General features: G+C 40.5%; 1 protein-coding gene across 1 annotated transcript, besides 2 other annotated features; it reads right to left on the bottom strand.

The window, feature by feature from the left end:
* On the bottom strand, positions 1,393-21,222 carry POMP (proteasome maturation protein). The gene is made up of 6 exons (NM_015932.6): positions 21,165-21,222; positions 17,845-17,942; positions 15,783-15,843; positions 11,778-11,879; positions 7,920-8,013; positions 1,393-2,317 (listed from the first exon to the last, which is right to left on the bottom strand). The coding sequence occupies exons 1-6, from the start codon at positions 21,165-21,167 to the stop codon at positions 2,250-2,252; spliced, it is 426 nt and encodes a 141-aa protein (NP_057016.1). The 5' UTR covers positions 21,168-21,222; the 3' UTR covers positions 1,393-2,249.
* Positions 21,290-21,349: a silencer, noted in NCBI's record as "silent region_5217". NCBI's record gives its function as "represses an Ori minimal core promoter by ATAC-STARR-seq in GM12878 lymphoblastoid cells {active_cell/tissue: GM12878}" and the evidence as "EXISTENCE:reporter gene assay evidence [ECO:0000049][PMID:35858748]".
* Positions 21,570-21,729: an enhancer, noted in NCBI's record as "active region_7517". NCBI's record gives its function as "activates an Ori minimal core promoter by ATAC-STARR-seq in GM12878 lymphoblastoid cells {active_cell/tissue: GM12878}" and the evidence as "EXISTENCE:reporter gene assay evidence [ECO:0000049][PMID:35858748]".

The raw sequence follows: 60,948 nt of genomic DNA, 5'->3' as shown, positions 1-60,948 counted from the left end.
CCCTATGCATCACCTCCATCTGGCTGTTCATCTGTAGCCCTTGCAATATCTTTTATAATAAATAGATAAATGTAAGTAAAGTGTTCCCCTGAGTTCTATGAGCTGCCCTAGCAAATTATGAAACCCAAGGAGAGGGAAAGTGGGAACCCCAATTTGCAACCAGTCGGTCAGAAGCACAGGTCACAACCTGGGAATTGCAATTGGCAATTGTCACTAACACAAAGGCAGAGCAAGCAAAGAAAGGGAATAAAGCATATAAAAGGTTCTCAACGTGGAGAGCTTTCAAAAAATATACTTCCTGGGATCCATTTCAGACTAGTCCTACTGGAATTTATGAGATTAAAATACTGACACTAAAATTTCTTCAAGATTCCCAGCTGATTCCTATAAGCATCCAGGGGTGAGGGCCACTGGTAACACAAAGGTTAAAAGAGGAGAGAGGAGGCAAAAAGACCATCAGAAAGTGTTATTTGTGATTACCAAGTTCTATATTAAAGCCTCACATTTTCCATTTAAACTACACTCTTAAACACAGTACCCTCTACTGGTCAGGAAGGGTTATCTATTATTCCTAGGTTTAAGGTACAGAAGAAATCTCCAACTTCCTTAATTAAGGAGAATATATGTAGAAGCAATTAGTGAATCTTTATTATTTCTACATTTTCTTATTATTTAAGTGTAAAGTGGGCTGGAGAACACTGTATTAGCAAAGACGATTCTAAACTTAATCTCAATAGGTAAGAGCAAGATATCTATTTTAAAAATGTGTAACGGGCCAGGTGCAGTGGCTCATGCCTGTAATCCCAGCACTTTGGGGAGGCCAAGGCAGGAGGATTACTAGAGGCCAGGAGTTCAAGACCAGTCTGGGCAATATATAGCGAAACTCCATTTCTATAAAAAAATAAAAAATTAGCCAGGTGTGGAGATGCACCCCTGTACTCCCAGCTACTTGGGAGGCTGAGGTGGGAGGATTGCTTGAGCCTGGGAAGTCTCAGCTGCAATGAACCATGATCTCGCCACTGTACTCCAGCCTGAGCAACAAAAGAAATTTTTTAAGTGTACTTGACTTTTCTCAAGGTTTGTCAACTTTAGCAACTACTGACATTTTGAACCAAATGATCTTGGTTGCAGAGTGCAAACTGTATGTAGATGGTTTTAGAATGTTCATAAGTAAGTTTTTTAAAGACATAGAATGCTACTGTACAAATATAAATTGTGAGTTTTAAATTCATTTCCCTTTAGTGTCTTCAACTAGTTACAAGACCATAAATTGATGCTGATGTTCCGTGCATTTTAGGATCTTTAGCTGTATTCCTGGCTTCTACCCACTAGATGCCAGTAGCAGCCCAACCCCAAAGTTGTAACTCCAAAAAGTCTCTAGACATTGCCAAATGTTTCAAATCAGTAATTTATCTAATCAAAGATGTTCCTAAGAAACTGATAATCAAAATATACTTTTAATTGTAAAAGATGATCCATTCACTAATGTTCTAAAAATGTAAATTTTTATATATCAACTTCATAAAGAATACCTTACAGTATCTTGTAATATATAAATTAAGAACAAGAAAAAATGAGTTTTACTTTTCTTTAACAGTGTTGCTTGGCAATATATTAATTACATATTAAGTCTATGAAGTAAAAGTTTAACCTACATCTACTGGTTGCTTTAATTTTTCACTTAAAGACCAGACCAAAATCAAAACCTTGGAACTTCTACTTTTCAACCTGAAATAATCAAACAATAACTATAATCCTAAAATAGCACTGACACAGTAAATATTATTCTTATGAGTGTTAATGGACGACACTGATATATCTCATATTGTAATCAATTTGAGAGTTGCCACTGAAATCAATTAAAAATGTTTATTCTGAAAGATGCTACTATAAAGTTTATAGACTCAAATGCTTATAATGCTTAATCAAAACTAAATTTACAAAAAAACCTAGAAACAGGTTGAATTGAAACCTGTAGATCATTTTATAATATTCATGAGCAACAACTTTTTTAAAGACAAAGGCTACTGTTTTAATATAAATTAAGAGCTTTAACATGATCTCCCTTTAGTGCTTTTAATTGTCACATGGCTGTAAACCAAAGACCCCTCCAAATTTTAAATGATCACTGATACTACTTGAGCAGAAATTCTCAGGTGTCAGTACTTTTAATGTTGTGTACATCAAATTACAGTACAAAGATGACTATAAACAAGATGCAGCCCTCGGTTTCCATGAACAGCACACTATTACAGTAAACCAAGTTTATATTCCACCATCAAGTGTGGCTCTCCCATGACTTCGCTTTGTGATGGATCTGAAAGCAAACAAAAACAAACATTTTAAAAGACTCTCAAAAAAGAGATACATTCAATGATTCTGCTTACATAAGAATCCAGAAGAGTCAAAACTAACCTAAAGTTATAGAAAACAAACCAGTGATTGCCTGGGGCTGGGGTGGGGTGACTGACTGAAAAGGGACCAAGGGAACTTTGTGAGGCAATGAAAACATTCTACTCCTCTGTTTAGGAGACCAGGTTCCATGTTAATTAAAACCCACAGAACTGTACACTTAAAAATAGGTGTACTTTATTGTATGTCAATAATATCTCAAAATAGTGGATTTAAAAAGAAAAAACAGATTGACAAAAGTTTTTTTTTCAAAGTTCTTAAGTTTTCTAGTGGCTTCCCACAGGACGGGAAACAATCTCTTAATTCACAAAAATGTTTTATCTGTATTGTCTTCTGACCTGTTGTATCCACACAAACGTAAGAATTCTTAAGAAAGAAAACCTTTAAAAATCATCACTTTTGTGTTTACAGATGAGTCAGACAAAAGCCTTATTTTAACTGTGATTATACACCTAAAAGAACTTTTAAAATTAATACCAAGCATAAGCTTCCTAAAGACAGAGACTTTTTCTTTGTCCTCTACTCAACATAGGACTAGAAACAGAATAAAAACCTAATGAACTAAATCGTAAAATCACTTTGTAAAAATGAATAACCCTGCACATAATAATGGTGGCTACCAAGAGGAACAGTTCAGTACAATGTGGATGTTTCCTCACTGGACCTCCTAAGAGACTGGAGATTAATAAACTGCTGTGTATATAAAAGGCACTCAAAACCTCAACTTAAAAAAAAAAAAGGCAATATTTTTGACTACATAGAAAGACACGCAGAACAGTCTGGAAGGACAGACTAAACCAAACTAAAACAGCCGGTAATTAGGGAACGAGAAAAATGGGATTGAGGGTCACTACAGCAAATCTGAGTTTCAATGGTAATATTTCAAATTTTTGCACAAAGAATATACTCATTTATGTAACTAAACTTTTCTCCACACCCTGCTTTTTAAAGCTTCTTTAATAAAATGCATTTATTAAATAAATCACTTGCACCAAAAGACAGCATATCATGTAAGCAAGGCACTGGTGGAGACGGGTTTTGCATCTGTTGTACCACAAGCTCGCCGTGAGACTCTGAGTGAGGACTGAGCCTCTGTGAGCTTCCATTTACTCATCTTCCAGTTAGGGGATTAGAGTACATGAAAGTCCCCTTCCAGCATTAAGAAAAAGTCTATTTTTGATTCTACTAGTGTCCTTATACGTCCTTCTTAATCTTGTAAAATGTACAGAATTAACTTGCCTAAGTACTTCACTGATAAGCAGGCAAAAAAGTCATCATCTCCAATACTGTCACAGTCTTTACACAGTATTTAGATTAACAAGCTACTCTCTGATTATAGACTTAACACTGTGTTTTGTGTCAAAGGTGATAAGAATGTGATCAACATGACCCTTAACTATGGATCAAGCCCCCTATCAGGTACTGGGAACACAACTGTTAACAAGAAAAAAATCTCCAGCTCTCCTGACACGTATATTTAAGTTGGACAAATAATAAATAAGAAAAATATCACATAAGTGTTATGTAAAGAATTAATATAAGGCAGGGTGACAGAGCGGGGATTACTTTAGATTAGGTAGTTGATATGGTTTGGATGTTTGTCCCCTCCAAATCTCATGTTGGAAATGTGATTCCCGGCCAGGCGCGGTGGCCCACGCTTGTAATCCCAGCACTTTGGAAGGCCGAGGTGGGCAGATCACGAGGTCAGGAGATCGAGACCATCCTGGCTAACACGGTGAAACCCCATCTCTAGTAAAAATACAAAAAATTAGCCAGGCGTGGTGGTGGGCGCCTGTAGTCCCAGCTACTCAGGAGTCTGAGGCAGGAGAATCGCTTGAACCCGGGAGGCAGAGCTTGCAGTGAGCAGAGATCGCGCCACTGCACTCCAGCCTGGGTGACAGAGAGAGAAAAAAAACAAAGCCATGTGATTCCCAGTGCGGAAGGTGGCCCTGTAGGGAGGTAACTGGACCACAGAGTTGAACACTTCATGGATGGTCTAGCACCACCCCCCGGATAAGTGAGTTCTTGTTCTGAGTTCACACAAGTTCTGGTTGTTTAAAGCTGTGTGGCAGCCCCCTCACTCTCTTGCTCCCTCTCGCCATATAATTCACTGGCCCCCCTTTGTCTTCTGCCACGATTGTAAGCTTCCTGAGGCCCTTACCAGAAGCAGATACCAGCACTATGCTTCCTGTACAGCCTGAGGAACCATATGCCAAAATAAATTTTCTTTACAAATTACCCAGCTTCAGGTATTTCTTTATAGCAATGCAAGAACAGACTAACAGTAGTTAACGGAGGACTCTCTGAGTAATATTTAGGTTGGGATCTGAAAAATGAGGGTAAACTATTTGAGGCAGAAAGGAACAGCTAATTCAGGTCCCTAAGGTGAAGCCCTAAGTTAACCGTATATTATGCAATAACAGTTCCCACAAGAAAAAAACTACCCCAAATACAGTGGTCTCACTGTAATCATCTACCAGGTGGATAAAAATCATCTACCTGGCCGGGCGTGATGGCTCACGCCTGTAATCCCAGCACTTTGGGAGGCTGAGGCGGGCAGACTACCGGAGGTCAGGAATTTGAGACCAGCTTGGCCAAGATGGTGAAACCCTGACTCTACTAAAATACAAAATTAGGCAGGTGTGGTCGTGGGCACCTGTAATCCCAGCTACCTGGGAGGCTGAGGCAGGAGAATTGCTTGAACCCAGGAGGTGGAGGTTACAGTAAGCCGAGATCGCGCCACTGCACTCCAGCCTGGGTGACAGAGCTAGACTCGTGTCTCCAAAACAAAAAAAATCTACCTAAACAGGTGATTTTTCCTAATAGCTACCTTAGAGAGACACAAGGAATGAATTTTAAAAGATGCCCACAAGATAGCAAGTGGCTTATTTTTTATTTTTTGAGATAGGGTTTCACTCTGTCGCCCAGGCTGGAGTACACTGGTGTGATCCCTGCTCACTGTGGCCTCAAATTCCTGGGCTCAAGTGATCCTCCTGCCTCAGCCTCCTGAGTACCTGGGACTACAGCTGCACACCACTATGCCCAATTAATTTAAAAAAAAAAAATTGTAGAGACAGGGTCTCATCTTACCCAGGCTGGTCTCAAACTCCTTGGCTAAACTGATCCTCCCACCTCTGCCTCCCAGAGTGCTGGGATTATGGATCTGAGCCACCACATCCAGCCAGCTAGTGACCTTTTTAAACATATAATTCCATCACATTACATCCTTACTTAAAACTGCTCAATGGCCTTTTTTTGCATTCTGAAGAAATTCTAAACTTCTTTTCATGGTCTGTAGGCCCTGATTCATCTGTTCCTTGCTGAGCTTTTTGATCTCAACCTTATTCTACTCTCTACTTTGCTCAAAACATGCCAGCCATATGGGCCTTCTTAAAGTGCTCTTATATATGCTGGGAGACAGTTCTCTATTGGTCTCTCCATTCTGCAAGCTGGGAGCAGAGACACTAAACTGCCTTTGTTCTAGGCTATCTTTCCAAAGCCGTTTCAGCCTCATAAGACAAAGCAGCACAGGACAGGCAGGTTTACTGCCAGTTATAAGGCTGAGGTGGCCTGAACATGGAGTTCCTCTCCTCTAACGTAACACACTCAATGTACAAGGCTTCACCTTACCCTCTTCTTAGCTGCCCCATAGGAAGTGGGGCTAAGGGAACCAAAAGAAATGCTGATACTCTGGCTACGCTATTGCTATGAATAAGAAACTGTCCTTTAGGAGTCTCTTGTCTTCTGCCAGCATCCATGAATTCATGGCAGGCTAACAAGTTAGCTTCAAAGTAGAGTAAGATCTCAAACCGTTCAGAGTTCTTCAGCTGTTCTCAGGTTACATACCCTGAACATACTCATCTCTTCTGTCTGAAATACTCTCCTTCTACTTCTAGGTCAATGATTTCATGTTTCTTTCAGAAATTCACTTCTGTGTTGTATTCCCAGAGGTATGTGCCCTCCCAACCCAAAAACATCCTTTTTATTCCTAGAATTATCAAATTGTATATTTGTGTTTATGTGTTTATCTCCCCCATTTGAAAGCACAGATATTTGTTTTGTTCACAGCTGTATATTCAGAGCCTAGCCCAGTGCCTGACACATATTTGACTGACTAGATAAATGCTCCTAAGTCCCTCTCCCTTTCTTTAAACAGAATTACAGAAGCAGATTTTTAAATGAATGCTTTTGTAACTAAAGACCTGAACTATCACCTTAGTAGTTTTAAATAAGGTCTAAGTTCAATGTAAAAGCTTAAGAATCCCAGCTTTTCCTGCATCCAAAATGCTCCCTCAGGGAAGATTCTGAAAGGAGGCTCACTAGACTTCTGTTATGTCCACAGCATTTCCTTACCGGACATCAGCAGCCAAGCAAAACTAATAAAACTTAATCCTGTTGGATATTTTTGTTTCTCCTGCACTGCTGGGGCATAACGAGCAGAGGCAGCATTGGACAGGATTGTATTTGTTTATCTTCCTCAGGACCAGAAAAAATAGAGGATGCTGCATATATTGTTCTTACTTAAATTCATTTACAATTATTCAGGGAATTTTATTAAAAATAACAGATTCGGCCGGGTGCAGTGGCTCACGCCTCTAATCCCAGCACTTTGGGAGGCCGAGGCGGGCAGATCACAAGGTCAGGAGTTCGAGACCAGCCTGGCCAACATGGTAAAACCCCGTCTCTACTAAAAATACAAAAATTAGCCGGGTGTGGTGATGGGTGCCTGTAATCCCAGCTACTTGGGAGGCTGAGGCAGGAGAATTGCTTGAACTCAGGAGGCGGAAGTTGCAGTGAGCTGAGATTGCGCCACTGCACTCCAGCCCGGGTAACAGCACAAGACTCCATCTTGAAAAAAAAAAAAAAAAAGACAGATTCCTCTTTCCTATTTATCACCTGTAGAAGTACAAAAATTACTTTTTTGGGGAGCTACTTTTTAAAGAAAGATTTATTTTCCAGTTGTTTAAAATGCTAGTCAAAAAACCCCAAAATCAAACTAAACACACAAAAACAACACCAGTCACATCCCAACAATGTGAATTCTGAAATAATTATCATTGTTTAAGTCACCCTAGGAATATCAGACTGACATATTACACTTGAAGCTCAGGACATGAAGTGAATAACCACCATTACTAGACTGAAATGACTATGTACTCTTAGAATTTCATAAATAATTTTCACTTTTTTTCTTTTTATATTTTTAGTAGAGACAGGGTTTCACCATGTTGGCCAGGCTTGTCTCAAACACCTGACCTGAGGTGATCTGCCCACCCCGGCCTCCCAAAGTGCTGGGATTACACGTGAGCCACCGCACCCAGCCAATCTTCACTTTTAAAAACAGTTAAAGAACAGTTACTACCATTAAACTTTATCTTAATGCAATGAATAAAGTGAACCCAATCAGCTGTAAGTTCCATGAGGACAAGAATTTTGCCTATTCTTTTTGCAGCTGTTTGCCTTTTAAATTACAAGGGCTCCATAAAAAGGTGCTGAATGACACTTACCATTAAGAATATCCTCAAATCCAATAGTCTCATCATTACCCCTCAAAACATCCAGTGAAAGATTTGAGCTTGAAAGAAATGGAAGACGCTGAACCTTTGGGGAAAAGTATGAAGGGACAAGATTAGAAAAAACTCAGGGGAAAATGACAGAATATATAGTCTAATTTCATGTTCTTTATTCTTTGTTTGAAAATTCGCAAAACCAAATACAAGATCAATTTAACAAGTGGAAAAAAACACTAGTTCATATTTTAGACACAAACTAAGTTGTAAAGACACTGAAATTATACTTTTCATTAACAATAATCCTACCTGGTGTGCATGTATTTTGAGGCTTTGCTTCTGCTCAGGAAAACTACGGCATATACCATGTAATGAAATGCAAAATCCCAGAGCTTAACATCACGCCTCATTCCTGATACATGTAGGATGATCAAATTCCTGAAGAAAGTCCAACTCAATAGGTTGCTTAGGCTGGTCTCAAACTCCTGGGCTCTAGTGATCCTCCCACTAAAACTGGGATTACAGGTCCATGTCACCAAGCCCAGCTAATGCAGATAATTTTTGATATTCCCACAGACTACCAAAATAGGTGGTCTTTGACTAAATGATAGTAGTATTTTAAAGATAATCACACCGTTAGAATCTAAGAGGGCAGTTTCTCACATTCCCCCCACCCCCAACAAAATGTATCCAGACTAAATATATTATTTTCAATTACTAATGTTCCATAGAGATATTTAAAATCTTTATAGTGTGGAAAAATTTCTCTAGATTGTCAAACCTAAAAAAAAAAAGGAAGTGGGAGGAAGAGGAAGAAACAAAAATAGGAACCTGTAAATTAAACCAGACAGCAAGGGGTCTGGTAGTTAGATCAGAGTACAGTCCTAAGAATGCATCAAAAGCAGGGAGGAGCAGGCAGCTGTTATACATCTTGACAACCCAAAACTGCAAAAGTATAGAGATAAGAAAAAAAAAAAAAAGACAGAGAATTCTGGGCAAAGATATTTGGATCAAATAGTATTAAAAACTTAAATCCAGAATTTGAGCAATCTGTAGTTGAAATCTGAGTAAGAGGAAAATAAAAAGGGAAGCTAACAATTTTGTGCCAAACATGTGATTTCATTTAATCTTCAGAATAATCCTATGCTACTCTTACTGTTCTCCTTATTTCACATTAAATTAAAAAATCTAAGGTTCAGAAAGCTCTCCAGCTTACTCAAGTTCTTAAGACTAGTAGATGGCTAAGCCAAGATTCAACCCTAGGTTACTCAAAACCATGTTTTTTAAGAGCTTTATCTTTGGAAAACGAGTAGCTTCCAGAATGACTTAGCCAAATACAATTGATAGTATTAGTAGAATTTATCTTATTATTATTTTTTTTGGAGATGGAGTTTTGCTCTTGTCGCCCAGGCTGGAGTGCAATGGTGTGATTTTGGCTCACTGCAACCTCTGTCTCCTGGGTTCAGGCAATTCTCCTGCCTCAGCCTCCCGAGTAGCTGGGATTACAGGCACATGCCACCAGGCCTGGCTAATTTTTGTATTTTTAGTAGAGACGGGGTTTCACCATGTTGGCCAGGCTAGTCTCGAACTCCTGACCTCAGGTGATCCATCTGCCTCGGCCTCCCAAAGTGCTGGGATTACAGGCATGAGCCACCCAGCTCGGCCAATAGAAATTTATTGAAAAAGACAATTTAGCTAGGTCAGAGAAAGGAATCTGCACCAGTAGGAGAAATGTGTGCAAACGCCTAACAGTGAAAGAACTTAATGAATTAGGAAACTGCAAGTAGTTTAAGAGGATAAGAAGTGTGGTGGGAAGCAAGGAGCCAATTCATGGACAGAGCCACACTAAGTGTTGGGTTTTATTTTTATTTAGAGGGTAAAGTGAGGGGAATGACATAATCAAATCTGTGTTTTACAAAGATTATTCTGATTAGAGTCTTAACAAGGATTGGAGGGGCAGCAGGGATGAGTGTTGCAGTAATCCAGATGAAGTCTGACAGGGGCAAGGACCAGCATAGTAGCAATGGTGGGGAGAGCAAGTAATAAACTGAATGATTTGGGGGAGCAGGGGAAGAGGTTAGGATGGGTGCTAGGTGACATAACCAAGGCTAATTATCCAATTTCTGCCTTAGGCAGAAACCTATTCATATGGGATAAGGAGTATGTGGGGGATTATGGGATTATGAGTTATTCTGTACTTGTCCATGTAAAACTGGAGGTGCCTGTGGGACTTCCAATTGGGCTTTCCAATTGGAAAAGCCTATAGGTTTATAGCTCATGAGAATTGTAACTTGGGGGTCATCAACATATTTTATTTTTTGAGACGGAGTCTCATTCTGTCACCTAGGCTGGAGTGTAGTGGCACGATCTCGGCTCACTGCAACCTCCGACTCCCAGGCTCAAATGATCCTCCCACCTCAGCCTCCTGAGTAGCTGGGACTATAGGTGTGCACCACCACGGCTGGCACATTTGTTGTATTTTTTTTTGTAGAGATGGGGTTTTGCCATGTTGCCCAGGCTGGTCTTGAACACCTGAGCTTGAGTGATCCACCCACCTTGGCCTCCCAAAGTGCTGGGATTACAGGTGTGAGGCACCACGCCCAGTTGGAATCATCAACATATAATTGATAACTAAAGCAACAAGTAGGAAATAGGGTCAGGAAAGGACTAGAGATGGGGCACTAACAAAACTGGCATTTTAGGAAACAGGCAAAACAAATGGAACCTACACAGAGACACCTGAGAACAAGGATTCAGAAAGGAGGACATCAGGAAAGTGTGGTGTTCTAAAAGCCAAGGAGGTGGGATGATAGCTTGAGGCCAGGAGTTTAGGACCAGCCTAGGCAACATAGCAAGAGCCCGTTTCTACAAATCATAATTTTTAAAACTAGCCAGGCGAGGTAGCAAGTGACTGTAGTCCCTGCTACTCAGGAGAGTGAGGCAAGAGGATTGCTTGAGCCCAGGAGTTTGAGGATGCAGTGAGCTATGATCATACCACTGCACTCCAGCCTGGATGACAGAATGAGATCCTGTATCAAAAAAATAAATACAAAGTAAAAACATAAAAGCCAAGGGAAAAAGGAAGAAGCCATTATTAGTGTCAAATACTACAGGGAGATGAAGTAAAGTGAAGGTAAAAATGTCCACATTGTTCAGGAGCAGTTTCATTGGTGTCATGGGAGACAGAAACAGTGGGTTAAATAAATAGCAGGGAAAGGAGTATAGAAAGCAAATGTAGACAACTTTTCAAGAAGCAAAAGCACACTCAATGAGAGACAAGTTACTATAAAGGAATTTGAAATTGATACAATTTTTTTTTGTTTTAAAAGACAACAGCGGTTCAAATGCTACTGCTGAGACAGAGCAAGCAGAGAGGGGTTAAAGATATCAGCTTGAGAAGGCATCATTGATAAAGGGATTTTCCTGAAGTAATGTAACAGGATAGAATCCAAAGCACAGGTAGGAGGGTGGTTCTTACATAATTGGAAGGACATTTTCCAAGTACTTATTCCTTAGAAACAGGTATATTCAACTATATACAAATTGTATACTTGACACCTCCACTTGGATATTCTTAGAGGGATCTCAAATTCAATGTAATACATAAAAAAAAAACCCAGAAAAACATGAAAGCAGATGCAGGTAAGTTTTCAGACACTGAGCCTGTAATTTGAAGTTTTCCATTTAATGACTTCTTTTTTCCCTCTATGAAGTAGAAATCAAGGTCATACCCTAAAAAGGGGGAGGGAAGTAGAATAGGTTGTAAGGTAGATAAGGTATAAATAGCTGTTATGAAAACAGAAGATTCCTCATGAATGATATCGACACATATGCAACAGAGATCCATCAACTCACCTGCTGCACTGCCTTGAATTCCATCTGTAATTTTAGCGGAGCAAATAGACCCTGAATGTTTCTCAGTGTGGAAAAATTCATTTTATCTTGGTTGAGCTGGAACTACAAAAGACAATGTAATTTTAAACATTACACTCAATACTCTGCTTTCAAAACAGTTAGCAGTGGCATATATATAACACAATAGTTAGATGAAGAATTTTAATATCCATACCTGTAATAAAAACTAAGTATTTTTACTAATTTTTTCTGACAAATTTTAGACCACATATGTCTATATTTCATTTAGCATGCAGGTGTACTTTTACCAGAGTAAAATTACTACCAAAATTCCAAATTTATAAAAGTAAAGGAATGTGTCTCCTATTCAAAAGTAGATTTACAAGACAATCATATTTTAGCGCTTTTGATTAAAAGTACTGCAAAACTAGCAAAGGTGTAATTTGAGATCCAGAAAATGTCACATCCACTGACAAAAATAGTTAATTTCTAAGTATGAAGGCATATATTTAAAAGGATTCAGCAAAAGAAATAATCTGACCACTAAATCATCCTGTTAATTAAACTATGTTTAAACTCCACTTATTTTTGGTACTTGCCTCAGGGGAAAAACAAACATCTCTCAAAAGTTTATTCAATTTGTATTGGGTACTAATCAGCAATTTTTCCTGGATCATACTTTCACTAAGTACTGATATTACATTTAGGGAACTTTGGCCATAACTTAATGTATTTCAGGCAAAATGAATCGACTTGACTCATGGATTCTAAAACAGTTTCCAAAAATGGCTCCTAAGGATAGTGAATGTAATATGCAAACAGACTGTTACAAAGATTTGTCTGAGCTAAGGTGATTATAATGAGGTAAAGTCATTTCTTGTCATTTTTTATTACACGCTACTCTCTTGATAACATTGTCTTCTAATAGTAATCAAAAAGGTCATTTTGAACAAAAATCTATTGAGAGATTAGCACCTACTTGGGATATGACTATGAAGTTTGAAAGTAAGGTGACTAACCAAATGCTTTTTAATTACTTTAGCTTTACACAGCAAATTTTGACAGATGGTCCTTAGGGAAAACCTGCAGTATTTTATTATGGGTATATGATCTGAAGTTCTAAGTGAAGGGTTTGCTTTAAATATTGGCTTATCCTCATGATAATACAATTTTATTCTAAGAGACGGGTCTTGCTATGTGGCTGGAGTGCAGTGGCTATTCACAGGCACGATTATAGAGCACTACAGCCTCGAATTACCAGGCTCAAGCAATCCCCCGCCTCAGCCTCCCACGCCGCTGGGACTACAGGCACACCCCACCACACCCAGCAGTAAATGTAATTTTATGTATAATAACTCAATTTATGTAAATTTTGATGAATACAGCCATCTTGTAATGTGATATTAATACTGTAATTATCAATCAACATGTAAGTTAGCAACCGTGTGCAAAATTAGGCTCTGTGGCAACACACAACAAAACTGAACAGCCTACCTTGGAGATTATAATCCAGTTTGGAAGACATTATGTATGTATCTCAACCCTCCGCACTACTGATTTCTTGGGCCAGATAATTCTTCACTGTGGCAGGCTGTCCTGTGTACTGTAGGATGTTTGGCAGCATCCCTGGCCTCTACCCCATAGATGCCAATATTACATCCCCCCATCCCCCACCGCACCACTTGTGACAACCTAAAATGTCCTCAGACTTTGCCAACTGTTCCCTTGTAGGGGGCAGGAGGATGATCCTCCCCTAGTTGAGAACCACTGGTACAAATGATGATGGCCATCTTCCATCACTATCACCACTGAAGCTCCCAATCATGCAGAGCTACTAGAGGCCAGCAATATGCCAAGGATGGGCTATTACTAACTCCAGATGAGAAGACTAAGGCTTAAAGAAAATTAAGCAATATGCCCCAAGTTTACTTAGCAAAGTGGGGTGCCCACATAGTTCAACTACACAATCCATGCTGAAGGATTTATAATAGACAGTAAGAGTCACATAAAGAGTGAGACTGCCATTAGCTGGCTAAATGATTAAAGAAGAAGAGATGCAGTAGATGTATGTAAGTCTCAAAAAGATCTCTGAAGTTTTTAGATTCTTCACAGTTCCACCTAGTCTCACTCAGATTTGTCAGTTTCTCTTAATATGTATTGCTTAGAACTAAACCAATATTCCAAATCTAATAGCCAGACTAATACACAGGAAAATAATATAATCTCCCTTGATTTGAGCCCCATCTTATTAACAAAGCCCAAGACTGCATTAACCTTTCTTTTTAGTAACTAACGTAATCTGCTGGCTTATAGTGAGTATACAGTCAATTAAAATAGTCAAGTTTTACAGAGCAAGTCACTTTACCCTGCCCAAAGGTGTAGAATTCATTTTTTGAATCCAAACGCAGAACTTCACACTCACCTCTATAAATGTTTTCCTTAAATTTTGGTCTAGACTTTGGTCTATTTTATCACCATGATATAGTTCAATTATTCAACAGAATGAACTATCCTTCTCAACCTTTTTTCCAAAAACCTAATATACATTCTTTCTTTGGTTGCCCACAAGTCCTTGAAAAATACTTATCCTTCCTATGTGTCCACCTGACTACCTAAGATGTAGACAGAGGCCAAAAAGCCCTATCAAAATATTCCCTCCAAATTGACTATTCCCTAATCACCGTTCTCTGGGTACAGTTACCAACCTCATATACTTTACCCTACACTACTTTCACTCGGTTAATAATCCACCATGTAATCCTCAATCTTATCCCTTGTCAGATAATTTGATCCCTTGACTGACCCATTTGGCAACTGAGTAAAAGAGTGAACTAAAATTAATTTGCTGAGTTCATTCAGATGCTGATGATCACTGCTTACCCTATTAAATGCTCACAGCTCACTCAATAGTCCACTTAAGAAACAGTTTCAGGGATCAATGTTACCACAGACAATCTTATTTTTTAGTTAGATCCTTTATACAAAAGTGGAATATGTATCCATCTATAACCAATTTTCATTTCTCCCATTAGTTCTCAAAGATGATCAACTGTGCTTTTATAATCATACTCACATACTTATAAGTGTACTCTGGGCTGTCAACTTCTGCACCTGAAACCTGAATTCACTTAAATCGATGAGGAATTTTTTTATTTTTCTCATCTAATTTGAACTTCAATTTCATAATTACATTATTTGTTCTACTCTTTCTTATAGGCAGACCTATCCTCTTATTAGAAAGCGAAACAAACAAACAACAAAAACAAAATACAGATCAGTTTTCTGTTACCTAACAACTGCATCATCTTCCCCAAGTAGTCAGAAACCTTTTTCTTCTTCCTCTAAATGTTTATTTAAGAATCCTTTAAATTGTGTTTTGGACATGTATACATGCTATCCTCTCTTTAGGAGTAAACTTTCTGGTCTAAAACTGTTCAAAGGTCCCTCCTCTTCTATAAAGCCTTCCAAAAAAGCCCTAAGCACAGGTGGCTGTCACATCCTTGGTCTTCTCTAGCATTTTACGAAGCCTTCTCCTACCCACTGCTTGTCTTCCTCATTAAATTTTAAGTTATTTAAGGATGGGGATGATGTCATATTCATCGAAGTACCTACTGTGCCTAGTGGCTGTGTCCTACAGTAACTCGGAGATGCAGGACTTAAAGAGGTCAAAACTAGAGATATGAACTTGGAAGTCAACAGCAAAAATGGCAGGAAAAATATAAAAGAAACAGCATTATTGAAAGAGAAAATTCCTGTGAGAGGAATGGAGAAGTGGATCACCCTTTGGAGACGTACATTAAAAAGGCAGGTAAGAACGCATAGAAAGGGAGCTTTAGAGGAGCAGTGTAATTTTTAAGTCTATCCTACAAGGGGTTTGAAAATAACGCCTCATATTCTTCATGGGCAAATCCTCAGTACCAAAATTGTTTTAATAAAATGAAACCAATATTAGTAAAAGTATTTATCTATTAGAAGATAAAAATAAGGACATAATAATATACTTACATTTTTTTCTGATAATTCAAGGGGATGACTAGGCAAAAGTTCATTTTTCACACAAGAAAAACTGAAAGGACATTAAAAAAAAAACATTTAGAGGAGATTAAATATCACTCAATACCCAGAGCTCAAAATCATATCTATAAAGGGATGGCATGAGAGAGTTTTTTGGGGTGACAAAACTGTTCTGTATCTTGACTGTGGTGACAGTCATAGGAATTGATACATGTGCTAAAAATTCATAGACCTACACACCAAAAGGAAAAAAAAAGGTATATATAATAATGTAAGAATGTATCCATTATAGACATTGGTGGTCAAGACTTCAATCACTAGGGAAAACTTGCCAAAATCTGGTGCCACATCTAGAAGAAATTTAATGAATGTATGTTTATTGCTATTACTCTGATGAGGTACTTCTTGCACTATATAAACTAAGCCTATTCCCTTCAGGTCTAACACTTTCAATATTTAATATATCTTTAATAAACATGTTGAACAATAGGTTTAACATTTACTGAACACCTACTATGTATAAAGTATGTTAGGTAAGGCACAACTAGAACCAGGCCACTGGTCTTTATCACTCTAGCTATATAAAGATGACTACCTTATTATCCAAACTAGGATTTTAAAGCTAATAAAAACCTTAGAAACCCTGCAACAATTGTTTATTGAATATTGTCTTTTTACAAAACATTATCCAGGAAGTGGGTTTTGAAAATGGTCCTGCCCCAGTCCAATCAGGAAGAAGAAGGAACATTTCATGTGGGGGGAAAAAAATCTTCAGACCTTAGTTACTGCCTAGCCAATCAACTTGATTATAAATATCAAATTATATCTCCAATTTCACAGGCTATATGCTGCATTTTTTTACTACAAAACTGAAAGTCTGTAATGAGGGATTATATTTGTACTCAGACACCAGCATTAGAATGCCATTCTATTATAGTAAGAGTAAATTACGGCCAGACGCAGTGGCTCACACCTGTAATCCCAGCACTCTGGGAGGCCAAGGTGTACGGATCACTGGAGGTCAGGAGTTCAAGGCCAGCCTGACCAACACAGAGAAACCCCGTCTCTACTAAAAATACAAAATTAGCCGGGCATGGTGGCACATGCCTGTAATCCCAGCTACTCAAGAGGCTGAGGCAGGAGAATCACTTGAACCCGGGAGGCGGAGGCTGCGATGAGGGGAGATCGCGCCATTGCACTCCAGCCTGGGCAACAAGAGGAAAATGCCATCTCAAAAAATAAATAAATAAACAAAAAATAAGAGTAAATACTTTAAAATTAGATGTAAAATTCAAAAATTCAAAACACAAAATGTTTATGGGGGAAAGGTCGTTATCCTTATTTTATTAAGCAGAAAAGTGACCTGCAAAGAGTATGGTCTAGTACCAGAAACTGAGACCTAAACATACAGAAACAAAAAGGAAATCAAAAACATGGCGTAACTGCATGCTAAAGCTAGAAAAGAAAAAAAATGGTAGCCAATACATACTGAGTGCTTCTAATGTCAGGTACCATTTAAAATATTTTTCAGGTATTAACTCATTTATTCCTCAAAAGAAGATACAGACTATTATTAGGCCTATTCTATCCATAAGGACACTGAGACATTAATTATGTGATTTGTCCAAAGGCACACATCTAGTAAAGAGCAGAGCCACGATCCAAACCCAGGCCGACTGAATCCAGAGTTTAATCTCTCAACTGCTATGTTCTAGTGCCTCCCAAAGAAAAGTGAATTACCCTAATAGTTAAGACAAGAAGGCAAATGGCTAAGTTATCAGTAGCAAAAAAATAAATAAAAAGAATCCTACCAAATCATGCTAATGGGCACCACTGCCTAGGAGGATGCTCTAATTGGGAACCTACTACTTTGATGAGACACCTCTTCCACTACAGAAAATATCTAAGCCTCTTCCCCTCTGCACCCCATGTAAGGTATATTACTTGCCATCTGCCAACTAAATACACATGTATAGCCTATCAAAATACTTAAAGAATATTGTGAAAATTCACAGAAACATAACAAAATCAAAGTCATAACTCCCCCATATACCCTTTCCGAAGAAGATCATGACTTTCAAAAGGTCCACTTGCTGAAAGTTCAGTAACTGGAATACTGTCCTTTAGCTCAGATCCAAGTCCTCTGGCATTCTACAACACAAATAAAAAACATTATTAAATAGAAAAAAAATTTAAACACACACCCAGGCAGCTGTGTCAAAAATATTGTTTAAGTAGGAGACAGAAAAATAAGAGGCCCTCAAAAAGTCCAGACTAGACAATTACAGCAAGCCTTAAACATTATGATATGATAGAGACACACATGGTACAATGAAAATACCAAATTTAGATGTGGGAAGGATTCCTGAGGTGATCTCTGAATGCTGTCAGTTTGAAAGGCATTCCAGGAAAAAATAACATGAATAAAGGCAAGAAAATATAAATGAACAAGCTTCAGGTAGTTTGAGATAACTGGCTAAATATGTTTCCAGTGAGGCAGAAGTAAAGGCTGATGAAATACAAAAGTGAAACATCTTATGTGCAAAGAAATATGGGTTTTATTCCAAAACTGAAAGCCTCTGAAAGGTTATGGCATGATTGAATTTGTTTCCCCTGGAAAAACCACTCCCTTAGGTTAGAGTGTATAACACAGAATAAAAAAGTTGAAGACAGCATCCTCGGGAATACTATTCCCTGAGGACAAGGAAAAACAACACAGAAATGGGATTAACAGACAGGATGGATAAAGAAAAGTAGAGAAGCTGGGAAAAAAAGGGAATTTCAGAAAGTGTTTGGTTTCTATATGAAGATAGCGCTACCTATAAAAACTATGTGTATCTAATCAGGATAGTATAAAACAAAGTAAAAAAGACAGTGCATTTGGTATTGGTGTATGATTACCCTACGCTACTGTGAAATGCGCAATCACCAGATACTTATTAGCCATCTACTATGTGTCAGGTACTCTGCTAGATACTGAAGCTACATGTCTACCTCCCGGGGCTTCAGCTTATGAAAATATATTAAACAAGCAAAGAAAACATGGTGTTACAACAGGCAAAGCATGAGATGCTAACTTTATTTATTTACTTTTTGAGATAGGGTCTTGCTCTGTCATCCAGGCTGGAATGCAGTCGAGCAATCACGGCTAACTGCAGCCTAGACTTCCCAGGTTCAAGCGATCCTCCTGCCTCAGCCTCTCAAGTAGCTGGGACTACAGGCGTGCAACATCACGCCTGGCTAATTTTTTTATTTTTTGTGGAGATAAGGTCTCAACTATGATGGCCAGGCTAGTCTCAAACTCCTGTGCTCAAGCCATCTTCCTGCCTCAGCACCCCCCAAAGTGCTGGAATTACAGGTGTCAGCCAGCATGCACGGCCCAAGACGCTAACTTTAAATCACTTGTTGCTCAAGTCCAATATCCCTGTGATTCTGCAGAAAAATGTAAAACAGCTACAGGTAGTTTTAGTATCAAATTTTATATTATTCTAGAAGAAAATATTCTGAGAAGTCAGCTTTTTAACTGATTTCTTAATTCGTTTGTATATTTGATTTAGTCAGGTATTTTATCCTTTGCAGGGTTTCTTCACTATACCACTCCAGCCCAGCCTATCACACATGGATAACTTCAACAGCATTCTACTGGGTCTTGCTGCCTTTAGACTCACCCATTTTCCAGTTCTGTATATCAAGGTTTTCCTCAAGCATGAAACCTCCTCCAACAAAACTGCTATAAAATCTTTGTTGGTTCATCGATGTCTGAAGCACAAAGTTCAGACTCCTTAGCCTGGACCTAAAGAACCTGCATAATAGGTTCCAACTCCCCTACATACAAGAAGTCATGGTGGACGAGGAAAAGAATCTGGACTCTAGTGTGGACTGTCACTAACCTACTTTGTGACTGCCAGCAAAGCACCAACCTCTCTGGCCTTGTTTACTCATCTGCACCAAGGAGCTGAACTCCTACCAGGACTACAAATGCTCCTTGACTTATGATGGGGTTACTTCCTAATAAATCCATCTTAAATTGAAAATGTCAAAAGTCAAAAACACATTTAACACACCTAACCTACTAAACATCAGGCCTTAGCCTAGCCTACCTTAAATGTGCTCAGAACACTTACACTAGCCTACAGTCGGCCAAAATCATCTAATACAAAGCCTACTTTATTAAAAAGTACTGGGTATCTCATGTAATTTATTGAATACTGTACTGAAAGTGAAAAACAGAATGGCTGTATTGGTACTCAAATATGGCCTCTACTGACTGTGTATGGATTTCACACCATCATAAAGTCAGAAGATTGTTGAACCACCAGAAGTTGGGGACCTTCAGCAGAGATGTGTGATTGTTGCTTTCCAAATGTATCTTCTATTACTTCCCTATATGAACATTCTCCTCCTTCTGGACTGCTTTATTGTAAAGTAACAAGGTTTCAACGCACAAAGAAAAGGTGAATTCTGACTTCTGGATTCTGTTATTGTCATTTTTCCCAATTTCCTTCTGTAAAATATCAAGATTAGTACTTGCTGTTTCTAATAAAGGAAGGAGCCGAGAAAGGCAAATCTACGAAAACCTAACTACTAGTTACATTTGAGAGTGCCTAAAAAACTTTTTAGATAACGATTAGCAGTATTTACCAATAGAAACTTTCTAGATTTGGATGGATGGCCTACCAGCAGTACCGATATCAGAGTCTGTGGCAATGGTGACTCAGTGTTCTTCTCAAATACCACAACTTCTAAGTTAAAAAGAAAGAGAAAGTGGTGGGGAGGAGAAGGAGGGAGGAGATATACTAACAATACTGGCAAACAGGGAATAGCAACTGTCTGATTTTTTCCCCTCTAACATCTAGCACACTACAAGCTCTCAAAAAAGTTTGTAGAGCAAAGCTGCGTTACACAAATGCGACCTATAGTTGTGGGCTGTTTACTAGGCAGTTACAAGGGCGGGGGCTGGGGGAGATGAGGAGTCTGAGAGCTCTGGGCTCCCAGAGGTTACCCGTCAAGGAAAGGGTCGCCAGCGCCACCCCACAGAACGTTGCACTTTCACGGCTGCCTTTTCCACTTCTGCGCCAAGTAAGGGGAGGAGGTCTGGGCCTGCTGGGGTCTAAGGGATGGAAGGGCGCAAACCGAGCTAAGAGGAGCAGGATGAAGCCGAAGCACTGCTAGTGGGACTAGTGCCGGGCCCCGGCGACAGTCACGACCCACCCAAACCCCGTGACTCGACAGATTATGGCGCCTGAGGCCGGCCTCAGCCCCACGCTGCCGCCGCCGCCGCCACCGGGGACGGGTTGGGAGGCGACTGCCTGTTTCTGCCGAGCCACGGTCCCGAGCCCGCGTGGAACTCCAGCCGCCCGGGTACCCACTCACCATCTTCCGCAGCTCTGCGAACAGCCTCTCTGCCCCGTTACCGTCAGTCGACCCCGCCGCTCACTTCCGTTTCCGAGGGCTGGCCCCCACATCCGCCGGAAGTGCGTCCGTCCTGGCGAGGAAGGAAGGAGGGCGCGGGACGCCGGAGGGAGCTGCGCGGGGCCGAGGCTCCCACGCTTGCAATCCCAAGGGACCCAGGGCCAAGGGCGCAGTAAGGGTGTGGGCTGGGAGGAGGGAGGGGTCGGGACGAGACGTGCCTGAGGGGAGGGAAGACACGGACTCCGGTTTATTAATAAACATCTACGGTTTGTACGGCATTTTAAGATGTGCAGTGTGCTTTTGTAGGTACATCGCCTTATTTAACACAAAACCTCTCTGAGGTAGCTATTACATTTCACAGAAGGGTAAACGAGGCGTAGGTGGTTTGAGTGATTTGCTTGAGATCGTTCGGCTAATAAAGCAAAATTGGGACACAAGGCTTTTGTCATTTTTAAAAAACATAATATTGAAGGCCTGGTATGTTCCGAACCCTGTGCTGAGGCTAGGAATACAAAAAAGGACCAGGCCGGTGTGGCCTCTGGGCTAGAGGAGCAGGGGTACTCCGGAGGCTAGAGGGGAGAGAGGGGACGATAGTGACTACAAATTAAGTAAATGTGATCATGACCGACATATGTTGGGCCCTTTGAATTGCGTTATCAACACAGTTCTAAGTGCTTACATCCTTTATCTCTTTTAATCTTTTCAATAACCTTACAAGTACAATTTACAGGTGAAGAAACCGAGACATGAAGGGCTTAAATAAATATGCCTAAGGACATATTTATGAGTCTAGAATCCATGCTCATTACACTATTCTGTATTGTTCAAATATAATGTAATAAAACGGCCTTATAGTCTGCTGCCACAGGATGGAGACATCTTAGGGAATCTTTGGACTGACAGCTAAAAGATAAGAGCGAACTAGTTTGGGGTAGTAGGATATTTAAAACAACATTACGTGCAGATCTGCTTGTGCAAAAACGGAACTGGAAAGAAGGCCTAAGTCTGGCTAAAGTTCAGAAAGTAAAGTGGAGAGTACTGTGAGATGAGGTTGTAAGTAGATGGAGGCAAGTGGTTTTTGTTGTTGTTTTTGTTTGTTTGTTCTAAATAATGATAGGGTTTAGCTATGTTGCCCAGGTCTGCGTTGAACTCCTGGGCTCAAGCGATTCTCCTGCTGCAGCCGGCTGAGTAATGGGAACTACAGGCGTGCATCATGGGACCTAGCTACAGGTTTTTTATGCAGCCTTTGTAGGCAAGATTAAGGATGAGGCTTTGTCTTTAAAAAGCCATCGAAGGATTTGAGAGAGGAAAATGATAAGGCCATATATGTTATGTATATCCACTGCCATGGTCATACAACTTTGAAGTTCCAGATGTTATGTGTTCTGCCATGCTGTCCTTTAGGTGTCTTCTGGTCCTTCACAATAGCCATGTTTAATCCTGAGATTTGAGTTGGAGTGTTTCGTTTGCATCTTTTTTTCTTTCCGTCAATTCCACCTGAGAAATTGTAAAACTGCGAATCTTTTCTTAAAAATCATTTTAACATTTGCTGATTGCTCACAGTTCAATGAATATGTATTGAACATTTGCTTGGTACTAGATTCTGGAGCTATAAAGAAGAAAAGAGCAATTCCCTGTACCTGAGATGCTTATATATTTTCCTGGGGAAATAGACATGCAAACAGATATTTAAAATGCAGCATGGGCTGGGTGCAGTGGCTCACACCTGTAATCCTAGCACTTTGGGAGCTGGAAGCAGGCAGATCACTTGAGGTCAGTAGTTCGACACCAGCCTGGCCAACATGGCAAAAGCCCATCTCTACTAAAGATACAAAAAAAAAAATTAGCCAGACATCATGGTGCATGCTTGTAGTCCCAGCTATTCAGGAGACTGAGGCACGAGAGTCGCTTGAACCTGAGAGGTAGAGGTTGCAGTGAGCAGAGATCACGCCACTGCACTCCAGCCTAGGTGACACAGCAAGACTCCATCTCAAATAATAATAATAAAATAATAAAATGCAGTGTGATAAATGCTTGATAGAGAAAGGGGCTAAACCAGAAAGTTGTTGGGAGCAGGAGAAAACAGCATTCACGGAAGAGGAACATGTAAAGGCAAGAGATCTGTGAAAAGTCGTGTTGTTATCTGAGTAATGGAAAACATTTCCCTGTGGCTGGAGCTCTGGGTGAGCAGGTGAAGCAAAATGAGATGAGGTTGGAGGGACAGGTTGGGGCCAAAACGAAGGGCCTTCTATGGTATGCTGAGGTTTAGGGCTTTTTCTTATAGACAACAGGAGATAATGGAGGTCTTTTCACAAACATTTGGCATTAAAAAAAAAAAATTCTGGTGGCAGCATGAAGGACAGACTAAGATTGGGAGAAAGTAGGAACCAGGATACCATTTAAGCCACTAATGGTACGCTAAGGTAGTGTCACATACTGGAAAGGCTTTGAAAGGAAGGAAAAAGTAGGAGTGAACCTAAGAAATACCAGAATTCAAAAGACAGCCAGAAGAAGGGGAGCCTGCTTTAAAGGCTATGCCATCTTCGAATCAAAAGGGCAAGGAAGTATTGAGAGGTTAGAAAGTAGTTCAAAAGTAGCTAAAAAGGGATCATAAAGCCCTGAAAATAGGCTTTTGGTGACCAGTGTGAAGAGTTGTTTTAGTGGCTCAGCAAGGAGAAAATTCCCTTTATTTTGAGTCTTACACTCAAGTTTATGTCCTATTTTAAATGGTTTGTTACAGTATTAACTAATACGGGGTACTTTTGAGTATGCTAAATAAGAAGTAAATTAGATTTGATGCTGGAATGATTTAATTATGTTTACTTAAGCTTTATGTTAAATAGCTTAGAGGATAGAACATTAGTAATGATAGCTAACATTTGTTACATGTCAGGCCAGGGTTTAGTTTTTTGCATATATTGTTTCAATTAATCCTGTGAGGTAGATACTATCATTATGCACATTTCACAGAAAATGCTGAGGCATTGTATGAGAACAAGCACCCTATTTTGTTTTACTTTTTGTAGTCGTCTTTGACTTTACTCTTAAGTCAGTCTGGTGACATAGCTAGGTAAACTGAGGACAAATTCAGCTTCATTCACATCTGGCAAGAACCCTCCTCCCTCCTCCTAGCTCTTTCCCCATTTGTTACCTCATCTGTCTCCTGTTTGGGTACTATTCTTGTACTTCATCTTGTCAGCTGAATTTGGGTCTTCTGACCTAAATTTTAGTGCTCCCTAACGATCTAAAATTACACTTAACTTTGCTCTTTTCTGTTATTTGCCTAAGCTTGGCCCTGGGCACCCAAACCCTATTACCCAGCCTGCTTGGTTAGCCCCCTCTTAAAAGCTGCTTTGTCTCCACAGCACAGTGCCTTGCATACTTTAGGCAGGTACTCAGCAGGATTTTGAAATCTAGTATGTAGTGAGTGTCTCTTTAGAACTTAAGAAGCTGGAAGAGGCATAGAGAAGAGAGGTCTGAAAATGTCTCAGAGCTAAGGAAGATACGATGTTGAGATAAGGGAATGACCAGTGATGTCAGATAATGATTATGGGAAGATCGATGGGGTTTGGCAAATGGGATGTCATTTGCATAATCTTCTGGTGAGCAGTTTAACTATAAACCAGATTGTTAGGAATGAAGAATTTATAAGAAGAAAATGGAGGCAGCCAAATTTTATAGATCATTCTTTTCAGAAAGTTGTCCATTTCAAAAAATAGAATCAGGATTTTGGTTTGAATGAAAGTTGGGTTTTGTTTTTGTTTCATGTGCATGATTGGACAGACCAAAGTTTGTTAGGCAGATGTTAGAAAGAGTTGGTGAAGGGGCAAGAGTGAAGACAGCAGGGAAGAGAAGCAGCAAGAAGGAATGATTGAGATAATGATCTCTCAGATGCCCAGAACAGTTGTGAGAGGGAATCAAGGACAAAGATGCAGCTGTTAGAAAAAGGAGGCAGGCCCAGGCGCAGAGACTCACTCCTGTAATCCTAGCACTTTGGGAGGCTGAGGCAGGTGGATCACCTGAGGTCAGGAGTTCAAGACCAGCCTGGCCAACATGGTGAAACCCTGTGTCTACTAAAAATATAAAATTAGCTGGGCATGGTGGTGCACGCCTGTAATCCCAGCTACTCGGGAGGCTGAGGCAGGAGAATCACTTGAACCCAGGAGGTGGAGGTTGCAGTGAGCCGAGATGGTGCCACTGCACTCCAGCCTGGGCGACAGAGCGAGACCCTGTCTCAAAAAAAAAAAAAAAAAAAAAAAAAATTATGCTTCCCTACAAGGCTAGGGGTGGAGGAGTAGTTCATATAAGGGTAGTGGTATTATACAAATCTTAAACAATAAGAAAATTACTAGGTTTTCGAGGGCCTGAAAAGAATCTATAAGTTATAAAAAATATATCCAGATCTTCTTTAAATGATTTAAATTCTTACAGTGTTGGGAAGGGTTCAATATGCATAATTTAGGATAAGTCATATTTACAAATCTTCTCTGCAAGCCCCTTCCTATGTGTTAAGAGATGGAGAAATATCAAGTTCATTTGACCCTTTAACCCTAAGAGATGAGTGTTTCATATTTTGAAATATTTTACTAGCTATAATTTCAGATGCAGCTGCTTTTAAAAGAGTGTCTGCTGATTATGAAAAGCTGGGTTTTGAGAATAAGTACTAGAGTAGACTATTTGGAATCCAGGAGTTTTATTTTACTACTTTACATCTGCATTGCATCAGACATGGCGCAAGTTAGCATTCCATTTTTCATGCTTTTGTAGCCCTATTTTAGGTCTGTCTGTGCTCAGAATTGGTTTATATTTTCACCATAATCTATTCATTTGCCTGCACAGCATACAGCTGATAGATTATATGCAATGAGTTTTAAATTCTACACCTATTTCTTTTACTATAGCCTTCTCCCATCATTTGCCAGCCCACATGTGGGAGCATGGAGTAATTTTAATATTAGCCAAATAAAAATTTAATTCAGAAAGCATATCTGCCAAAAGTATCATGTGCAGAGCCTCACAAAGCCTAATATATACATGTATACATGATGGTTTCAATTCCATTATATTTTTGGATAGTGTCAGTATTCCCCTCCACTGGCATGAATAATTAGTGGGAATATCTGTATTTTGAAAATTCAAAAATTTATTCCCTGAAGATACAGACTTGAGGAAAGAAATTTAGCCTACTCAAAACACACCAGAATGTTACCTTGAAAGCAGTTTACATTAATCTTATTCAGAATTAGAAAGTCGATGCAGAATCAGAGAGCTGAAAAAGATGGCCTGCGACATTCTGATTGTATGGTTGGTATTTGACTTTTTTGTTTTTTCTTCCAGAAGCAATGCATGTTCACTATAGAAAATCAGACAATGCCAAAAGGCAACAAGAAGAAAATAGAGAACACTTAAACGCATTACCCAGAGATAACCAACGTAAATGTATTGGTGGATATCCTTAGACGTTCTTCTATGTGACAGAATATATCTATTTATCTTTAAGAAAATAATAGATTGATTCCATTTTCTAAGTGAGCTCGGAAATTTTCTTTTGGCTTTTTTATGACCATGTTATTATTTAATAAAACCTGTCATTGTGGAGACTTAGAAAACATCCTTCCTTTACTTCTTCGGGAATGAGAAATTACACGTAGGCAATTTATTCAACATTTTTCATTATGTCAGCATGATTAGATGCCAAATGGCTGTTTGGAATTTTTGAAGGTATGTTTTTTGGACACTTTGCCAGGGAAATCATAACTCTTAAAATTCTCCAGTAACCCTAACCATACAATTGGAGTTATGGATAGATACTATGTTCCATGTTTTGTTGTTTTCTCACTGTTTCAGTATCTGGGATTAATGCCAAAAACTATTCAGCCTCACTCATTTATTAAATGAGGGTGTCCAACTAAGTTTATACAATAGAGTTTAGAAAAAAAAGAAGACCTTGTTTGTTTATCATTCTAGTTAGGTGTTTTTACATGAGCAAGAAAGAAAAGTATTGTTTCTTAAATTCCTTGATGAACTTGCCTGGTTGAGAAGTAGAGTATCATGGATAACAGAATTAATTACCTGACACCCGAGCCACAAGCAGACATCCTTGCTTATTCCAAACCGTCCTCCACACCGCTGCCAAAGTTGTTTTCTCAAATTCAAATTGATTACTTTCCTTCTTAAAGCCCTGAGTAGCTCCTCTTTACCCGCCCTACAGATTTAATTTATGACTCTTTAGAATGTGAAACAGGCTTTCTGTAATCTGTCAACCCCACTCTTAAATTCTTTACTCCAGTCATATTAAAGTACTTGGAATTCTCTGTTAATGTTGATTTCATACCCCTATACATTTTTTCCTGTTCTCCCCTCTTTTTGGAATGTGCTATCAAACCATGTCAGGTCAAGCATCGCTTCCTCTACAAAACCTTTCCTTACCATCTCCGCTGCCCTACTTTCCCTGCTTGGGGAAAATAGACTCTTTATGCCTCATTGTTTATGCATACATATGAGTAATTGTATCTCACCAGCAGTAACACACTGTTGTACCTCTTGTTTTCACATGTGCTTCTCCTTATTAGACTATAAACTCCATTCACCATCTTTCTGGAGCTGTCATCTTTCATTAGGAACATCGTAATAGCCTTTCAGCTAGTAGCCTGCCCCCCTCCACTGTTACCTGCTTTTGAAGTGATTCTCCCCATCTCCAGAGTAAGTGGGCTCATCAAACTATGCTTCTCTGTGTGAAAGGTGTGGTGGTGGGAACTGGGTGAAATTAGCTCCAGGACACCATTAGCACTTGGTCTAATTTATTTACTACAGTAGGTATCCATGTGCTGAGAGGTTCTCAAGAAGGATGGGGAGTGGGGAAGAGTAGGAGTAAGTGGAGAAAGTAGGGGCTGAGAAACTAGGTGAAGAATCAGAATCAGGTGTAGACAGCCATACGAGTCACAGATCTGAAAAGGTCGAGTTAGCCAGAGTTCAACCAGGGCTGCCAGAACTTGTGTGGTTAGGGTGTGCCAGGCAGTGCCGTTAGGAGCTTCCATGTATTCAAGGGTTGGAGTGGTCATGAAATGAGAAAACGCTGTGCAGTGACAAAAAGTAGTTGCAAAATTCTGAGTTTGGAGCCGAGAGGAACATACACTGTGGGAGATACAACGAGCAGCCTAAGTCAGAGTCTTGTCAAAATCCATTTCATGAAAAGCTGAACTTTCAAAATAGTGTAGTTATATTTGGTGCATTGCAATGCCACATAATTTCCTCCTTGACCACTATATTAAAGGGTTGCTTTCAAACGTCTTCCCCAAATGGTAAACATGATTCCAAGTGGTTTAAGTTCACATTTCTGTCAACAGAAATTTAACTTTTGTGGTTCTGATGGGTGAGAAGTGATAACTCAGGATTACTTTAGTTTGGATCTTTCTGATTACTGTTCAGATCATGCATTTTTTCATGTTTACTGTTTAGATTTGCTTTTCTGAAAATGCCTATTCACACATTCTTTACTCGTTTTTCTGTGGAGTTTTTTTTTTCTTTTTCCTGTAAATTTTTGGTCACTCATTTCATACTATAGGTATTAACCTTTTTCTGATACATCCCAGATATTTCTTGAAGTCTACTGTATAATAAGATTATTCTTTTCTTTATGGTATCTTTGACAATACACATGTTTAAAAAATTATCTTTTCCTTTGCAACTCCCTGGTTTGCTATTTCAGTTGAGAATGTTTTCCTAACCTGTAGTGTATAAATTCATTCTCTTAAATTTTATTCTAACATATTAATTTTTTTACATTTTTGTTTTTAATCCATATGGATTTAACTTTGGATATGGATTAAATAGAGGTCTAGTTTTTTTTCCTCTAGATGGCTATATTAAAATCCCATGTATACTAAGATACATTTTGGCACTCCCCATTTTAAAGATTTATTTTTCTGAGTAATACTAGCCAACACATATCAGTGCATATACTATAGATGTCAAATCCTGTCCTGGGTGCTTTACATACTTTACTTCATTTAATCCTGGCAGCATCATTGTGGGTAAATTCTGTTCCACATGAACTTTAAAATGCCTTTATCAAATTAAAAAGAAACCATTGGAATTATGATTAGAATTACATGAAATTTATATATGGATTTTTTGGAGAATTGACATGCTTTATGTCTTTCAATAATATTTTATTTTCTTCATATGTCTTAAACCTGTCTTGTCAAATTTAGCCTTAAGCATTCTGTACTTTTATCACTATTACAGAAAGAATATAGTCATACGTCTCTTAACAATAGGGATATGTTCCGAGAAATGCAGCATTAGGCGATTTTGTCGTTGTGAAAAATGTCATCGTGTCGTTACACAAACCTAGGTGGGATAGCCTACTAACACCTAGGCTGTATGGTCTAGCCTATTGCTTCTAGGTTACAAACCTGCATGGTATGTTACTGTATGGAATCCTGTAGGCCACTGTAATACAGTGGTGTTTGCTTATTTAAATATATCTAAACATGGAGAAGGAACAGTAAAAATAAAGTGTTTCATTATAATCTTAAGGGACCACCATCATATGTGCAGTCCGTTGTTGACTGAAACATCATCATGTGGCATATGACTGTGTTTTTCCATTCTCACTTCTTTTTGGTTACTGCTGTAACCATTCCTACAGATGCAGTAAGGATGGTATGTGTATTAGTCAGGTTTGTCTAAATTACACTGCAATAACAAGCAACCTGAAAATATCAGTGGCTTATAACAACAAAAAATTTCCTGCTCATACTGCATGCCCATCCCAAGCTGGCTGCAGCTCTGCTTCACATCACCCTTACTCTGGGGCCCAGGCTAATGAAACCATTGCTGTCGGGCACATTGCAGTCTTGTAGTAGAGAGGAGTCAAAGTATAGCATCTACTGGTTCTGAAAGCTCCTGCCAGGAAGTGTCACACATCACTTCCCCCACACTTTATAAGCCAAAGCAAGAAGTGCCCATATCCGACATTGAAGCATCCGGGATGCCTATGTTCTCCACAAGGAAGGGCCCTTCAAGTCACAATGCCAAGCCTGACACCTAAGAAATAACCAGTGAGATAGGATCAGTACTCTTTCAACTTGAAGGGCAGCAAATATTTTGATCACTAATACCATGTATCGCAATATTTTTTTGTTAAGTTGGCGAGATTGAGAAATCCTAGAAAATGACACCTATGCAATAGATGTTTATCTCCATTCAACCATAATTGGTTTTTCTCTTACTTTCAAGTATGCAAGAAGGTGACGCTTTTTCTTGTCTCTTAAATATAGCCAGCCAGGTGCAGTGGGTCATGCCTGTAATCCCAGTACTTTGGGAGGTCAAGGCAGGTGGATCACCTGAAGTCAGGAGTTTGAGACCAGCCTGGCCAACATGGCAAAACCCTGTCTCTACTAAAAAATACAAAACAAAATTAGCCTGGCATGGTGGCAGATGCCTGTAATCCCAGCTACTAGGGAGGTTGAGGCATGAGAATCGCTTGAACCCGGGAGGCGGAAGTTGCATTGAACCGAGATCTCACCACTGCACTCCAGCCTAGAGGATACACCGAGACTCTATCTCCAAAAAAAAAAAAAAAAAAAAAAAATTAGATATAGCCATGTGACTAATCCTGGCCAATGAAAATGTGAGTAGAAGTGATGTGTGTGTTTCATTCCTGCACAGAAGCATTGAGAAGTTGAAGCATGATTCTCCATATCTTCCCTGTCATAGTGATAATAGAAGTATATGCTGATGTAGAAGTACCGAAAGGGTAAAGTAGCTAGAATGTCATCATATAGAAGACAGTGGCTCTGGATGTCATCCAGATAAAGAGTCTGTGGTTTTAAGTCACTGAGACTTAAGGGTTTTTTTGGTTTTACTTCTTTATTACTGTAATATAACCTAGCCTAGCTTTAATCAGGATAGGCTAGGTTATGCTGTAGTAATAATACATATTTAAAATATTTTAACATAAAACATATGTGTGTGTGTATATATATATATTCATTTATCCATAATGTGATGTAGGACAAGGTCCTTCTCTTAAGTATGGGTCTACTGATTTGGAGTACCATGATATCTTTCTTGCATAAACTACATCAATAATGCATCATATACAGTTTTCAGTTTGGATTTCTCTAATGTGGTTCAATAACTTAATAAGACTTGTAGAAAAATGCAAATACAAAATCTTAAAATTTTCTCCTTATGCTTTACAATTGTTATGCCCAAACCAACAGCATTTTTTTGCAACCTGTCTTTATTGAACCTTTCTAAAGCAGACAACAGCTTCCATGAAAACAAAAATTCATTCTTATCACATTATTATGTGTTGGCTTCAGTAGTATTTGTTCAAGTTACTTGGTTTATAATAACAGTACAACTGTCATAAAAATGTTTAGGAGCAAGCACAACTAGAAATTGGTAAACAAACAACTCATCTGGTAAAAGTGGAGTACATGGTTATGTAAGCGAGTAGCTCACAAGTTGAGTGCATTTTTTCTGCCATAAGCAATAGTCTGTAGGTTTCACAGATGACATTGAGAGCTTGTGTAAACCCCAAGAGTTATTTAGATAGAAGCAAACGAAGAGAACATATGGAGAACAATGTACACACGTATGTATATTCACATATTTATGTATCTTTGTGTATTTATCTTGTGTCCAGCCATGTTAATTAAACAGATATGTTCTTTTTAAAAGCATATCTTAGAGCTTCTAAGTATGTTGGCATATTATCAGCAAAAAGATAATTTAATCTCTTCTTTCCCAAATTTATATTATTTTCTTTCCTTATCTTACTGTACCTGCTAAAACCTCCAAAATAATGTTGAATAAATAATGGTGATAGTGAATGTCCCAGTTTTTTTCCTGATTTCAGTGTAAGTATATTTAGTGTTTCACTCTTTGGGACGATATATGTTATTAGTTTTTTGGTAAGGTCTTTAATATTTTAGGTGGTAACTTTCTGTGGCAGAGACTGGCTAGATGCTCACCCATACATTTTCCTTTTCTCCTGAGAACAGAGATCAACTACATTTTCCAGTCTTGCTTATGGTTATGTAGACCCAACCTAACTGAATTTTGATCAGAAGAATGTGGGTGGAAAAAAGAGATTATGTTTCCAGTACTAACCCTGAGCCTCCCACACTCTCCACACTGCCTTCCTTTCTCTACCAGTCAGATGCAGAGGACTTGGGACATCTTTCTAGAAGATGGAAGAACTACTGATGGAAAGAGCCCAGGTCTTTGAATGACTGTGGGTAGGAGAGCTCCATTGTTGTCCCACACTGGATTATGACATGAGGAAAAATAACTTACTGTGTCAAGCCAATAAAGTTTGGGGCTCTTTGTAGGACAAGTTAGCTTCTGCTGACTAAAACATCTAGTCAGATGTTACAGAGAGTTTTTAATTGGGATGACTGCTCAACTTTTTCAAATGCCTTTTAATCATCTATTTATATAATCACTATTTTTCCCCCGCTAATTTGCTGGCATGATGAATTATGTTGACAGGTTTCTTAATATTGAAATCATACCTGTATTCCTAGACTAACCCCACTTGTTTATATTTTTTTATTTTGAAATATTGTTTCTTAAAATTGTATCCAGAATTTTTGCAGTTATAGTCTTAAGTGAGGTCATTCTATATTTTCCTTTGTTATACTATTTTTAATCAGATATTCAGATTAATATTTTGCTGACTTTATACAATTAAATGTGGAGCTTTCTGTCTTTTTCTATGGTCTAGAATGATTTGATTTTAAAAACATTGAACCAGGTGTAGTGGCTTAGTCTGTAATCCCAGCTATTTGGGAAGCTGAGGCAGAAGGATCAATTGAGTCCAAAAGTTAAAGACCAGACTGGGCAACACAGCACAACCCCATCTCTAAAAAATATTTTTGTTGGATTTATTTCTAGATATTTTACATTTTGTGTTATTGTATCCCCTTAAAATTAGGTTTTGTATCTGTCTTGTGTTAATAGAAATGCAATCGACTTTTGCCTGTTGATTTTATGTCTAGCAATCCTGCAAAATTTTTAATTTTCTTATAATTTGTAGCAGACTCTTTGAGTTACCCATGTAGAGAATTATTGAATTTATAAAGTATGACAATTTTATTTTTTCCTGAGTATTCTTTGTGTTTTGTTGTTATTGTTGTTATTGTTTTTGATATTCTGCAATGGCTAGAACTCCAACACAAAGTTATTAGGAGTGATGCTAATTTATCTGTCTTATATCCTTTTAAAGGGAATGCTTTTAACTTTTTTTTTTTTTTTTTTTTTTTTTTACTGTGGAGAATTACATTTGCCAGAGATTTATTTTTGCAGATACCGTTTATTAGGTAGGCTAAGGACGTTCTTTTCTACCCTTTTTGGATGAGAGTTGTTTGTTTTCATTATAAGTGGCTTGTTAAAATTTATTGAATGTTTTTTCTGCCTCTTTTGAAATGACTATATGATTTTTCTATTTTAATCTGTTGATGTGGTCAGTTACATTAATAAATTGTCTAATGGTGCAGTAACCTTACATTCCGGGAATAAACCCTATTGATCATTATCTGGATATGGTTGCTAATATTTTGTTTAAGATTTTTATCCATAATCAAGAGTGGAGTTAGACTGTAATTTTTTTCTTCTGTGGTTTTTGTATGAAGTTATATTAGTCTCATAAAATGAGTTAGGAGATGTTCCTTATTTTATACTCTCTGAAAGAGTTTAGGATTGGAATTATCTGCCTTTGGATCCCGGTAAACTTGCCTATAAAACTACTTGGACCTGGACCTGGTGTTTGTTTTTTTTTGTTGTTGTTGTTGTTGTTGGTTTGTTTCTGAGTCTCGCTCTTTTCGCCTGTGCTGGAGTGCAGTGGTGTGATCTCAGCTCACTGCAACCTCCGCCTCCCAGGTTCAAGGGATTCTCCTGCCTCGGCCTCTTGAGTAACTGGGATTACAGGCGCCTGCCACCATGCCTGACTAATTTTTCTATTTTTAGTAAAGATGGGTTTCACCATGTTGGCCAGGCTTGTCTCCAACTCCTGACTGCAGGTGAGCTGCCTGCCTCGGCCTCCCAAAGTGTTGGGATTACAGGCGTGAGCCACCTCGCCTGGCTCGTTTTCTTTGTGGGAATCAACTACTGACCGTATTTCATTAATGATTATAGGCTTTTGTTATTTTTATTGCTGGCACTCCCAGTGCCATGCCATTAATTCTCTGGGAGATTTGTTTTTGGAGGGAGACACTGTGAAAAATGTATTTATTTTGTTAGGACAAAAGTCATGCAAATGCAGGAAACTAATTCTAGTAATTAACAGATATGGAGAGTTTATGTGCACGTATACAAATGCCTCTTTTGTTTGAATGCCTGGGTATAGCAGCCATTGAAAGGTCAGCAGTTCTGTTAAAGACTTTGGAGGAGGGCTTGACTCCAAATGCTCATTTCCATTTTGTCTTCATAAATCTGGACACTGTATTCAAGTAGTCTACACTTGATATTTGAAAAATAACATCCTAACTAGTCACTTCAAACACAACCTAATACTTGAATAGCATTTTGTTTGTTTGTTTTGAGACAAGAGTCTTGCCCTGTCACCCAGGCTAGAGTACAGTGGCGCAATCATAGCTCACTGTAACCTCGAATTCCTGCTCAAGTATCCTCCCGCCTCAGCCTCCTGAGTAGCTAGGACTATAGGTGCATGCCACCACACTGGGCCTTTTTGGGTTTTTTTGTTTTTTTTTTTTGAGACAGAGTCTCACTCTGTTACCCAGACTGGAGTGCAGTTGCTCTGTTGTAGCTCACTGTAGCCTTGACTTCCCAAGCTCCAGTGATCCTTCCATCTCAGCCTCTTGAGTAGTTGGGACTATAGGCGCATGCCACCACAACCGGCTAAGTTTTTGTTTCTTGTAGAGACAGGTTTCGCCGTGTTGCCCAGGCTGGTCTTGAACTCCTGTCCTCAAGTTATCCTCCCACCTTGGCCTCCGAAAGTGCTGGGATTACAGGCATGAGCCATTGTGCCTGGCGTTGAACAGCAGTTTAGATTCACAAAATGCTTTCATGTGTATTAACTCATTATTTTTTGTTGCACTTGTCAATAGTTCCCCTTTTTTTGGTAGTGAATAACTATTCATTGGTTCAGCAAATATTTACAAACTGAAGTGTTTACTGTGTTAGTTTCTTGGAGCACAATGCTCGCCAGACATGGTTCCCGTCCTCGTGGAGTTTCAGCCTTGGAGGAGCACACCTTAATCAAATGATAAAGTAAACCGAAATAAAACTGCAGCTTTGCAGGTGCCACAGAAGAGAAATAAATGGTCCTCATAGAGGAGTCAGTGAGGTCAGAAGGCTTCTCTGATCTGATGAGTAGAAGTTAACTGAGTGAAAAAGGAGTGAGAATAGATACAGGCAAAGGTCCTGTGATATGAGGGTGCCTGGTGACTATGCGGGACTAGAAGAAAGCCAGTGTGGCCGCATCAGAAAAGCAAGGCTGTTTGAGGTTGGCAACGGTCCCGAACACGCAGGGTCTTGCAGGTAGAGGGGCCAGAAGAACAGTGAGGAGGCTGCAACAGAGGACAGTAGCTTGAGGATGGGGATTTGACAGCAACTCAGAAGTCAATGACAAGATTTGGTGATGAATTGGCCATAGGGAATTATGAGAATGATGTCAAAGGATGACTGTTTTACTTTTTGTTTTTTGTTTTTTGTTTTGAGACGGAGTCTCGCTGACTCCCAGGCTGGAGTACGGTGGCGCGATCTTGGCTCACTGCAGGCTCCGCCTCCCGGGTTCACGGCATTCTCCTGCCTCAGCCTCCCGAGTAGCTGGGACTACAGGTGCCCGCCACCACGCCCGGCCAATTTTTTGTATTTTTAGTAGAGACAGGGTTTCACCGCGTTAGCCAGTATGGTCTTGATCTCCTGACCTCGTGATCCACCTGCCTCGGCCTCCCAAAGTGCTGGGATTACAGGCATGAGCCACCGCGCCCGGCCTTGGTTTTTTTTTTAGAAACAGGGTCTTGTTCTGTTGCCTCGGCTGGAATGCAGTGGTGCAATCACGGCTCACTTTAACTTCGAACTCCTGGGCTCAAGTGATCCTCCTGCCTCAGCTTCCCAAGTAGCTGGTATCATGTCCAGCTAATTTTTAATTTTTTTTTTTTTTGTAGAGATGAGGTCTTGCTATGTTGCTCAGGCTGGTCTTGAGCTCCTGGCCTCAAGCAGTCCTCTTGCCTTGGCCTCTCAAAGTGCTGGGATTACAGGTGTGAGCCACCACACATGGCCAAGGATGACTGAAGTTTCTAATTTGTGCATTAATGGGTGTAGTGGCATTTCCTTAGATATGGAACACGGGAAAGGTACCAGGTTTGGGGGAGTCAATATGAGTTCTTACTTTAGACATGTTGAGTTTGCACCTTTGAGGTATTCAAAAGGAAATCTCAAGTAGACTGCTGAAAGACAGGCTTGGTGTCTGGAGGAGATACATAAATGAGACATCAGCATAGAGGCATTAACCAAAGCCTTGGGCATGGGGAAGTTCCTGCAAAGAAAAAGATACTTTAAGAATAGGAAAGAAACAGGAAGGAGCTAAAAGGAAAGTAGCTATCACTGAGCAGCACTTCAGAGTTCTCCACTGAAAAAAATCCCTAAAAACAGAAGAAGGTGGATATTAACAGAGGGCGAGGAAGGAGGGGCAGTAGTTGGGCATGATTCAAAACTGTTGACTGCTAGCACAAAATTTACACATATTTTACATTTCAGGAATGCCTAATAGATCCTTGTTTGGTTTCATCAACAACAGAAAACAAAACTTCAGCCAGGCACGGTGGCTCAAGCCTGTAATCCCAGCACTTTGGGAGGCCAAGGCGGGAGGATTACGAGGTCAGGAGTTCGAGACCAGCCTGGCCAACATGGTGAAACCCCGTCTCTACTAAAAATACAAAAATTAGCTGGGTGTGGTGGCACGTGCCTGTAATCCCAGCTACTCAGGAGGCTGAGGCAGGAGAACTGCTTGAACCAGGACCCGGGAGGTGGAGGTTGCGGGTGAGCCGAGATCACGCCATTGCAGATCCAGCCATTGCAACAAGAATGAAACTCTGTCTCAAAAAAAAAAAAAAAAAATCAAACAAAACAAAACTTTAAGGTTATTTACCCTCAAATGAAATTGATACTCTAAGAAGATATTTATCTTCTGGCTATATACATCCCTGACACAATCCTGAATTCTTCTAGGTATGGGTATAAATACTCCATTTTAAGGATCAAGAAGATACAATTCTTTTTAGGAGCCAGGAAATCGTAAACCAGAGAGGCTAAGAGACTGACAAAAATTGCCCATCAAATCAGCAGTAGGATCTTGACAGAGCCTGAGTTTCATGATTCCTAACCAGTGTTCCACTTTTATCAACAAACATCAAATATCAAACACAGGTTGATAATCAATATTTCTCAAATACCTGCTAAGGTACCAGGTAGTGTGTCTTCTACCGTGCCACAGCCATGTCAGACTTAAATGGAGTTTCATGACCCACTGATACAGTCTAAGACGTGAAATACAAGATTCTTGTATTGTTAAGGTTTGTATGCACTCACTGAGACAGATCATTCATTCTTAGGAAGAGGCAAGACATGAAAATCAAGATGAATTGGGAGATCTGGCTTAAAGGAGTTGCAGATGTAAGTGCAGAGAGGGAGGAAGGTGAGGAGAGAGACAGAATGGCTATAAAAGTAGCCAGTTCCCTTTACTTTCCTCCTTCTCTCTCTCAAACAGCTCAGTTGTCTTTTAAAAGTAGGTATGTCTTTTGAAAAGAAGCCATCTGCAAGTGAGCTTGAGGGTAGGTGGACCATTGATTGCCTCTGGAAAGCTCTTGTGTCTGTGGCTAACTGCAGCTGGGAATACAAGATCACTATAAAGGTGCTGAGATAAAACATGATCATGTCCCTCACTAAGACATTGTAGTGCCAGCGTGCTAGGTAAGCTCTGAAAGCCTATGCCAACTCTCCTCTTTCCCCATCTCATGGATGCACTTTCCACAGAACTCAGAGAGCTGGGCTACTATAGAGGCTTTCAAAAACCCAAAGAGGCCAGGCACAGTGGCTCACACCTGTAATTCCAGTACTTTGGGAGGCCGAGGTGGGAGGATTGCTTGAGTCCAGGAGTTTGAGACCAGCCTGGGCAAGATAGATCTTGTCTCTACAAAAAATTAAAAAATTAGCTGAGCATAGTGGTGCATACCTGTAGTCCCAGCTACTTGAGAGGCTGAGGCGATAGGATTGCTTGAGCCCAGGAGGCTGAGGTTGCAATGAGCTATGATTGCACCACTGCATTCCAGCCTGGACAACAGAGCAAGGCCCTGTTTCAAAACACAAACAAAAATCCAAAGAGACTTGAAAGGTTTGTTAATCGTGTTGACCACTGCTGGGTTTTCCCCTCCAGTGTAGGGAATACCCTTCAAGTTTCGCAAAGAAAGAGGCATTCTCATGGCCAGGGCAGTCACTGCAGGCTTAACAGTGTTTCTACAGTAAAGATATGGTGATTTAGAAACTTGAAGTCTGGCTTGGGGTTTGAGGGCTGGTTCTGCTATTGGTCAGGTTCCCAGCAGTGCCTATAACTGAAGCTGGCATGAGAGGACGGTCCTCTTCCCCCTGGTCCAGCTACCTCACAATACCTGACTGCTGTCGCCCAGTGTTCTTCATAGGTCAAAATGTCACACACATTTGATGACAATTCATGGAGTCGTGTCTTCAAACAGGTGAAAGAGAGCCTAGCGGGGCATTACCTCAGTAAGCGTTTCTGTCGTGAGGAGGGCTGCAGCTTGTCCTGCTGTTGAGGAGAGAGGCTGCCTGTGGGGAATTTGGATTTCCTTCTTCTTCCACTACGTCCCTGGTCATTAAAATGGGGGATCTCCACAGAGTTAAAGGTTATTTTACACAGGAAGCACATTCAGTATTAGTACAACAAATGTTTTCCTTTCTCCAGCCATGGAAGGACTCCACTCACAGGGAGTTGTGATAAATCAGAGCTTCAGGCCTTTCCGCTCGGATACCAATAAGTCCTGCACTTAAGAATTGCTGACCTAAAAAGGATACTCAACAACGAGCATGTCTTTTTTTTTTCTTTTAAAGAAAGCAACACCAGAAGCAGTCTGATTTCCTTGTACACTTAGATGCGTAAAAAAAAATAAAAATGAGTCACTCCGAGTTTCTAACTTTAGTTCATAGAAACAAAGCACTAAATCATATAACTTGTCAGGAAAGACCTAGATATAGTCCTATCTAGATAATGTTCATATTAAAAGAAGCTAGAATTCTATTTTTGTGGTCGAGTTATGGGATTGGAGCTATGACTGTCTACTTACTAATAATTCGGCAGGTCAGGATGTAACTGTAAAGAACATCCCAACAGAGATATCATAAAACCATCTCCATAGCACAATCTGCCCTCATACTGAATCAGCCGCACTTCAGATCAAAGCTTGTCCTTTACGTCCAGAACTGACAAGGAACTATGAAATCAATGCTGGGAAAACACTCATAAACTCAGTCTAAATATTAATGTTAACCATGCTGTGGAGGAAATGAAGGATTTTCTAAAATTATCTTTTCAGTTCAATAAAAATCTATATATAAAATTATTGAATAGATAATAAATTAGAGCTTTCATACATTCTCATAGAAACCCAAATCTTTCTTCAAACTAAATTCTTTTAGATGCCTGACATAACAGAATTAGTCTAAATAAATCACTATTCCTGTTTTCTGACTCCTCCCTTAGAAAGTAGTGGTCTCCTACTGTGATTTTTTTTTTTTTTTTTTGAAATGGAGTCTCGCTCTGTCACCCAGGCTGGAGTGCAATGGTGCAATCTCGGCTCACTGCAACCCCCACCTCCGGGCTCAAGCCATTCTTCTGCCTCGGCCTCTCGAGTAGCCGGGACTACAGGCATGCGCCACCACACCAGCTAATTTTTGTATTTTTAGTAGAGACAGGGTTTCACCATATTGGCCAGACTGGTTTCAAACTCCTGACCTCAAGTGATTCGCCCATCTCAGCCTCCCAAAGTGCTGGGATTACAGGCATGAGCCACTGCCTCCAGCCCTCTGATACTTTAAAATCTTTTATTATCTCAAATACACATGCACTACCTTTCCCACCATTCTTATGAGCATGTAATTATGGAATGCTACTCAAGAATCACAAGCAATTATTGATAGCAAAATTATGAAACAATTTTTAAAACAACAACAATTGAGCTACCTCATGTCACCACTCTGCCATACTGCCTCCCATTAAAGTAAATTAAGCAAAACAAAATAATTTGCTGGTTCAATACAATCCAAAGCCATGATCTGGGGATCTGGGGAGTATCTGGTATTTTAGAATCTTTGCATTACCCAACCATGAGAGGTTTTTGGGTTTTTCTGGTAAGATTTCCTGAAATCATGGAATATCATTTATCACGCACTGTAATTTCCTTTAGCCGGATTTCATTAGAGTCTTAAAGAATGATAGGTTCTGCATGCATATTTTGTCATTTCTATATGGATGAGGGTCACTCTGTTTCATGACCTTCTTCCATCTTTTGCCCTCACAACATGAGCTGTAGACTGCTTACAAACATGCATGCTGGTGAGAACAGCCATGTAATCCCATGAGCTGATAACAGAAAGGAAGCGAGTTGAAAAGAGAAGTGGTGTTTGATTTCCCTCAACTGCTGCAGAAAGTCTTTTAGGTTCCTTGTAATTGATTTAAGGACTTGGACATATGTCCTTTTTTATTATAACAAGTTATTATTTGATGGATTCTATCTGAGTCCTGTGCCGAGCTCCTTACACATGTTCAATCCTCACAACAACCTTTCAAGTGAAGGACTACTAATATTTGCCATTTTGCAAATGAGCAAATTAGGCTTACAAAGCTTCATTAATCTGCTCAGATCACATAAGTAAGTGAGAGTCAGTTTATCTGATTCTAGAGCTCAAGCTCTTAAAAACTTTACTATACTGCCTGGGTAGAGAACCCACAAACGATGAGGTGAAAACAAAACAAAAACCAGAAATCATGATCTAGCCATGTGCAAAATAAATATTTGTTGAAGTTTTTATAAAAAACAGCAAACATTTTGAAGCTATTTCGAGGTAGCACAAGACAAGAACTGTTATTTCTCTTTGCAGGACTATATAGGGCCCATATGATAGCTGTAGATGGAAATGACCAGATATTACATCATCCAAAGTTGCTTTGCTTTATGCAAACAGCCCCGTAAAGAAAGGGACCACCATTATACAAACCCATCTCTTATAGGCCACTGCAGATTAGATTGGACTGAGGGTACATTTTCATCTTGTCCTATTCTGACATAGCAGTCCATCACTGACTTAATTAATATCACTGACTTTAAAAAAAAAAAAAACCCAAATCTGGAAATATTTAGAGGGAAAGAGAGCTTTTATTCTTGAAAAGCCTGTTTCTTCTCTTCTTTATTAAAGGTGGCATTAAAATCAGCTTAAGCCTGGGTGTGGTGGCTCATGCCTGTAATCCCAGCACTTTGGGAGGCCAAGGCAGGGGGACTGCTTGAGGCCAAGAGTTTGAGACTAGCCTGATCAACATAGTGAGACCCTGTCTCTACAAAAAATTAAAACAAACAAATCCCACTCAACATGAGAGGGGGTGGAACTTGGTAGCACTGGCACTCAGTATAATTCATTCCCGCTCAGTGCTGCACTAATTACTTACTACCCGTACACAGAATAAGGCAAAACCCAAGGTAGTGTCTATTTCCCCTCTAATTTTAAGTAAGACTGAAAGACATGGTCAGAAATGCCATTGGCTTGAATCCTATACTATCTTTAATCAAATGTCAGCATTCCATTTTTCTAAATGCGCAGTCAATGTTTTTAGTATCAATAAGCAAGTTTCCCACTCTATGAATGAGGTAGAGGAAGCCTTTATCTAGGTGGGGGTGGGGCAACAAAAATGCCTAGGCTCCTTCAATAGCAATCTGAATCCCCTAAAGTGAAAGTACTTGCTATTTGTCTTTAGCAAATAAAACAAACAGCAATCTTTTGATCTTTAGGAAGCCCTTTCTTGTTAAGGTAACATTCTGTCTGACTTTTATGTTTCAGCATTCATTGTATATTTAATTATTTTAAAAAGTTTTGTTTTAAACTATTAAACTTTTTCAGCATTTAAGATAAACATGGACATGCTTTGTTAAAGACCAAAAATAAGTTTCACACGAAACTGCAAAGTGTAGCAAAGATAATACCACATGAGGTCGGTATGTTCCAAAACATGATTCTCAGGGGACCCCCCTCTGAACACACTGCTTCATTAGAATTCTTGTTCTGAAAAGCTTCAGGAAGCCCCTGACTCTAACCCACCCTTTCCTGAAACTGGTGAAAGTATGAAAAAAAAAAAAAAAAAAGGAATTAACAGTAAAGTGGAAAAAGAAGCAGAATCTCAAATCAAGGAGGCGTGTTTTGTCTGTATTCAGACTGCTACTATTTTCAAAAATATATTGATGCTAACCTTGTCATAGCTTAATTAATTAATTTATTTATTTATTTATTTTGAGACAAGGTCTCACTCTGTTGTCCAAGCTGTAGTGCAGTGGTACAATCATGGCTTACTGCAACCTTGAATTCCTAGGCTCAAGTGATCCTCCCGCCTCAGCCTCCCAAGTAGCTGGGAATATAGGCATGTGCCTCCACACCCGGCTCATTTTTTTTTTTTTTTGTATTTTTTGTAAAGACATGATTTTGCCATGTTGCCCAGGCTGGTCTTGAACCCCTGGGCTCAAGCGACCCTCCTGCCTTAGCCTCCCAAAGTGTTGGGATTACAGGCGTGAGCCACCGTGCCCGGCCTAATTTTGTAATAGCTTTCAAACAGGAGCACACTGGGATAACAATTAGAAAAAATAAATAAATTTACATGTCTCCATGGGAATGCTATCAAACAACTGTTTTTAATATGAATTGAGAAAAATGAGTAGATCCTGTTTTTATATTGAAAATATCATCTCATTTCAGACTATTGAACTTTGGTTGTGATCTTTTATAAATACGGGTTTCCTTTTGGAAACATCAAAATAAAGATAGAAACGGGTTTCCCTTGGTGATTCATTTTTCAGGTGTATTCCTCAGATGCTCATTTGTTCTTCCGTTTTATTCTTTCTTTCTATTCTAGTACATTTCCTCTTTCTGCGGTTGGGAGAGTCACCTGCCCTGGTGGTTTTGAAATGCTCCTGCAGTTCTTGGAGCAGACAGTGGGTGGTGATAAGAAGCCATGCCTCCAAGCCAGCCATTCTTTCTGGAAGTTCCAGGTCAGAATCGTGAGTGGTCTGATGTAATGGGACAGGGGGCGAATGCTGCCTAGCAGAGAAAGACAGGCTGAAAATCAGAAAACGTGACTGTACTCCTCCCTCAGCTACCCACATTTATGACGAGGACCCAGCTTCTTTACTTTCTAATGGAAAACAGTTCTACCGCAGTTCAGCAATACCACCCCAATTGGAGGAATCAAATCTTTAGACCCAGTGCCAAAAGATTTGACCTACTCAATGCCTATGACGTTACAACTCCTATCATGGCAGTGTTGTCTGCTAAAACTAAACGAAAATGCACGTATGTGAATTCAACAAAATTCAAACAGTGGTTTTAAAAAGTATAGAATTACAAGAGTCCTTTTACAGATTCAATTCTAGCCTTAGATTCCTGCAAGGAAATATTTTCCAAAGGGAATAAAGAAATAGAAACGTTTTCTAGGTTTTCTTTAAGAGAACACTTAGAAAATGGATTACCCAAATATGTAAATGGAGCTATAACTATGGCATTTAACCCAGAGTGCAATGTGATAAGCCATCAGAAAGGAATGCAATCTGGGTTCACTGGAATGATGTGAGGTTTATTAGTTATCCTTTCCCAGGACCAAAAATTAGCAATTGGTTTGGCCTAAATGAAATTGTTGCTATTTGAACAGGATTGTGGGAATAAGAAAAACCTTAGAAAGCTACAAATTTCATCACCTCATGGTTCTGACATTGGGCCATTGCACAGTCTGTGAAAAGTAGCAGTAAAAGCAAATGAATTCAAAGCTAAATCTTAAAAAAAAAACACCAAGTAGAATTATATAATCTTGGAATTAGAGATCCTGTGCTCTGACCTCTCTCCAAAAGCAAAAATCCCTAGAAGAACTTCTCTAAAAGATGACCTTCTAGGCATTTTCTGAAACACTTTGAGTAAAGAAGTTCTAACGACTTTTTAGAATACTTCGTTCCATTCTTGAACTCTCAATTTCAGCATTTTTAAAAACTACGGTACAGACCCTGAGATATATAGAATTATTCTTGGAGGTACAAGAGTTTCATACAAGATCTAGAAATAGTTGTCTTTTCATGTGGACAATAATCTAAAAAGAACTAATACATAAGAACTTTATGGTGACCACTTTCTTAAAAATTAGTAGACTTCTTCTTTTCCTGAGCGGTTTTAGGTTTACAGAGACATTGAACAAAAAGCACAGAGAATTCTCATATACCCCCTGGCCCTCCATCCCTAATTTCCTCTCCCCCACACTTTTTTTTTTCCTTTTTAGACATGAGGTCTTAACACGTTGCCTAGGCTGGAGTGCAGTGGCAGTTCACACTCCAGCCTCAAATTCCTGGGCTTAAGCAATCCTCCTGCCTCAGCCTCCTGAGTAACTAGGACTACAGGTGCACGCTACTATGCCTGGCTTCCAATTTCTTCTACTTTTAGCATCTGACATTAGTGTTGTACATTTGTCACAATTGGTGAGCCAAAATTGATACAACATCATTAACTAAAGTTCAGCCTTCCCATTAGGGTTCACCCTGATTGTATTTTCTATGAGTTTTGGCGAATGTAGTAATCACTTTTTATCTGAGGGCTACCAGAAGGTATCTTTCAGTGCTCATTTTTGTTTATGTGTTAGGAGAGTAGATCCACTTTAATTGGGAGTGAATTAAAAAAGAACAGAATTGGTCCTAATAGGTAACCATGATGTCAATTTTAGTGAAGGAAAGTAACCTTATAGCATACTTCATAAATGAAGATTTCTCTATGGTTCAGAAAAAGAAATGTGTTTGGTTTGTGTTATCACAATTCACACGGCGGTCTACAACTGCCCAAGGCAAAAGCCATCGATACCATATTCATGCTCTGAATGACGATTTTGCTTCAGCAAAACATCATCTCTCCCATTAAAAGAAGGTTGTTTATTTAAATATTGTTGACATTGTAGCTTTGCTTGTCTTTAATGTATACATTTATACATTCAGTTTACAAACTTAATTTGTAAATGTGTATAACTGTAAGCATAAGAACTTTATACCTAGTTGTATGTTTGTCCATAACTAAGAACTGTTATAGAAAAACAATTCGTAAACCCTGGAAATTTGCGAGAATTTTTTCTATTAGGGAGTCTGTACATGACTCAGGTTTAAGAAACAGTGTCCTAAGCGTTAGACAGTTTTCCCCCTATTTGGGGTACAATACTGCCTCCCTGTAATTTGCACACACTTATCCTGGCTCTGCCCTCTGAAATCTAATCCTTCTTCTATACAAAGCCCTCTAAAGAGTATTTGAATGTAACAATTGCTCAGTTTGGAGCTTTCTCTTTTACATTTTAAAGGGATGAAACAGATTAATATAGGTTGAATTATGTATAATTTTCTGGAGACTGGTTATAACCCTTCCTTCCTCCTTTTCCACTAATTGTTACACACCAGGGTATTGAGAGCTGAGGGTAAGGTTTGCTTCTCTAACTTACCAACCCACCCCAAAACGGAAACAAGGTCAGCCTGGCCTGATTTGCACTTAGTGAATTCACGTTGACTCTTCAGTCTTCTTGGATTTCTTTTCTGAACGTCCACAGTCATGTTCAGGAGAGGTTGAGCTGAAGAGTTTATAGTTTCTGTAATACAGCCCTCTCCCATTTGAAACCTGGGAGAATGTTTTCCTATAAGCAGTGTTCTGGAAACTGTCATCCTGTATGATTTCTCAAAGAGAACTGAGGGTGCGTTCTCGAGTAAATCCTCAGGGATTTTGTTCCAAGTACTATAGCTGGGGTTACTAGGGCCTCAGGTGAAACTGTATATATGAAATATGTATTTATATGTAAATGTATATATGTAAATATATGTATAGATTTATATAAATGTATATATAAATATATGTATATATGCAAATATATGTATATATTTATATAAATGTAAATATAAATGTACATATATTTATACAAATGTATATATAAATGTATGTATATTTATATAAATGCATATATAAATGTATGTATATTTATATAATGTATATGTAAATATATGTGCGTATTTATATAAATGTATATGTAAATATATGTGCGTATTTATATAAATGTATATGTAAATACATGTGCATATTTATATAAATGTATATGTAAATACATGTGCATATTTATATAAATGTATATATAAATATATGTGTATATTTATATAAATGTATATATGTGTATATTTATATAAATGTATATATAAATGTGTATATATAAATGTATATATAAATATGTGTATTTATATATACACATATATTTATACAAATATATACATATATTTATATATAAACACATGAAATATATATTGTTTGTTTATTTGTTTACTTGTTTGTTTACAAGCTACTTACTCTACGGTAGTGGTGCTGGCTGGTACTCTATGAGTGGTGCTGGCTGGGGAGGACTGTGTCCCTAATAACAAAAAGGGCGTGGTGGCTCGTGCCTGTAATCCAGCTACTCAGGAGGCTGAGGCGGGAGGATCCCGTGAGGCCAGGAGGTCAAGGCCAAGTGTGAGGAACCTAACGACCCAGTCTCTAATAAATACATAAATAAAAATAACAGAGTTAAGGAGTCCTTGCCTGGAATCTCTGATGCTCCAGTTGAGGATGCAGCTTTCAGAGTTGAGGCCAAAGTATGTGACAGCTAAAGGTCCCGTGGAATTGGGAGAGGGGTGAGCTGATCACTAAAACAGAAAATAAAAATGCTCTGTCAAGAGAACCCGTATTTCTAGCCTGGAAGTTTACAGTGTGTGTTAGGCCCAAAAATAAGGATCAAAGGTAAAGACTAAAGAAACGAAAGTCAGTGACTTGAAGAGTTGAGAGCAGGTTGGGGTGAGGTTTGAGGAAATGTTTCTTCAAGTAAGAAGCTAGGGACTGAGTACGTGGAAGGAAAACCTGTCCTGGAGCACCGTTTAATATGGGGCACCCGGCAGAGGGTGAAGGGTGTATGGGGGGCGTATGCATGTGTGCGTGCACAACACAGAGTGGAAATGGAGGGAAAGCAATTTGCACATAAACTAACACTATACAATCTAGCCTTAAAAGAGGAGGAAAGGCCGGGTGCGATGGCTCACGCCTATAATCCCAGCACTTGGGAGGCCAAGGCAGGTGGATCACCTGAGGTCAGAAGTTCGAGACCAGCCTGGCCCACATGGTGAAACCCTGTCTCTACTAAAAATGCAGAAAATTTAGCCAGGCATGGTGGTGGGCGCCTGCAGTCCCAGCTGCTCGCAAGGCTGAGGCAGGATAATTGCTTGAACCCAGGTGGTGGAGGTTGTGGTGAGCCGAGATCATGCCATTGCACTCCAGCCTGGGCAACAAGAGCGAAACTCTGTCTCAAAAAAAAAAAAAAAAAGAAAAGAAAAAAGAAAAAACCATTCTTACCTGCTACCTTTTCAGTAGTGTGACTTTGACTAATGTTTAGAATGAACGATGAGGCCCTTAAGGGGCAACTAGTAATTTTGATCATCCAAAGCCAGGAGGTCATTCCTGCTGCTCATGAGTAAGGCTATGTGAAAAAGCCAATGTCTCCCAAGGCCAGCCTTTGCTAATGCAGGGATAATGCTTAGATATGCTTTGGGTTACATGAAGACAAGCCTGCATAGTCTGACTATAACACAGCAGCATGGATCTTGGAGCCAGACGAGCCTGGATAAGAGTCCTTGTTCCAACATCTACTAGCCATGTGACCTTGAGAACCTCTGTTCCAGGGCTTCCTTCTCAGTCAAACAGGATGATAATAATACACTTAGCTCTTGGGGTTGTTGTGAGAATGATATGAGTTAACACATAAAGTACTTAAAGAATGGCCCGTGGAAACTGTTATGTTGTGTAAGAATTATTATTTTTGAATTTGGCAGTGCCTAACTATGAAGGAGGCTGGGAACATGAGTATGTGGCACAGAAGAATGGAATGACAGCAAGTGACTCAAGCCCAGCATCCCCTGGAATTTCTCAGACCTGATTCCCTAGGAACAGGGTCTCTCCACCTGGCATCTGCACCAAACTTGTGTCAGCAAGGAAGAAGGGGAAGGGTGGAAATGGTTGTAGAAGAAGCTGCAGACTGGTCTGCTACATACCTTGATTTATAGGTGGGGCACAGAGACACACGGAAGCCTCCTCCAGATGACAGAGCTGTTTAGTGGTTAACCATAGCAAAATCCCGGGCTCTTGCTTCATTATTACTTCTCGGCACAAAATGATGGGATAGCTATCTATGTGCTTCTCAACTATCACGGCCCTGATGCAAAGTTTTGATATACAAAATTTATAGACCTTAAAAATTCTGAAGAGTAAAGTACAGCTATTGCATGATCACAGACCAGCAATTAAAGTGTCCTCCTAAATAACAGAGCACATGTTGCATAGGCCACTTGCTCTGAATTCTCAGGGTGCATGATTCTCACTCACCTGTGGTATTCTGCTTGGCTCGTAGGACTGGAAGACTTCCAATATCTTTAAAAACATATGACATTTCCAGTCCCTGGTATACAGCTCCTGCTTTTAGAGTCTGGATCGAAAAGAGTTAGCTATTTCTTGCCAACTCACTCATTCCATTTTGAAACGACCTAAATATCCAGTATTATAATTAATTAAATTATGATTCCATTATGAAATATTGTGCAGAAATTAATCTCCTAAGTATAGACTGTGTAGCAACAGGGAAGTGTTTGTGTTGTAATTAATGTTAAGTGAATAAAGCAGGATAGCAGACACTCTGGGACCGCCCATGTCTCTTAGGGCTCTCAGGGTGTTGCAGCCAAGTTCCAGCTAACCACCTCCAGCTGTGGACACCCACACAGCTCAGGCACTGGCTCCCCCTTTCCTCCCCATGAACAGTCCTCAAGCAATCACCGTGGGCAGTTAATGCATAGATACCCCAGCTCCATCACTCCTAGAGTCGGATATTTGGAAGTATAGGTTTAGCACCATGTCCCCGAATTTTCTTGGGGAGTAAGCCTCCATCACTTAAGCCCCTCTTTTTTTATTTATTTTTATTTTTTTTTTATTTTTGAGGCAGAGTCTCACTCTGTCACCCAGGCTGGAGTGCAGTGGCACTGTATTGGCTCACTGCAACCTCCATCTCCTGGGTTCAAGCAATTCTCCTGCCTCAGCCTCCCGAGTAGCTGGGATTACAGGTGCGCGCCACCACGCCCAGCTAATTTTTGTATTTTTAGTAGAGACGGCGTTTCACCATGTTGGCTAGGCTGGTCTCAAACTCCTGACCTCAGGTGATCTGCCCGCCTCAGTCTCCCAAAGTGCTGGGATTACAGGCGTGAGCCACCGCGCCCAGCCTTAAGTGCCTCTTTATTGGTTGCCTTTCCTTCTGTGTTTTGCTTCCCCACTACACTAACACTGCTACCTGAACTTCCCAAATCAATAATCCTCTCATGAATCCTTTTCGCAGGATCTGCATCTGGAAAAATCTCAGCTTCAATGGCAGGTTAGGGAATGTGGGTGTATCTCTGTCTTCTGCTGCTGCTGCTGTGTAGACGATGCGTTTGCACACAGGCTAAGGTGGGAAGGAATGAACAATTGTGGGAGTTGAATGAGGATGGTGAGAGTATGTAAGATTCCCCTATTTCCTAAATGTCCTAAAGTTGTTAGGTGGTTTTAAAATATTTGTTGTTTTCTATCTTTATTTCTTTATTAACAAAAATTTAGGCTGGGCGCAGTGGCTAACACTTACAATCCCAGCACTTTGGGAGGCCGAGGCAAGTAGATCACCTGAGGTCAGGAGTTTGAGACCAGCCTGATCAATATGACGAAACCCCGTCTCTACTAAAAATACAAAAATTAGCCAGGCATGGTGGCATGCGCCTGTAATCCCAGCTACTAGGGAGGCTGAGACAGAAGAATTACTTGAACCCGGGAGGCAGAGGTTGCAGTGAGCCGAGATCATGCCACTGCATTCCAGCCTGGGCAACAAGAACGAAACTCCATCTCAAAAACAAACAAACAAAAAAAATTAGGCTAGTCAGGTGAAGGTGAAGCAGTGGGAGTGGAAAAGGAACATAGAAATCTGAACTGATAAACACCACTGCACTTGGACCAGCCTGATTGATATTTTTAAGAAAACAATAAAAGCATCTACATTCCAAATCCACATGCACAGGAGGCTGGAAAGAGAAATGAGAAATAGCTGTGGAAGAAATGAGCTATCCCAGAATGGTCTGTTATAAGGAAGCGACGGGGCGGGGGGAAGAAGAGGGACAGGGAAGTTTCTGGAGCCAGGCAGGAGTAGGGGACATAACCTTGTAGAAACCAGACCTCAATCTGGTCTACATCTAAAATCCACATAAATCCAAAGTTTACATTGTTTAGCGCCCTGAAGTACAGAAATACCTATTTTTTTTTCAGCACAAACTGTATAAATGCAAAGATATGATGCATTTCTTCCAATTTTTTCCTAAACTCCAAATACCTAAGCATTTCCTCTGGAAAATTCCTTTGCACATAAGTGAAATCATTTCTGTTGTAAAATTATGATCTACGGTTTTATATGATCAGAGCTTCTTTTATTTTACTGATCTATTTTCCACATAAAGCCTATTTATAATCTGAAGAGGAGAGTTTAGTTCTCCTGCCTCTTGGAACATTATAACAGGCTGTAGAAGCTAACATATCACTTTATTGTTCCATCATTTTCCTCTTTAGGACTTTTGACTAAAAAGGAAATACATGCACACACAGCTAGTTCTATTGCAAAGAGAATTTAAGCACAAAACCAAAACCTAAACATAATCTAGGTGTAAAGCCAAACTAGACATATGGTTTTGGAGATAAAGTATTGTACTCAGCAATGCTACTTTTTAAAATGGGGAGGAGTGGAGAGTAAATGCATCCAAGAGGATAACTAGTTTTCTTTGAAAGGCTAATTAACTCAACTTACAAGTTTTTCTTCTCTAGTAGACAAAGAGTGAGTGAAGTAACTTTCCAGTAAAATGAAGAAGGAAAATGTGCTCTTTACTTTCTATGATCTTTTCATCACAGCAGGACTGATATGGGTTGTATGGTAGTGAAAGAGTCATGTTTTTAGAGCTAGAGAAATCAAGGCTGAAACCCTGGTTCAGCCACTCATGGGCTGTGAGATCTTACGTGACTTGCTTAACTTCTCTGTGCCTCTGTTTCTTCCTCTGTAAAATAGATGAACAGTTTTTCACAATATCAAAGGATGCAAAGCAACTAAAACACCCATCAACAGACGGTATGGAAAGATTTCACAGCAGAGGAAATCAATGAACTTCAGCTACATGTGACAAATAGATGGGTGTAAGGAATACAATGCCGAGTCAACAGACAAATAAGTAAGTCCAAAATAACTAAAACAATAAAGCATTTAGGCATACAGTAGAAAAAAATGAGGAAATACACAATTCTGTATAGTGGTTGCACTTGGGAAGAGGAAGGGAGTGGAGTGGGAGGAGCCCGTGTGCGGATGCAGGTTATGGTTCATGTTCTAGTTTTTGGGTTGGGCAGTCGGTTCATTTTATTATTTAAAATATGAATAAATGAATAAAAGATGAATGAGAGAGGACCATGCTTGGAACAATGATAGTGTGGCCTGAACCCAGGATTATGATGCACCCAAAGCTGTTGCATCTGAAGTTGAGGGAAAAAGGTGAAATTGGCAAGATTATACCTACTTCATAGAGCTGTTCCAAGAATTAAATGAGAAAAACACAGGGAACTGAATATAGATGTTATCTCAATTGCTCTCAGTTGACTAGATGTCATCTCAATTGCTGTTTCACAAAATTATAGTTTTAGATTATTTCAGATCTTTGCAATGTCTCATACTTAGCGTGTATTAATTTAAAACAACTAAGATTAGTTATAAAACTGTCCATTTAGTCAGCTCAATTCTACACATATTACAGATGACTAAAGCAGATCGTTGAATTCAACCATTTAGTTTGTTTGTTTTTTAATAGAGATAGGGTCTCATTCTGTAGCCCAGACTGGAGTGCAGTGGCACCAGCATGGCTCACTGCAGCCTTGAACTCCTGGGCTCACACTATCCTCCCACCTCAGCCTCCTGAGTAGCTGGGACTACAGGTTCATGCTACCACACCGGGCTAATATTTCTATTTTTTTGTAGAGACAGGATCTCATTTTGTTGCTCAGGTTGGTTTCGAACTCCTGGCTTCAAGCGATCCTCCTGCCTCGGCCTCCCAAAATGCAGTCTTTCATTTTTGAGGGCCTGCCATCTGTCAGGTTTTGTGTTGAGTCCTGGAGACTGTAGTAAGTAGCACGTCTGGTCTTTGCTGTTGTGGAGTACATGGCTGGAGAAGGAGTGGACCAGTAATTACCTACTTTTCAGGTGGTTATGGCTATGAAGGAGAGGGACATGCTGCTGAATGTGACCTGGCATGGCTAACCTGCAGAGATGCAGCATAGCATGGTGGGGGTAGAATGAGGGTTTGGCACAGACAGGCACCAGTCACTAAAGGGCCACAGTCCTGGGCAAGTAACCAGTCTCAGGGCCATGATGAAGAGTAAACAAATTAGCATGCATCAAGCATTGAAGAGTTCCTGGCATATAACAGGCATGATGTTCATGTTATAAAGAGAGCAAACATGCATATACGTAAGGGGTAAGTCTCCACTTACATTTTTATACACTGCCCACAGACACTCCTAATCTGTAAAAGGGGGCTTTTCATACCTCCTCCTACGGTGTGGAGAAGCACTGAATGAGAAAGTGTGTGTGAAGTGCAGGGCATAACATGACATTCACAAGGACATTATTATTGCTGTTACCTTCAAAATGATCTTAGGGAATGATTAGCTATTCTTCAATATTCAATGCAAGGAAATGGTGCTGAATGCCCTCATCTGCGTGGATGTCACATGGCCTGGAGGATTGTGAGCAGAAAGCTATGAGCCTTCACCTTCACTGCCTCATCCCCAGCCCCGTGCACACATAAAACCATTGAGCACATACCCCTTCCTAGCTCCAGGCCTCACCTGTGGCAGGACACATTTTTGACTGTTTAGGATGGACAAAAGCACAAGAACATGATCACCCCACAGCCAGAGGCCCCAGGCCTCCACAACCCTCCCTTCTCTCCCACCGACAATCCCACCCTTAAAAGGCCATCAAGGAATAGTATGACTGGGCGCATGCACAAACTGGAAAAGTGTCATCTCGTAACGTTAAGAGCAGCAATACTCCAAGTATTATGGCAGATGTGATTAGCATAATGGTCCCCAAATTATTATACGCAATGGAATTGACAGAGACATTTGGCTATAATCACTGAGACGCTTTTTTATTCAGTAAGTGCTCCTTAAACATCATGGGGACCTATGCAGACACTGTATAAAGAGGTATTGGCTTTCACTTATCACTTGGCACAAACATACTCATAATAAGCTTAAGAGATTATTCATCATAAGCATTTAAATGCATTTCTCTGCTTCTGCGCCAAACATAGTTGATTCTATGGGGGAAATGAAGCATTAACATATGGAAGGTGAATTCTTAACCACTGCAGAATGATGATCCGTGACTCCTAAATTCAACATGAAAATATTTTATTCTTGGCTCAGGAGCTGCGAAGGAGTTTGGCTAGGGCTGTACTCTCAGACAAGTTAAGAACAAGTTGGGATTGCTTCTCTGTTACTGTGAGAAGGTGTTAGATAAGGGTGCAAATGGGTGTCAACTTTTTGCAAGCACCCTTTGTACAAAAGGCAAAGCAAATGTTTTTAGAGTAAAGAATGACTGAAGGTTTTTTTTGTTTTTTGTTTTTTGTTTTTTGTTTTTTTGAAATGGAGTCTCGCTCTGTCATGCAGGCTGAAGTGTGGTGGCGCCATCTCAGCTCACTGCAACCTCCGCCTCCCAGGTTCAAGCAATTCTCCTGCCTCAACCTCCCAAGTAGTTGGGATTACAGGCACACTCCACCACATCTAACTAATTTTTGTATTTTTAGTAGAGACGGGGTTTTACCATGTTAGTCAGGCTTGTCTCGAACTCCTGACCTCAGGTGATCCATCCGCCTTGGCCTCCCAAAGTGCCGGGATTACAGGCATGAGCCACTGTGCCCAGCCAACGATTGAAGTTTTTAACCCTCTAGAAATGCTCAGCAAGGACCCACTATTTCATAGCTCTCAGGGCAGGGGCCCCAGGGTGTCCCACCTTCACCTCCAAGTCACCTGGACCTAAGCCTAGCAAGGACGCAAAGCTTTCCACATCTCTGTCCCACTTGGTCCCACCTTGATTTTGACGTAAAAATAAACAATGGATTATCTTCCTTCTCTCATCTCATATCACCTTAGCCCTCTTAACATACACAGAGACTATAATATTTGGAATTACTGAGTCCCTTCATTGAAACGTATGCTGTCATATTAGATCAGGTTAATCTTCCCCCTTTCTCCTTCCAGTGGCCTCAGAAGAGAACAGAGCCTCACAGCTGTGAAGGTGATGGGAGGCACTGGCTGCAGGGCAGCGGAGTGGGCTCTGTGGCCGTTTCCCCGCTCCTCCTTGGGGCTTAGGTCCTTGCCACTAAAGGTGATGGGCTCCACCTAGGTCACCTCTAAAGCCCCTGCCAAAGGGCCAGATTCACAAGTCATCCAGGCCTGGGGCTGTTTGCTGGTGCATAGTTTGTAGGAGGGGAGGAATTCCACAGACTTGGTATCTAAGTCAGCCCAGCTCCCAGGCTCCATTGCCTCTCCAAGGTAGAAACCTGCCAATACAAGCAACTTAGTCCCTTTCAGTTTGAATTCTGCTGTTTTGGAGCAGCCCCCGGTCAATTCAGGCCCCTCCCTTTCTCCTTCTTCCAGGTGGGGTCAGGGCTGACAATGTGGGGGCAAGGCTGTTTCTGTTCTGTGGTTGCTGTTGTCTTCAAAGAGCTGGACCTCACCTCCCAGGCCCAGTGTGCTGCCCTCAATCCCTGCTGATGGCCAGGCTTCCCCCTGGTTGTAGTGTCCTGCAAGTGGCATCCCCGTGGCTGGCCTCTCAGCCACTTATATGCATCCTAGGCAGAGGCAGGTGGTGCCAGGACACTGCAGAAGCCTGCCTTGGAATCACGCTGACATGCAGGCCCAATTACGGTGCCCTGAGGCCTTCTGCTGTGAGTCCTCCCTCCTATTCAGGTGCCGAACCTGAAGGTAGATGTCAGACGTTGAAACGAGCGAAGTTCCCTTGTCCCCCTCACAAGGTGTGCAGCGGGGGAGTGGCTTGCTTCTTCAGTGCCCTGTTGCTCAAACCTCTAGGTGAGCATACAGACGGGCAGGCTGTGGAGGCTCCAACCCCATAGCAGTGTCTAGGGATGAATGTTTACAGACCCAGTGGGCGTGTGTTACAGGGTGCTCTTTTAGTTTGGCTGTCCGTAGGCGGCTTGTGTTAGTCAGCTCAATTAGACCCCTGCCTTACCACAACGACAGAGGGCTTTCTGTATCCCAGTGTTCCTGCCTTGGTGTTTGAGAATGCGTGCAAGGTTTTATTGAGTGGAAGTAGCTCTCAACAGATGGGGGAGCCAGAAGGGAGATGGTTTTCCCCTGGAGTGGGGCCACTCAGCAGCCTGGGCTCTCCTCCAACTGCCCCAGCCAAACTCCCCATCGTTCTGCCGGTTGGTGGCCTGCTGGTGCCTGTCCATGCGTTCCTCTCCATGTCCAGCCACCTGTGTGTTCCTCCACTGAGGTGCTTCTCTCCATGTCAGGAGGTGTCTGTGTCTGCCTGCTAGGGTCTCCAGGGGGTTTTCATAGGCACAGGATGGGGGTGTGGCAGGCCAGGGTGTTCTTGGGAAATGCAACACTTGGGCAGGAAATGCCTGTCCTCACCTAGGTCTGTGGAGCCCTAGCCAGGGACCATGCCCTCCTTTACCCAGCACTTCCCTTTCCCTCTTCAGTATCATTTAAAGGGACCACGCTCTTCCCTTCCCAGCACTTCCCTTCGGTATCAACGTGACGTCCTCCAGACTCATCTAGGTTCTGTATTAAGGCCTTTTCTTCAAAGACACTGCATCTTTCTCAGGGGCTCACGGCATCTGGACATTATCCCCATATCCTTCAATTCTCCTCTTCCCCATTACTGGCCCCATTCAACTCAGCTTGGCTAGAAAGCAGCTGTTATGTTATCCTGAATCCCCCCTGGCCAGGTGAGGTGGCTCACACTTGTAATCCCAGCATTTTGGGAGGCTGAGGCTGAAGGAATGCTTGAGGCCAGGAGTTCAAGACCAGCCTGGGCAACATAGTGAGACCTTCTCTCTATTTTTAAAAAAATTATGAAAAAGAAAAAATAATCCTCTCCCTCCTGATTCGCTTACAAAATAATTTATTTATGGAATAATATAAGCAATGAGGGTGAGGGGCCCATTTGGGAATAGGTAGGCCTAGTTCATTCTCCAAAGAATTTACATAAAAAGAAAGATGAATATATATACAGTTTATGGAGATATTTGCAAAGAAACATTAGTTACATTGAAATCCAAGTGCTCAGAGATACAAATGAGACAATGGGCAGAATTAATCTGGATTGCAAACTGCAATCCAGAGGGAGGGAGGAGAGGAAAGGAGAGATTCACACCAGCAGTGGAAGAGAAAGGAGTCCCAGGTCTGGAAGTGGGTTTTGGTGAATGTCCAGGGGTTGCTGGAAGTTCAAAGCAAAGCATGTGGATTTGAGGCTGTAGAACTGGGTGGGAGGCACTGAACAATCTTTTTTTTTTTTTTTTTTGAGACAGTCACACTCTGTCAGCCAGGCTGGAGTGCAGTGACACTGTCATGGCTCCCTGCTGCTTTGACCTCCCAGATTTAAGCGATCCTTCCACCTCAGCCTCCTAAGTAGCTTGGACCACAGGTACATGCCAGCATGCTTGGCTAATTTCTTTCTTTCTTTTGTAGAGTTTGCAGTAGGGAGGTGGTCTGTGTATGTTGCCCAGGCTGGTCTTGAACTCCTCAGCTCAAGTGATGCTCCCACCTCCGTCTCCCAAAGTGTTAGGATTATGGGTGTGAGCCACTGCACCAGGCCTAGTGAGCACTCTTGATCAGAACCAAGCTGCCCAAGGAGGGTGTAGGTGAAGAGGGAGGCAGTGGGTTAGCAGCCAGAAGAAACATCCAAGCAGGACAGCACTGACTTTGATTTGATAAGATGATTCCAAAGGTTCCCAGCAGAGTGGAGTAACATGGTCAAGCAGGAGAAATGGCTGCAGCTCATTCAATACCAGCCTGTAGTGGAGATTGGGGGTGGATATAAAGAACAATGTTGCAAACTGCAAAGCCATAGAGGCCTGGTCATGAGATGTGGATGGGATTCTGGGGAAAGGAAGGATACGCTCAGCTGTCAGGCAGGCTGCAGAGAAGGAAGCTGCTGTCCTTGGCAGCTGACGGGGTATGATGAAAACTAGAGAGGCGGCATGGATTACCGAGGCTGCAGGCTTGCGGAAGCGATGGGGACTGGCAAAGCTCACCAGGACAGAGAAGTTGGGCAACAGGCAAGGCTGGGTGAGGGAAGGGTGGGGAGTTTGAGGTCTCAGGCCTATTTGTATTTGGTTGGCAATGTCCTGGAGCCCTTGGTACGTGACTTATAGAAGAAGGAAGGCCGGAATGTGTCTTGGGCTAGGAGGGTGGTGGGAGGCAGTTCTAGGCCATGCAAGGTGCATGGAGGAGCCCCGAGCTGTTCTCTATCCAACAAGAAAGACAAGTGCTCCCCTTAGCAATGTGTAAGTCAGTGAAGGACCTTGTCAGTCCCCTGTCCCTCCGTCTCTGAGCTTGGAAAGTTAAGAACACAGAGCTGGGACACCACTGTCTCAGCTCACATTTGTTTTATGTATAATGTGACATTTGCCTTTAAATTATCTTTATCTTTAAATTATCTTTATGTATATCCTTAAATTATATTTAAATTATCTTTAAAGCATTGACAAAGTAGCATAGTGTACTCACCTGAAAAGAGTTTGGGTTTTGGAGACTCACAAACTTGGATTAAAATCCTAGATCTGGAAAGAAAATGTGGTCTATCCATACAATGGAGTGTAATTCAGCCTTAAAAAAACCAGGAAATTCTGACATGTGCTATAACATGGTTGGATCTTGTGGATGTTATGCTAAGTGAAATAAGCCAGTCACAGAAAGACACATGCTACATTATTCCACTTAGATGAGGTACCTAGGGCGATCCGATTCGTAGAAACATAAAGTAGAATGGTGGTTGCCAGGAACTGGGAAAAAAGGGAAGGAGGAGTTGTGGCTTAATGGGTCAGTTTCAGTTTTGCAAGATGAAAAAGTTCTGGCAATTGTTGCACAATATGCACGTAGTTAACACTGTTGTATTGTACCCTTGAAAACAGTTAAGATGGTACATTTTATGTTAGACGATTCTACCTCAATTAAAAAAAAAAATCCAAGATCCAGTCCTAGTGACTGTGTGGTCTTGACTTTGCACAAGTCACCTAATTTTTTTTGTTTTACCTAATTTCTTGTAGTCTCAGTTTCTTCATCTGTAAGATGGGCGTAGAATACCCACTCATAAAGATATTCTGAGGATGGAATGAAAGCATGTATGTGAAGCCTCCAACGTACCATCAGCGCATAAAAGATGTTTGCATGTTAGTTCAATTAAATGTGCTACATTTAATTCCACTATCATCAAAACCTAAATGGTTCCCTTTTAAGAACCCAGACCCTTTTAAGAAATAGCAGTGTGTCTCAGTGCAGCCCACACAGTACTGAGGATAAAATGGTTAACAGTAATACCCTGAGCTGCTACACCCAAAGGATTTGTAATAGGGCTGCACGAGAAGTGAACCAGCATTTCTTTTGTTGTTGTGGTTGTTTCCAAGACAGGGTCTCACCATGTTGCAGCTGGCCTCAAACTCCTTGGCTCAAGCCCCAGGCTCCCAGGAGTCAGGGACTACAGGTACATGCCACCACGCCTGGTTCTGCATTCTTGTTTTTGATGGGAGAGGGGTCCCATTTAAAAAGGTCACTCTTCTTGTCAAAAGAAGCTGAAAATATTCCCTCCTGACCACACAAATTAGGAAGAAATCAAATACAACTAGCCAGAACTTTGGGTTCTCAGATATGACAGGCCTCAAAAATATGGAGAAGCTTTTTGCAAAAAGTAGACGTCACAAACAACAAGCATTTTGGTTAACCCCAAGGGAAGGAGAAACAAACCTCCTTAGGAATATGATTGCTAAATATTTGATGCTCAAAGTGAAATTTGAACAAGTTCCAGTGTAGAGACAGAGGCCTTACTAGAGAGGTAGAACCAGATAATTGTGGAATATGCTTAGGAGAATCACTAGAACTTGGAGATCCAAGATGAAGAAGAATTCAGCCAAGACTGGAACAGAGAACATTTCCTTAGCCATTCCACGCTGAGTTTTTCTCATTCTTTAGTGAGAAGAATTTGGTGGTTTATGCCAAAATGCCTTTCTATACCATGTGTGGTTTGTTGCATAAAATTAGAAGTTAACAGGAAATGAACTGGATTGGTCTTATTTTATAGCATGGGTTCAAACCCTCTCGATACCTCCTTTTGTTATCTTCATAAAGTCCTGGGTTAAGGACAGCCTCCAGCTATTATTGTAGCAAGATACCTGTGCAGGGTGGACCCCTTCATGATTGCAGTTCAAATCCTGGTGCCCGGAGTTTCCAGGTAAGCAGCAACTCTCACACAATGTTGTCTGGGTGTGCGGCATGTGTAACAATAGTGCACCACACCCAGAAAGACGATATGCCAAAACATTAAAATATCCTACCCAGCCACTGTGTCACGTAGAACACGCATGGCCTAACACAAGCCAGTCCCTCTTAAAATATCAGGGTCATTGACAGGGTCAGTCACAGGCTGACTTAATACCTGCACATTGCTCTCAACTTTCTTAGGCTGTTTACTTAAGCTGTCTCAGGCTTCCTCTCCGCCTTGGTTAACAACATGGCGGCGGGGCTTTGGCATCAGGCAGAACTGAGTTGGAATTCCATCTCTATCCCCTCTAATGACTGTGCAAGCTACTCATGTTACTCAACCTTGCTGAGTTCTTCAGAATTCTGCATCCATGCAGCCATAAAAAAAAGAACAAGATCACGTCCTTTGCAGCAACATGGATGGAGCTGGAGGCCATTATCCTAAGTGAACTAATGCAGAAACAGTAAACCAAAAATCGCATCTTCTCACTTCTAAGTGGGAGGTAAACATTGGGTACACACAGACACAAAGATGAGATCAAGAGACACTGGGGATTCCAAAACAAGGGAGGGAGAGAGGGGATTAAGGGTTGAAAAACGATCTATTGGGTACTATGTTCATTACTTGGGTAATGAGATCATTAGAAGCCTAAACCTCGGCGTCATGCAATATACTCACGTAACAAATCTGCACATGTACCCCCGAATCTAAAGTGAAATTAAAAGAGAAAAGAAAAGAAAAAAAGAATTCCGGATCCTTAGAGAGAATTTAAGAAGCTACCCCAGGTTCAGGGGGAGCAGAGAGAGGACATAG

This window comes from Homo sapiens, chromosome 13, assembly GCF_000001405.40.
Source record: "Homo sapiens chromosome 13, GRCh38.p14 Primary Assembly".
NCBI classification, from domain to species: domain Eukaryota; kingdom Metazoa; phylum Chordata; class Mammalia; order Primates; family Hominidae; genus Homo; species Homo sapiens.
The sequence above is the reverse complement of the archived record's forward strand: the minus strand, read 5'-3'. Positions and strand labels throughout refer to the sequence as shown.

Excerpts from the sequence above, each read along its gene's own strand:
- POMP (NM_015932.6), bottom strand. Across the intron at positions 15,844-17,844 it reads CATGATCTTCTTCGGAAAGG|TTTTTCTTGTGTGAAAAATG; the intron begins GTATATGGGGGA and ends ATGTCCTTTCAG. Across the intron at positions 8,014-11,777 it reads AATTCAAGGCAGTGCAGCAG|GTTCAGCGTCTTCCATTTCT; the intron begins GTGAGTTGATGG and ends TTTTCCCCAAAG.